Here is a 72,089-nt window from a genome sequence, read left to right as displayed (position 1 = left end):
TCTGTTCTGCCAGCCATAGTGACATCTGCTGGCGGACATGGGAAGTCACAAATCTGGGGGACCCTCTCAACCAAACCTTGTTAATGCTGCCATTTATCACAGGGGCAGGGGTGCGGGCTCTGGAGGGCTGGGCGTCCTGTCATTTCTCCCATACCCTCTCCCAAGATAGCAACCATGTCTCAAGCAGCCAGTTCCCACCTTCCATTCACAGAACTGAAAGTCAGGCAGATGCAAACCCCAATGCTAGCGTGGGCCCTGGAGAAGAAGCCACCACTCCAGGTGACAATAGACTTGACTGGATGCTTGGGGACTGAAGCAAGGCAGTTCTCACCAACCTCTGCACCCTCCTCATTTTTAGCAGGCCTCTGCCTGCGGCTAGGAGAGGAGTGGAGCTCTGTCCCCCACCTGGCCCCGCTGTCTCAGCGCTGCTTTAGGGGCAAACTTGCAACCAGGTGAGTTGAAAGGGTTTATTCCAACTCAGAGTTTCTTTTCTTCTGATCTAACACAGGAGATGTCCACTTTGCATTTCTGAGAAGTTCATGGTGTCCTAAGAACTCCACTTCACTTTGGCTACTCAAAGTGGGGTGGCTTGGTCAGCAGCACCAGCATCCCCGCTCAGAGCTTGTCAGAAACGCTGCCACTCAGAGGTGCTGGAGTTTTGCACTGATAGAAGCCACCTTTGAAACAAGCCCCAAGGCCATACCTTCACACACCCAAGTTCATGTGCTTGTATTCCACACTGGGTTCCTCACCTGGGCGCCCTTGGCCCATCAGGCCATATCCTTCTTAGTCTGTAGAGGTCTTCCTCATGCAGTGTAGACATTCAGCAGCACCCATGGCCTCTACCTGAGTTTTGCACTAGCACCCCTGACTTGTGATAACATAAAAGGTCTCCAGGCATTGTAAAATGACCCAAGGGGAGGGGGAAAGTCACCTGTGTTGAGACCCATCATCTTCAGGGTCACCTGAGACCTTGTTACAAACACATATTCTCAGACTCCGCACCAGATTGGCAAAACCAGGAACTCCAGTGGGGCCCAGGAAATTGGTTAACTCTCTGTGAGACACAGGCACTCTGAGATGAAAGAGGACTCGGGAAAGGCCCTGCAGTGAATCACTATTTGGTGACAGACCAGTCACGGGGGCCACAGCATGACCAAGAGTTTGCAGGCCATGGGTGATAAAGAGCCCAAAGCAGTAGCCACCTGGGAGGGTTTGCAGCCAACACTTCCCCCTGTGCTATCTCCATGACCTTGACCAAGTGACCAAGTGATCTTTCAGTGCCTCAGTTGTCACCTATGGAAAATGGGGACAACCAAAGCACTGTTCCTCTTGCAACTATTGAGGGATGAGGAAGCTTTTATGATAAGGTGCTTAGAAGAGTGCTGGCTCCAAGACCTTCGGACAAGTCAACTAACTGGTCTTGTCTTCACCATCACTGGCCTGTCTTGCCCCCGACTGTTCCCCTACAAGCCAGCCAGGCATGTGCTTCATTCTCTGCCACATCCACAGCAGGAAGTCCTGCCTGGCCTGGACCAGGTTCTCAATGAACATCGGTGGAGAAAGGCATTGCAGTGCCCATGAGGACATGAGGACACCAGCAGAAGCCCTCTGTCTCAGGGGCTTGAACTTTGCTGTGGATCCTGTATGTTCTGGAAAGGGACCCCAGCTTCCTAGATCCGATCCTATTAGAAGGTGTCCTTCCAAATGTGGCAACAGAGCAAAGGTGAGCTTCTCCATCCGTGTGGATTAGATGGGACCTCAGGTAGATCTGCAGGCTATTGTAAACAACAGTCAATCAACATACGCTTAGAAAATCATGGAAAGACTAAAGATGGGGGCGGGGTACTTCACAGATGCTGTGTGTTTTCTTCCTCTACTTCTAGGATTCTCTCTACCCACCTCCTGAAGTCAGGCATACAACTATCCCCATTTCAGATATGCAAACACTGAGGTCCCAAGAGGTTACAGAACAAGCCCAAGCTCATTGTCTAGTAAGCAGTGAAAGTGTTCTTCTCATGCTGGTCTCTGATTCCAAACCCACACCTGCCTTTCTTCCTAGGGTACTTCCTGGTGTGCACGCAGGGATGACATGCCTTAAGATTGGGAGGACAATCCTAATTTCAAACCTTCTACCTCACGTTATGCTGAAGACAATCCTAAGCAGCAGAGCACGTGTCTTATTTGGTTTAAAAACTCCATCTCTGGTAGTAATGAGATCTCTCTGCCACAGTCCCACCAGACAGCCATTTGGAACCAGAGGAGTGTGGAGAAAGAGTGACCACAGGAGTGTGGAAAAAGAGGACATAATTCAGGAAAGTGAAATACAAAGAAGCAAGAGCTGAATATACTAGAACAGACAGGATCAGCAGAAAGAGCTCAGCTGAGAGAGGCCTGGAGCAGGGCTGGGGCGAGCCAGTGCATTCCACGGGTATTGATGAAGGTCTGCTGTGTGCCTGGCACTATGCTGAGAAGTAGATGCTGCATTGAGTACAGTCTCTGACCTTGCCCTGCTAAACATCCCAGTCTGGGGATTCAAAGCTGGATGACATTGTCCAGCACTATGCCATTTCTTCACACCCCAGCTGACCTAGAGCCCCCAGCACCATGGCCCATTTGCCTACAGTGAAGGCCAGCAGCAGAATCCTGCCATGGCTGGCAGGAGTGGTTGGAGAACCCCTAGCTCTCTCACCTGTAAGAAGGGTTCTATTAATAACATGATTTACATGAACCTCCAGCACTCCTTATCAGAACTGTGTTTACTCACTTAGTGACAACAACTGGCTGGTACACCCTGTCTTCCAGTTCCTAATCACTTCCTGTTCTCACCTGGAGTTTTCTAGCATCGCCTTCCAAGAAACTACTTGCTAACAAATCTGGATCACAGAGTCCCCACACTCAGGGAAGCCAGAGCATGAAAGAAGGTTCTAGAAAGATGTACAGTGATCCAAGTCTATCTGGCCATTTTGTGCCTGAATTTATAGTACTCCTTGGCTGCTCTGACTGCCCTGATAAGTTTAGGAGAAAACACAAGCCATATTTTGGCATGTAAAATGCATTCAGGCCGAGTCACTTTCACACAACCTACCAAGTAGGGGTAGAATGAATTTTAAGTACAACAGAATGCCGAATGCCTACTCATTCCAGTGAAGACATGCTGCAAATAAGACTTAGAAGATGTGCTGCAAACAAGACTTAGAAAAGTGTCCTCAGAGAAGATTCTATCATTCTGCATTTGCTTCTGAAAGTTGAAGCACACAGTTCTAATGAGCCCAGGAAGAGGTTGATACCCAGTTGAGTTGGCATATGATGTGCCAGAGCTCAGGACTTCAAGGCTGCTGTCTGGTGGTTCCCCGGCTCTTGTGGTCCTCACCTTCACTCAGTGTCTTTTTGTTGGTGATGTAGTTCAGCAATGGATTACTGACCCAGAGACTTGTTCAGTATTGCTCAGCAGTAGTAAAACACTGTCACCAGTTGTAGGTAGCCAACTCCAGGTGAGAAACTTGATAGATGTTAATGCTCACGGCTTCAAACCGGCAAGCTGCCCCTCAGTGATCATGCTCTCTAAAATATACACCATGCTAAATTGTGTGAAAGAATTCTACATCTAGCCAAACCACAGGACCTCTCAAAAGCCAGCCCAATAACATTTAGAGGATTCACTCTCCAAAGCAAGCTTGCCAATGCCTGAGCACCCACACACTCTATTGGCGCCAACCTCACCTCCTTTTAGAATGCACACATCCAGCAAGATATCATCGCCTGTGGTGGTTGAGCGGCCTTTCCAATGGACAAGGTAGATGTGAATGTATCACGTGAATAAATCAGCATTTACAACAACTGGAAGAAAAAAATTCACTCTGTGTTATATGATGATGGAGCTGCTCTGTGATCTAGACCATCCCCCTCTCCTGCATCCTCTCTGTTTGCCTCTGCCTGGATGGACCTCCAACTCAGCCCAGAAGGATGTGTCCTTTCTAGTCAGAAGCCCTGTCATGGCTTCCAGTTCCAGGCCCTGATTCCTGGTTAACTGCAGCCAGAGCTCACTTTCAAGGTAGTCTCTTCAGATCCCTTCCCTACCCTAACCACAGTGTGGGCTCTGGCCCCACCCTGACTCTCTACACCACCATTCTACATTATTGTCTTCTTCTCCCTCATTGTGACCCAGGACTACCCATGACCATGACCAACTGTTGAACCAGTGCCTCAGAGGGTAGAAATGACCAGAGATTGCTAACTTGAAGATTTCACAGATAGTTAATGAGACATCCTGACTAGTCAAATGACATAAGAGGAAGTCAATGAATTCTAACCTCAAGGGCAAATCCTACAGTACACTGGCTGTCAAATTCAGCTACACACTGGAGCCACCTGGGAGCTGTGCATAGTACTGACCGCTGGACTACCCACTGGCCCTGGGCTGATGGAATGGCTCTGGGCTAAGATGGGACACTGGGGTTTGTAAATTACCAGTTGAGTATAATGTAAAGCAAACTTTGAGAACACTGCTTTTTCCCCACATGAAGAAATGTGTGCAAACAGATGCAGAATTACACAAATCTGCAGCATAAGTCTCCTTGAGATCCATAGATTAAATGCACTGCAGTGACCAGCACCCTGGCTAGGAACACCACCAGCCCCCTGGAAGCCTCCTATTTCCACCTTCCAGGTGATCACAGCCCTGCCATCCAAGCATGGAGGAGTCCTCCCTGCTGAGAGATTTCAGTGTGGAGAATGGAGAGCCCCTCTCTCCTTGGAGTCCCTGCTTTGACAACAAGTGCACTGGAGAAGTTTGAATCAAGTGGGAAGCACATGGGCAGGCTCCCTAGATGAGGCCCTATTGAAGGGAATCTACATTTCCAATGGAACAGATGCTTCAGAGAGAAACTGAGAGTGCCGGCTCTGAGAAGCGGTTCCACTTCATGCAGCTTCAACCAGAAACAAACCTCAATGTGCTTACAGGGAACAAGACCGTTCCTTCAATTGGAAGCTGCCTGCACAAAATGCTTCTGTTCTGCACTTCCAAGCTTTTCTCAGCCAGCACGTTCAGAAGACGTGAAAGTGCAATTTGTGCTATCCAGAGATCCCTTGGGACATCACCAATATTCACGTGGAACATTGGACGGTTGACAAGATTAATGGCCCATAGTTTCATTGAAATATTTTTCTCAAATTTTTTGAAAACTCACTGGAAACGAAGGTACCCATGAGCAACAAACTCTGCTTTATACAAGACACAGAAACTTCTAAGTAAAGCCCATAACTGCTGGCTCTAAGAAGGATTCCAATTCCTACTAGTTCAACCAAGCCCAAATCCCAATATGCTCTCTAGAAACACATTTACATCCTGCAATTGAAGCTGTTTGTATACCCTGCTTCTCTTCTGCACTTCACACTCTTCTCATTGAGCACATTCAGAGAACAGTTCAGGCTCAATATCCAAAGTGTGCTAGCAGGAGAGCCCTTGTACCTTGGAGCACTTGATCTGAGAGGAAGTGATAGGACTGATGGGTGGGTCAATACCTCAAAGATTCTTTGGAATCCATTCCTCAAACGGATTCTGAAAACTATCTTGAAGTTGCATGAGCCTGTCTGCAATGACCTCTGCTTAATATTGAGTGCATAGATGGTTCCAAGTGAAATGGTGCCATCAGCTCTGACAAGAGGTTCTGCTTCCTGCATGTTCAACCAAGGAAAACCCGCCACGTGTTTACTGAGAACAAATCTACTTTGTGCACAAACTTTTTCTGTTTGCCCCCTACAAATGCATCTCAGGATGCACATTCAGAACACATTTCCTGCGAAAAACATGAGAAAGTATCATTGCAAAAGTCCACTCTGGTCTAGCATCACCAACATTGATTAGGAAATGAATTGCACAAGTTTCATCTTATCCCCTTGGTCTCCTTCTTCTAAAAAGTCATTGAAACTGCAGGTACCTGACAGTAACCAACTTGCCATTGACCAAGAGCACAGTTGCTTCCAATGGAAACTGGGCCTGCCAGCTCTCAGAAGCCATTGGATTTAAGGCTACTCCAGCCAGATACAAAGCTCAATGGGCACAAAGAGAAAAAAGTCATTTCCTAATATGAAATCTGCTTGCCAAAATTCTTCTGTTTTGCACTTCCAAAATATTTTCAGGAAGCACACTCAGAGCACAGTTTCAGCCCATATGCAAAGAGTGCTAGCAAGAGAGCCCTTGGACCTAGGTTCAGCAACTGGAGGAGAACTGTGGGCCCACTGGGAAGAACAATTGCCCAAGGTTGATTGAAATCCATTGCTAAATTGTTTGTCACAGAATTCACTTGAAATCCAAGCGCCTGCCTGCATTGAACTTGCATTGACCAACTGTACAGATGGTTCAGAGGGAAACTGCCACCTCTGAGAAGCGGTGGTTCTTCATGCTAGTTTAAGTAGTGACAAACCCCAATGTGCTCACTGAGAACAAAATGAGCTCCTGAATGTTGAAGCTGCTGAGAGACTGCTTTACTTTTGCACTCCCAAACTACTCTCAGCAAGCACATTCAGAGCGGAGATCAGGCCCAAAATACAATGTTGGCTGGCAAGAGAGTCCTTGCGCCCAGGATCACCAAATTTGAGAAGCCAATGAGGACTGCTGAAAAGATCAATTCCACGGAATTCCATGGAAATCCACTCATCAGACCTTTCTGAGAACACTTAAAAAGAAGGTTTCTGCATGCAAGGAACTCTTGGTGATAGATGGCAATGTTTGCCAAATGCAAACATGCCTACCAGCTCTGAGAAGCCATTCTCATTCACACTGCTTCAACCAGGGAAAAATCTCCATGTGCTCACTGAGAACAAGTTAGCTTGTGCTACTTGAAGCTGCTTCTGCAAACAGCTTCACTTCTGCACTTCTAAACTGTTCTCATCAAGCACATTCAGAGCACAGTTCAGGCATGAAACACAAAGTGTGACAGAAAGAGATCACCAACTTGCAGGAGGAAAGAGGACCAGCTGCTAAGGTCCGTTCTCCAAAGTCTCACTGACATTCATTTGTCACACTTGTTTACAACATACAGTTGAAGTGCAGGTGCCCACATGAGTGAACTGTTTTGGATCAATGGCACAAAAGCTTCAATGTTAAAGCATGCCTGTCACCTGTAAGCAGTAGTTTTGCTTTCTTCTAGCTCACACAGGAAAAACACCATGTGCCCACTTACAACAAAGTTAGTCCTGCAAGTTGAAACTGCTTGCAGCAAATGGCTTCCATTCCCCACTTGCAGTCATCAGTGGTTGACAGATGGCACAGAGGCTTCAATGTGAAACCGTGAATGCCAATCATTACAAGTGCTTCTGACACTCTAGTTCAATCAGGGACAGCCTAAAGTGCTCAACGAGAACACACATTGTTCCTGCAAGTGGAAGCAGGTTGCACGAACTGCTTCAGTTAGAAAATTCCAAGTTCTCAGCAACCACATTCAGAGCACAGTTCTGGCCCCATAGAAAATGGGTCCTACCAAGAGGATCCCTTACCTATGATCACCTTCATAAGGTAGCTTCCCATCTTCTGTGTGGAAGTGTGTTTCTCCTTGGCCCTTACACTGTTGTGGAGACCACTAGGAGTTCAGCTTTGTGCAGGATCATCTGACCTGGACTTTTTGCAAGACCTGTACAGCCCTCACACATGCTCAGATGCTACAGGACTTTTCAGACCAGTCCAGGCAATAGTAGGCATCCATTCATTGTCTGCAGTCTACAGATTCCTAGATGCATGGCACTTATTACCATCAAATGCAGAATTTTCATCAAAAACTGTATATATATATATCATTCCAATCTGAATCAATAAAATCGGAAATATCCCCAAATCCAAAGAGTGGATCCCCATTGTGATGCTACCAGTGGAAAATTCCACAGCTGACCTCATGGGATGGTTCACAGTCAAAACACAGCTGCATGAAAAATATTACATGACATGACCTTCCTGCTATGTGAAAAGTGGCATGTGAAGTACACATGCATGTCTTCCTCAGACATGGGTTCATTTGCAAGATACCTTGTGCAATTGAAAATACCCCAAAATGGGAGAAATCAGAACCACGTCTCCAAAGTATTTCAGCAGGGACCAACTCCATCTGTCTATCTGTCTCTCAGTGAGTGTGTGCGCTCTTGTGTGTGTTTGTGTGTCTTTGTTTGTGTTTGTACCATGATAGCTGATACTTCATTGCCCCCATTGGAAAACTGACTCAGATAATGCCATCTGCCAAACTCCTAAATACCAAAGTTCTTGCTGATAGAATGAAACATTCCTTCCTGTTGGTTTGGATGTGTCCGTTAGGAAACACTGCTACATTTAGTATACTCAAATCATCAGAGTAGATCAGGTAACAAAAACATATATATTTTAAAATAATAATATATTAATGGAAACAAAAAATACAGGATAGAGTAACAACTGTGTTACTAACAAGGTCAAAGACAATGGCAAACTATAGATTCAAAGTTTGAAGCAAATAGTAATCAATGTAAATATTCCTGGGCTGCCTCAGCCCCGCCCAGGCACACAGCAGCAGATTTTTGCAAGCATCCTCAGGAGGGCTGGAGCCTTCTTTGCAGGACGAGAGGGAGGTTGAGGCTGGATCCACTCATCATTCTTTTGGGAGAGGCTCCTCTTCCTCAGCACGAAGTTGGATTTTTTGTGAGGATTCTTGGCATAAAATATGTTGGCCTGCGCTGGAATCCTCAGCTCTGGGGAGAGAGGGGTGTACAAAAAGAAGGTGGCACTCAGGAGGTGCTCCCTAGGACACTCCAACATCTGAGAGCCTGTGCCAGAAAAGGCCAGAGCCACACACCTGAGAGCTCTCCAATTCAGCACCAATACCAACAAGACAGCCTCCACAGTCCTCCCTGAGGAAGAACTAAGCAGAGCACTTCAACACACCTAATGTCTGTCCTACCAAAGGCTTTGGAATCCAGAACATCTCAGGTCCTCTTGCATCTGCCAAAGCACACCACTAGATTTACATCTGAAATCTCCCACAAAAGGCTCCTGTGCCGAAGATTCAGTCCCCACATGAGCCATCTTCATAGGTGGGTTTGGAGGGAAGCATTGGATGGTGAGTGCTCTGATGTCAACATGAAATTCTCATTCAAGATGAATACACTACTGGGAGGTGGGAGGGACTGGAAGAAAGGTTGAGCATGGTTGGAGGAAGACCTAAACAGGGTTGTGCCCTGGGCAACAGTACCTTGTTCCTGTTGGCTCCACTGAATCCTCATTCTCCAAGTAGAGATCCTCCTCCTCCTCTCCATCTTTCTCTCTCTCCCTCTCTGCCACCCTCGTTCTCTTTCTCCCAGTCTATGCCTGTGTGGCAAGGGCTGAGGAGCTCTCCACTGCCACACACTAGAGCTTTATGGACAGCCTCAGTGCACAACCAAAGAGAAAGCTATGAAACCCAGAGAAAAGGCCTAGGATTCCTCCTCTGAGTTATTTTCCTCAAGTATGGCCACAGTGAGGACAGGCTGACCAGCACGGATACCACATTAGAGCCATGCTTCTGTGTTGGTGGAACCTGCCTCCATGTGAACCAGGCTTCTGAGAATGGAGGCCACATTCCAAATGCTGCCCTACTGAGAACAATGGTTCCAAAGACCAGCAAAGGGACTGCTTCCCTCCAACATGGTGTATGGCCCAGTGGTGCCATGACCCCGAGTGGGGGAATACAACAGCCCACTTCTCCTTCCTCTGAACACCTGTTTCCTGTCACCCTCCTCTAACCTAGAGCCTGTTCTCCATCCCTTCTGGGTTGGATGTGGGGATCTCTGCCATGAATTTTTTAGGCTACCAAGGCCCCACACAGACTTCCTCTTCCATAGACTCTACTAACCTAACAGAAGGTTAAGATAGGAGACAAGTGATCCTAGAACTCATTGGGATGGTGGTCTTCAGTGTACATAGGCTGGGATAATGGATGCTGTGGTGTTTGGCTCACAAAAACCAACCAACCAACCAACGAAAAAGCACTGGCATTATTATCAGATGAGCTCTGTGGCTACGTGCTCAGGAAGCCCTCATCTGACTTTAGTTAGGGATCACAACCCGGCTATTGTGATCACTCCTTGGCAAGTGGACTCAGGTGCGGAAGACCATGGAATTTATGCAAAAACAAATGATTCAGGCTGTCTCCCAGGCTGTGTTTTCTTCCCAATTTCATCCTGTTACTGCTTGCTAGAATCCTGGAAATGCTCTGCCCAGGCAGTGGATTTCTGGTCACACAGAAGGCTTTCAATAGTACTGCTTCAGTCCACCAATTGCCAGTTCCATCGTTAGCCCATGCATTCCCACGTTTCTTTGAAACCACTCCTATCCCAGACCATGAAAGCATACTGCTCCTGGAAAGAGGCTTTCCTCCTCACTCCTCAATGATGTCAGCTTTGTATGCCTGTTCATGTTCTGGGCAGGTCACCTGGTGGGGAGCCACAATATCCACTGGGGTACACTATTAGACCTCAAGAACTTCCACCAGCAGAAGTGCAGTTGTCTTTGTGCAAGAACCCAACACACCCTGTTGGAGTGTTCTTGGGGGTCAGAGACTACTCTTTGGTGCTAAGAGTTGACCTGAGTCCACATCCTGACCCTTGCTCTCTGCCATCTGATTGTCTCACTTACTCTGACGGTGAGAGATGATTTGGCCCAGCTCATAATCCTCTGGTTTCTCCTGAGTAAGCAAGTGTAGGTTGAGGGTGCTGCGGATGACGACAGGAGCCCTATCCTGGCAGGTCACCTGGAGCAGCATGGGAGACAGGCCTTCAGGAAATGGGCCTTGAAGTGACTACTCAAGGGCAGTGGGCAGGGGCATTCTGGAGGCACCTCCACTCTAAATACAAGGGCAACATCCATGACCCTACTACCTGAGGGTGACCTCCTGCGCATCGTGTAGGCTCTTCCCATAGGCTACTAGCCCAATTCTTGTACATAGGACTTCCTGGGATTGCCATTGCTCTTTGTGGAGCTGCACTCCTCTTGAAGTGAAAGGATTCAACTACTTGCATACAGATGCAATCTCATCCCACAAGTTGGGAGGAATGGGACAATAGCCTCCAAGATCCCAGGTCTGCCCGAGGATGCAGGTGGCATTGGGAATGGCCTAGGCACAAAACCTAGAGGCTTTGGTCTGGATTGCCAGGGCCAAAAACAGACCCAGGAACATGACCACACACAGGAGTGCTGAAACATAGCCACAAGAGCTCCTGGCCTCCAGAGGCTCAGTGCTGGCTGGGATGTAGGAGGGCACCTCATCCGGCAAGGGTGGTCATTGGGTTACCTGGACATTTAGTGTGCTTGCTCCACATCCATATCGACTCTGCAGAGAGACTCTCTCAGCTCCTTGTTCAAGGAACATGCAGAACCTCACACTGCTGTCCTCCTCCATAGATGTCAGCATCCCATACAAGGGAACCTGCAACCTAGGTCCTATCCTATTCTCATCTGTCACCCATACCTGCCCCTGCCCTTCTGGACTGCATGCTGCCACCTGACACAGACTCCCTCAGATATGGCAGTGGACAAGCTGCTGCTCTCCCTCATCTCAGCTCCAGCCCTTCACACTGACCTCTCCCTTCTTGATTCCCCTCTATCCTCCTGATCATCCAGAAGCTCCAAATTCAAGAGGGCATGAGTAGTCCATGGTATTGGACCAGTGTCTGTTCCCCACCCAGGTGTAAGCACCAGGGGACACCTCTGCTCCCAGGCTTACCAAAACAGTCTTGGCCATCTTTGGACTTTGTGTTTCTAAGTGGACACGAATTAAGCAGGTGTCTCCCACCTGCTTGTGGGAAAGCGGCCTGGAGGACTTGCAGGTTGATTCTGAGAACTGTGGGGGATGGAACATCAGCAAACCCAGAAACAGAAAGCCACCCCAGCCTGTCAGTTGGCTCTATGGGCTTCTAGCACATATGTCCAGGTGCTCAGGCTTATTATTTCCCCAGGTGGGAGTGGAATAGCAGCACAAGTACAGCTTGAATAAGGTAGGTGTTTACCTCCTTTCCCTTGACCTGGGGGCGTTTTCTCACGATGAAATATTTTATTCCCGGATTCATGGACAGACACACCAGTGAGTGGTCAGAGACCTTGATTTCTGCAGAGCGAAGTGGAGAGAATTGTTAGGTGGCACTCAAGGATTATACCACAAAACACCCACAACCCCTGAGAGTCTCTGCCAGGCCCACCACACTTTGGTATTTTGGGGACAAGGCCCACTTTCTCTTGGCTGTGAGTTATCCTGAGCCCACTGTGGATCATGTCTCCCCACTGTCTGATTGTCCTACTTACTCTCATCCTCAGACATCATACTCAGCAGCTCAAAGTTGTCCACATCCTCATGCTGCAACAAATTTTGGTCCAAGGCCCTGCGGATGAGGCTTGTCACCGTCTCCTTACAGGTCACCTGGATCAGGGTGGGACAAATGTCATCAGAGAATGGCTTTTAGAGGAGCTACCCAGAAGACTGTGGTCAAACATTCAGGAGAAAAAGAGGCAGATGCACTGAAAATTTTGGTCCTGACTGCCACTACACAAAACAGACTCAGATACAAGAGTGTGCACTTGAGTGCTTCATGACAGCTTTGAGAGGCCCTGGCCTCTGGAAGCTCGGTGCGGGTCTGGTTGTAATGATGTACTGGACTCAGCACTGGCAGTCACTGAACATGTCTCCTCTGCAGCTGGACACCTGCAGCATTAGTGTGTCTACTGCACATCCATAGAAATTCTGCCCAGAACCCCTTTAGCTCCATATTTACATACATGCAAAGGCTAACATTCCGAAGCTTTGGCATGACCCCCCAGGTGATCCCGACCCCAAATTCCTACACCTAGTCATGCTAAGGAGGTTCTCTTCCCTGCCACCAGGAACACATCCCCTCCTACACATGTGACAAATCACTGCCACCTCCTCTGCTCCAACCTCACTCATTGAGAATACCAAGTTCTAGGCACTGAAGCCTACACCCTAGACATATCTCTGCCTTCATCTGTCCACAGCACTTCCGTCTGCACTTCTGGCCTGCAAATGCAAAACCCACAATACACAGGCCCACTCACCACTGGAGCTGGGCATGCTGAGGCTCTCTCTCCTCAGGTCAAGCCCTTAAGACAGACCTCTCTCTTCTTTATTTCCCACCATAGCCCCAGGGTTGGCTGTGTCTCCTGCCTTCCGCTGTGTGGACACCCAGAGGCAGCCCTGCTGTCGGGCTTACCAGGATGCACTTTGTCTCCCTCAGGCTCTGTCCCTCTAGGAGGACATGAACAAAGTGGCTGTCTTCCACCTGCTCGCTGGAGTGAAGCAGTGAGGAGCTGCTACTGGTGACTTTTCTCATGCAGCACTCATTGCTTTGGGTGGCCTGGGGAAATGATCCTGCAGCCACCGCAGAGCTGCTGCTCACAGCTGCTGGGGTCCTGGATGCCACTGCCACAGAAGGCTCCAAGAACTGTGGGGGATGACAACATCAGCAAAGCCCAGCAACTGCACCCCACCCAGCCTGGCAGTTGGTTCTGTGGGCATTCTACAACATCCATCCAGAACCTGAGGTTCTTGTCCCCTTGGAGGATGTGGAGTGGCACCAGGAATAAAGACTGAAGAAGGTGGCTGTTTACCTCATTTGGCTTGACCGTCAACGACTTGCTGGCAGCTGTTTCCCGAAGAATAAAGTTATAATCCACTCCTCCATCCAGGTCCTAATATACTTTCCCATCAGCAGGGATCCTCAGCTCTGGAGAGGCAGGGGCAGAGGTGTGGTAGGTGACAATCAAGGAATATACAACCCAACATCCCCCACAACTGAGAACCTCTGCCAGCTCAGGTCTCACACACAGACCTGAGAGCCCCCGAATCCAGCTACTGTTCCACAAAAGAATCCCCACTGATTCCTCCCTGAGGACCCTCTATGCACAGGAGGTCCACTACAGAAACACCTTTCAAGGAAATAGCCCCTTGTACCCCAGACTCTCTTAGTTCACGTTGGACCCAACAAAGAGAAACAGCTAGACTTTGTATCTGGATTGGTCCCCAAAGACTCATGTGTTCAAGGTTTTCTCCCCACTGCAGCAATGATCACAGGTGGGTTTGGGGAAAAGCACTTGATGGTGGGTGCCTCCACCTTGCCAGTGGATTCATCCACTCATACAAAGCTACACTAATTTGAGGGTGTGGTTTGCAGGTGTGTTGAACGTGGGTGGAGGATGTCCACAGCAGGGCTGTGCCATCCAGAGCAATATATTTCTCTTGAGTTCCCCACTTCTGCATTTCCTCCTCATGAGTATAATTCTCATTCACATTTTTAATCAATTTATTGTTATACTTCTTGTTTGGCTTGTGTTTCTCCTTCTTGTTCTTGTTCTTCTTCATCTTCTTCTCATGCTTCTTCTAATAGTCATCTTGACCTTCTTATTCATGGTCTCTTTCTTCAACTTATTTTCATTTTTCTATTCCTCCTTCTCCTCCTCCTCGTCCTCCTCCTCGTCCTCCTCCTCGTCCTCCTCTTCCTCCCCCTCCTCATCCTCCTCCTCCTCCTTCTTCTTTCCTCCCTCCCTCCCCCCCCTCTCTCTCCAAGAAGGGTTTACAAGCTGTGAAGGGTTCTATTCTACCACACACTTCTCTCTAGAAATGGCCTCTGGTCCTAAGTGGACTCAGTTTGCAAGAAATAGAAAGATTGGAAGCCAGAAATGATTGTTCATTGAACTGCTTTTCTCATGTGCTCGTCTAGGTCAGGAAAGGCTGCCAAAGTAGGCATCCTGTGGTTGTCTGTCTTCTTTAACACAAGACAAAGAAGCCTGTGTTCTTGGCCCCTTGTGGATAATAGCTTTGCAATGCCTCCTCAGGCCAAGGAAAGAACACATGATAGGCAGGTCCACAGCCCCTGGAGAACATGAAGAACCTGCAGATTTATGCCCCATCATTACACTTTGTTTTGTGCACAAGTCCCACCATACTCTTCCTGGGCATTGGGTCAATGCACACTGTGTTTTGGCTCCCAGTTATCCTGAGCCCACTGTGACTCACTGCTCCCTATCCTCTGATGGTTCCACTTACTCTGATGGTTCGAGACAATTTGCAGAAGTTCGTAGTTTTCTGGATCCTCCTGCTGGAGCAAGTGTGCATCTAAGGCCCTGCGGATGATGACTTGAGTGCTGTCCTGGCAGGTCACCTTAGCAGGGTTGGAGAAGGCTCATCAGAGAGGGAATTTGGGAGTAGCTACCCAGAGGACAGTGCTCAAGGACAATCAGAGACAAGAGAGCTCTCAACACAAGGACACCATCTTGTTACCCTGCTACCTGAGGCCTTCATGTGATCATGTGGGGTCTTCCTATGAGCCTCTAGTCCAATCTTGGTACAAGAGTTTGCTTCAACCTGCTATGCCCTACAGGGACAAGGGAATAAGGACCAAAAGGCTTTGTACAGACACACTCTACTCCCATCAAGATGGGAGGAATGGTCCAGTGGACTTCCATATCCCTGCTCTGGTCTGGGATGCAGCTGCATTTTTGTGTGGACCAGGCACAAACCCTAGGTGTTTTGGTCCTGACAGCCAGGGCACAACACACACTAGGACTCTTTAATGATAGGCATGGAAGCTGCTGGGCTCGAGAGTGTCAGTGCTTGCTGGGGTGTCAGGAGGTTTGGACTCAGCAGGTGCCGTGGTTCAACATGGCTCCCCTGGAGGTGGACACCAGAGTCTCATGATGGATACTCCACACCCAGGAAAATTCTGCAGAGAGAGCCGCTAAATCTCTATTCACATACATGCAAACTAGGACACTAATGGGCCCCTCCAAGGCCCCCAGTTGTCTGTGACCCACACCTATCCACCCTAATCATTCTACAATGGCTCCCTTCCCTTCAACCAGCAACATATCCCCTCCCACACACAAGAAAATGACTGCCAACTCCTCTGCTTCAACCTCCATGGTTCAATATACTCCTCCTCAATACCAAGGTCAGTAGAGGATGGCCTGTACCCTCGATATTTCTCTGACCTCCTCTGAACCCAGCACTCACTCCTGCACTTCTGACCTGCACACCCCAAAACACGCAGGCCCACTCGCACCCAGACCTGGCATGCTGCTGCTCTCCCGCCTCCCTCTTCCTCATTTTATGCTCTCCTTCCTGACCTTCCAGAAGCTCTAGTTCAAGAAGACAGGCCTAGTCCAAGGTGTTTGCTGTGGACTCGGTCTTCCCCACTGTGGGCTCCCAGGAGACTCCCCTGCTCGAAGACTCACCAGGATGCTCCTATACTGTGTTGTCATTTCATTTTCCAGGTAGACGTGAATGAGGCACCTGCCTCTCACCCGCCTGTTGTACTGGGGCCGTGGGGAGTACCGAGTGGAGACCCCTGATGTCCTGGACTCCGGCTCTGCCCCTTCCCTGGGAGAAGGCTCTGGCTCTGGGGTTGGCTGAAAAGCCGTGACAGGAACTGAGCTTGTAGCTAGAGGAGAAAAAATGCCAACATGACTGCCTTGCCCTGACCTTCCCACAGACAGACAATACCCCTGCTGCCAGGAAGAACTCAGGCCCTTAGCCCACACAGGACCTCTTTGCAGACTGGGGTCACTTCCTGAATGGACAAAGGCTTATCCTAATTTCCAGCCCAACACCAGGCATACAGACTCCCTGCAGTGGGACAAGAGTCGGACCTCTCCTCATATACCCTTAGGTACTCACCCCGGTCCGCCTGGCTCTCAGGCGCTGCCTGGCTTGATATGCCATCTTCAGTTATGGCCAGGAGGTGGTATGTTTGATGCTCCATGTACAAACCAACCAGCAAGAGCCCCATATATGGCAGCAGCTGCTGCAGACTCAGAGAGCCTGGAGGCTGATGGGAAGCCTCGGTGTAGAAGTTAATCCAGGTCCCCAGGAAGGAAGGTGAGGCACTGTGGGGAGGCAGGTGTGGAGTCAGCAAAACCCTGGTCTTGCCTTCGCCATGGCCTCCAGAGAAAACCTGTGACCCTACACTTCTGAACTGTCCCTGGTTCTGAACACACCAGTCCACCTCAGACCAGACACAGTGGCTGTACAGGCAGGAACAGGACAGGTTGCCACAGGCAAAGAACCTTCAATGAAGGAGCGTTAGATCCATGATATGACCAGCTCTCCCCTCCTCTGGGCAGGCCTGACACTCTTCTTCCTCTTGGGTACGTGCTCTCCAACCTGGAATGCACCTTCCAGGAGTGTCTGTCCTCCTGCCCACTCTTCTCAGGGCTCAAGAGTCACCTCCTCCCCTGGCGTGGGCTGCAATGCTACCTCATTCTCTGTGAGCTCTCACTGAGTCCCCCTGAGTAGCGGTGGACCTCTCTTTTCCCATGAGTGCAGACCACATCTCTGTGGCCCTGGGGGAGAACAGGGAGGTGTGGTGTGAGGGGATCCATTGTCCCAGGGTCTTCCCCAGTGGACCATGACTACCTACAACTCCCCACCTTACCCCTCCTACTGTTGAAGCCCCACACCTTACACTGCAGGCAGAACACAGAATTGGGGAGAGCAGTCTTTCCTCAGCCTTCCCAAGTCAAATCACCTTGCAGGTCCCTATTCTGGAAACAGGAGCCCACCCTCTTGACCCCAAGCCCATTCTATGTTGAAGTTGGTCCAGGGGTCCACCATAGTCACTGAAGAGGACAACGTGAAGTTATGCCTCATGGAGTCAGGGATGCAGTCACATGTAGGATATGTACTCATGGCACCTGCGGTTTGAGGCTGACCCCCATGAAAAGGGACACAATGGTGGTCATTTGCACTCCATTTTTCACTGAATTATGAAATGTGACTGGAAACGTGTTTTCACACAGTGGGTGCTTTCTCCATGTTCATCAGTGAATGAGCCCAAACTGCTGTTTCCCACATCTCTCTGGGTGTGGGAGCTGCCATGTCCAAAACCCCTGTCCAGCTATGTCCCAGCTAGGATGCTCTGTCCCACTATGTATACTAACATGTCTTTATTAACCCAAAAGTGCTTTTCCCAAGGCCCGAGTTTTGAGACGCCTCTGGCACAGATCTACGTGCTTCAAGAAGCCAATATCACACCAGAAAGACCACCTGGCCTCGCTGAGTCCACCTGGAAATGAGCTTAGTGCACACCATTGAGCTGTGGTGCCAGGTGTGTGGGGACTGCTCCACAGACCTCTGTGGATCAGCTGGAGTCAGGATGGTTTCTCTGCCTAAGAGGGAAAGTTCACTCCCCTTGCAAGGCTGTGGCAGGCACCTCCAGGACTCGTCCCATTCGGGGCTGAAATTCCACTATGAGTGTGGTCCTCTATCTCATTAGGTATCACAAACCTTTGGGCCCCTGAGAGGTACATGGCAGCCCCAAGACCCAGGCATGAGGGGGCTACACACTTGGGCTTGGTGGTCTGGTGCTTACCTTGGGAACAAGAGATCCAGCACCTGCTGGGTGGGGATGGAATCCCAGGAGATTAACCCCATGTTGCTGCTGAAATGTAGGTTCCTCCCACAAATGACAGGCAGGAGCTCATTCCTAAGCTGGTCCTGCCTGTAAGGTTCAAGGCTCTGTACCCTGAAGGGCTCCTCCGTGTTCTCATCATTTTCACCCTGGGTTGGGACCAAGAATGGTGGGTTCAAAATGGAAATGGTGACAAACAGAAAAATGACTTGTGCCAATACACTAGAGTCAAAGCACAATGGGACAGTTCCCATCAGTACAAACACACACACACACACACACACACACACACACACACACACACATACACACACACACACACACACACACACAGTCAGAATAGGAGTCCTGGGCTATTCATCAGGGATCAGACTAGAGGGCCTGCTGGGCTCACCTGCCCTGTGCTACTCACTGTTAGTCTTGAGCTCCTCTGCGACAATTGCCAGAGGATCTGGCGTCTAAGATGAAGCCTCACCCAGTGTATCCACAAAAGGGTTAGTTGGCCCCCCTGAGATTCCTGGGAGCCTGAGGCTCGGCATTGTTTGCAAGGACAGGGGAACATCCTTCTCACTCCAGTTTCTCCAACCAAATGAGCTCGGTCAGTTAAGTGGGTGCCTGGATACCAGGGTTCCATGTTCTGTTTGATCCATTGTCAAGGAAATGATGTCATTTCCTGTGCCCATACCTGAGCCTCTTTTCACATAAGACCACTTTCAAAAGCCCTATGGGCTGCTGATTTCTCCTCCATGCCTACCCATCTCAGGTGTGCATGTGTTCACCAACAAGTACCCAAATACCCCCACCAGCATCTGCCCTGCTTGGTGCCTCTAGAGTTCCAGCTTGGAGCCTTCAAAAATGCATTCACAACCAGTCCTTCCCTCTCAGCAGCCTTTGGACCCTGGTCCCATCATTGTGCAACTCATGGTGTGCCCAGTCTTTTCTGGAAAGTAGGGTAGCATCTAATCAGGGATTGGTGTCTCTGATTCATACATAGCATATGGTTTCTATGAAATCCAGTGAGGGAGCAGGAGTAACGAAGCTGATTGCACAGATGACCTCAGGGAATACTGACAGGCCAAATGAAAAATATGTTCCAGCTAACCATTGGTATTTGGGCTTCTCAGCCCAGTCCTGTTTTTAAAAAAGGTGCAGACAGGCAGTGTTCATTAAAAAAATGTCTACCATTTAAAAGTGGGTAATTTAAATGGCATCTAGTTACACATCTGCTAGAATGGTCTGGCAACATATGAATTTCATTCTAACAACAACAACAAAACATAGAAAAAAACATAGACATAAAGATAAAACCTTGTCTTCACCAGGATGCCTAGAAATAGGTTTTATTTGGCTCATGCAAATATCTTTCAATAGAACTTCTAATTTCTGAATGAACTCATTCAATTTTATAATGTCTGAAACCCTCTGTGAGCATGGGAAGCACTGCTGACAAGACACCAGAGGGCCAGAGCACGTGTGCCCCCTACAGGGGTGTCTCTTGGCTATCACCAAAGACCGTTCCCCTCCCGGGGCAGCTGAGAGCAAGCTGGGCCTTGGAGCAAGGATTAGTGTTTAGGTATAGACTATGCAAGCAAAGGACAATGTCTTTAATAAAACTAAAATTAAAAAGTCACATTGAAAAATTTTTAAAAAGAAGAAGAAAATAAGGTCAAGTAGAGGAACGGGCAGAGGCATCCAGAGGAAGCCCATTTTCACAGGAGAAAATCCCCCAGTGAAAAGCATCAGAATAGATACCAAGAAAAATACCAACAAAAACAGTGTGCTCCCACTATGTATCTACTCCACATGCAAAAGTTAGAAAGCTAGATAATACAATCCTGGCCACAGGTAGAGCTATTCAGAAGAGCCACCTGGCAGTGCTTAGTCAAAGAAGTAAACATGCATACTTTGATCTAGAAATGCCACCTGTGTGTAAACCAGGTGGTGCTTAAGCAGTTTCACAAGGGGACATGCACAGGGAAATTTATCCTCAGGTTCCTTATAGAGTTGTCTGTGCTTACAGAAGGTTGAGGGCTGTCAGGGTGCCCACAATTTGGAAAGTGAAATGCTTAAAAGGTAATGGATGCCAACCTGGATATATTAATAGAAATCAATGAAAAACAATAGATTTACATGACAGTAAAATCCCTGAGTTCAAGTTCGTGCTAGCCTACCTACCAACAATCATGCTTGGTTAAGACACTGACATACTTCAAGGCAAAAAAAGGAGAAAATATAATGTCATTATTACTTTTCTTAAAAGCAAATAAGGAAATGGTAATATTTACCCAGCCATGACCTGTTATGCATAATATGTGAGATTATTGTGGACATGTTGGTAAATGATGATCTACTCAGATACGTTCCGTGACTCACCAAATGCAAAGGTCCATGAAGAATTACCGTCTCCACACATGAATTCATCGTCAAAAGCCTTGAGACAACAGGGGCTTCACAAAATGGCTTCTTGGCCAACTTGATGAGTGCGTCCTCGGACAATGCTTCCACCTGAAAGATGTCACCAACTTGTTCTCATTCACATTTCCACAGTGCCACAAAAAAGAAACAAAGTCTGATACTCTATTGAGTGAATCCTCAAGTGGACCAAACACCATACTTCCTTCCATATTTTAGAATTAACAAATGCAACTTCAACTCAATAACTTGCATTAGGCAACATGCAACCACAACCTTCCCCTGAGCCAGGGAAGCTGACCCCTCTCTGAATTCAGGAGGTCCTGGCCCCACCAGCATAAACACGAAGTTGACACAAACCTGGCACTTTGATTCTGTGAATTATGGTCAGGACTGATGAGTCAGCTTTGTTGGGATAACTGCTAAAGGAGGAATGTGTATCCCTTAATTTTCTAGCTGATGGCCTCTGGAAAGAGCCATTTATCCTGGTTTAAGGCCTTCCTTTTAACGTGTGCGGCCTATTCTCAGCCATAGTGGCCTCTTGTTTTCTTTACATTTAATGTTTCATAAAAGCAAATAGCTCCGAAGCCCCTGAGACAGGTGAATGTCCCTGTTAGCTGCCTGCATTTGGAATTTATCAAAGATCTTTACACGGAGACACTTTTCTGTCAATTCCAATCTTGAATCACAGATGTGCTACTCACAGGGGAGGACACTAGGGTGGCCTCTCAATGCTGTCCCCTACCTGTGCGTATGGCAGGCTCCCTGGGGCACCTGAACACCTGGGGCAGCTGTGCAGGAGCTGGGAGGGGGAGCTGAAGCGGGGCTGGCAGGCTGGCTTGTTCACCCACTTTGTCTCCAAACTTAGGAAGCTAGACCTGGAAGGTGTGCATGGGGAGTAGGTTTTCTGAAGCTCTCTTATTTAAGGCTGCGATTTTTCCTGGGGACATCCTGGACCGAACCCTAACCACCTCCCTGCCCCCTGATTCTGCCTCAGCTTTCATCTGACCCAGGTGCTGCCCCCTAGGGGAGCCTGGGGAAGCTGCACCTCTCTCCCTCCTTGGTTCCTCTTGGGAAAGGAAGGCTGCACCAGGGTAGCAGAGGCAGATGAATTCCAGCTCTGCTAGAACCTTCCTGGGTGAGGATTGGTGTGTGTTGGGGATGCTGAGAAATAAAGTCTCTCCGGTAGGGCCCTAAAGAGGATCGCACTCGTTTCGCTGAAATGCGGGTGACAGGGTCTCTCTCTCCCCCCAAGGCAGGATCTTTGTCTGGGTTTATGATGTCGTCATTCTAATCAACGCCATGTTAATTGCCCTGGATGAGAAGAACCCCTTCATCTCCTAGCCGAGTGGCTTTTCCTTTCTCTGTAATTCTTGAGATCCTCCTGAAGTTCTACACACATGAGCCCAGAGCCTATTTTGAAAGGAAGCAGTTCTGGAACTGGTGAGTGTGTGTCCTAGGGAGGGGACAGGGGACTTCCTGTCACAGTTCAGAGACATGGTTGCAGGTCTCCAAGCTCCACCTGTGTAGAGGCATCTCATAATGAGCTCTTGGAGGGAAACCCTCTGTGTGGGTAAAGGCCGAACTTCCCAAAGTCAATTTGAACTGTCTAATTAAAATGAGAACCACAGACCTTGACATCCTGGAGTTGGGAAGGATCTTTAAAAGAAGGAAGCCCAATGTTTTTCTCTACTTTCTCACAATACTTCTTTTTTTAAAAAAAAATTTTGTTCTTTTTAGTTATAAATGACAGTACAGTGTATTTGGACCTATACATACATGGAGTATAATCTCCCATTCTTGTAGTTGAACTTGGTGGTATGGAGTTCCACTGGTCGTGTATGCATATATGAACTTAGGAAAGTTACGACCGATTTCTTCTACTGTCTTTCCTATTCCCAGCCCCTCCCTTCCCCCCACTCTGCCCTGTCCAACCTGGTGATTCACCCCTATCCCACCTATGGTCACTCACAATACTTCTGACACCAAGTATGTGTTATTTTTTCTCACACCTACCAACTGTCCAACTCTCTGGTCGTCAATTTTGTGTCGTGCAATTCAATCAAATTTGGACACAATTTGTCCACAGTTAGCATCAAATACCACAGGTTGAGGGCTGAGCCAAGACTGAGGACAGTCCCCAAGACTGTCCTCTCTCCAGACACCAACTGCATGTCCACATTAACACCTGTGCTGCTGACTGATCGCCTATAAATCAGAGGTGACCAGAAAAACACTTCGGTTACTAGATTTCTGGTTGTTGTACAAGGGTACAGCTCAGGTCAGCCAGACTGAGAGGTACAGGGTGCAGGAAAAGGGGTGCGCAGCTCCCATACCCTCTCCAAGTGCGCCCTTCCATGCCCCTCAGTAACCCAGAAGCTCCCCCAACACTATTGTTTTTTTTGTGGAGGCTTCGTTATGTGTGCATGACGGATTACACATTGGCCATTGGTCATCGACCCAATCTTCAGCCCCTCTGCCCTCCCCAGAGGTAGGGGGCAAGGATGAGGGTGGGGCTGGAAGTTCTAGCTCTCTGATCCCCTGGTAGGTTCCCCTGTGGATTCACATCCCCATCCTGAGGGGCTTTCCCAGGGCGACCTCATTAAGCTCAGGTGGGGTTGAAAAAGGGCTTGTGATGAATAGCAAATGATGCTCCTTCCACCTCTGTCACTTATCACTGGAGGGACAGGGCTCTTAGGCGTTCAGGTCATGAGACTAGGGATGAAGGCCAGGCATCCTAGAACATCATGGCCAAGGAGGCATTTCCTTTGGCAGCTTCCTTGGCCCGCTCCCTAACCTCACTGTCAGAAACTCAGCCTGTGTGGCTGGCCAGCGGGCTGTTGGCCAGCCCTCCCCTGGGCGATGGACATGTCTCCCACGAGCCTTCCCTTCTCAAGGCCGCTGGTCTCCACCCTCGGCCCTGGTGCTGTGTGCCAGCCGGTGCGTCTTGAGCTGCTGTGTGTCGAGCTCTGCAGGGCACAGAGATGCAAGCCGCAGGCTGACTTTGGTGGTGTACAGCTAGGCGGGGTCTGACCCCAGTGACCACTGCTCTTAGTGCCAGGAAACTTCTCCCGAAGTGCACATGGCTGGGGGGGGGGGGACCTGGTCGGTGTTTTCTTCTCCTTTAGCACCACTGTCAGGAAAGTCATGGCACGATGAATTCTACTTCCATTAAGTCGTAAGGCACATAGTAAAATTCATCCCAGGAAAGACCTACTGTGCATTCTGCAAGTATTCTTCACCGGATGGGCACAGTGGTGCACACCTGTGGTCCCAGTGTCTTGGGAAGCCGAGGCAGGAGGATGGTGAGTTCAAAGCCAACCTCAGCAACTTAGCAAGGCCCTAAGAAACTCAGCGAGACCCTGTCTCTAAATAAAATATGGAGAAAAAAAAAGAGGCTGAGGATGTGGCTCAGTGGTAAAGCACCCCCTGGTTCAATTTCTGGTGCCCAAAAAATAGAAAAATTAAAATGTTCTTCATGAGTATAGACTTTTGCGGAAGGTGAAGTGATGTGGGTTAGTGATTCCTGCATCTCTGCAGGTGACTCAGAGCAGCCAATGGATGATCATGGGATGGTTCAAGCCTAGTGTTTCTTGCTTCCCATGCAGTGACCTAAAAGTTCCAGAAATGAATTTTAGCACTGGCTAGTTATCTCACATAAGCTGTTGATTCAGTTTTCTGGGGACCCATCAGAGCCTGAGCTTGACATGCCTCTCACTTGATTCTTAATGGACTTTGCTTTTGCCATTAGGTTTGACACGCTGATCATAATCGCAGCCTGATGGCCACGGTGGCTGATGCCACCATTCAGTCAGGTCAGTGCCTCCAGCTCTAGGCTTCACGGAGGATCAGGTGCTTACTCAGTTCTCTGTTGAAAATCCACCCTGCACTGTGGAGATTTGGGGGCCAGGAAGGGGGACACCAGAAAATTATTAAAAGTGTTCCGTATTCAGGTTGGAGATGTGGTTCAGTGATAGAGCACTAATCTGGTGTGTGGAGCCCTGGGTTCAATCCCCAACACTGGGAGGAAATATATGTCTCTATGTGTACACACACACACACACACACACACACACACACACACACACACACTTATATCCAATGCTCTTGAGAGGGATGGTGCCTTTGTGTGTGTCTAGCCATGCAGTATTTTAGGGATTTCGCGTGTAGGAGTGCATTACACCAGATTCTTACCTGGTCATCTCTCCAACACTTGGCCGTGACTCGGGGCTGCCCTCTACCCTTCCATCTCCTGCCTGCCTTGGCCTCCCACCCAGGTCCTCCCCACAGCAGGAGCCAGAGGCTGGGTTAAGAGCACTTGGCCGTCAGCTCCCTGGGGACGCGTGAGCCACTTTCATCCCTGAGCCTCGCCCTGCATGTGACAGGGTGAGAGTCGTCCTGCTGGTGGCTAATGCTAACCCAAGTGTGTTAACCATTCCTTATTAAATCCCACCCACAATCCTTGATGTAGGAACTTTCTCTATCCCTACTTTATAGGTGGTGAGTTGAAGCATAGAGAATTTAAGTCACTCTTCCAGTGATGCACAACCAAGGTGCATACCCAGGAGTTGGACCCCAAAGCCCTAGATAAACCCCAACCTCAGTTATTATTATTATTTTTTATACTGGGGGTGGAACCCAGAGCCCTACACATGTTAGACTGAGTTACATCCACACCCCCTTTTTAAAAATGCTATTTTTAAAAACTTTTTCTTAGTTGTAGAAGGACAATATTTAGTATTTAGTATTTTTTATCAGGTTCTGGGAACGAACCCAGTGCCTCATGTGTGCTAGGCAAGCACTCTACCACTGAGCCCCAACCCCAGCCCTAAAATGTGATTTTTAATAACATTTCAGTAAGGGGCTTTCTAAATTACCCAGGCTGGCCTCAAACTTGTGATCCTCCTGCCTCAGCCTCCTGAGTAGCTGGGATTCCAGGCCTGCACCAGCACACCTGGCCCAGCCACACTTTTTGATTTAGGGCAGCTGCCCTTCCGGGGATGCCTGGCAGCCACCTCCGTCCAGGACTGGCCTGCTCCTCCAGGACAGCTTTAAATGGGGTCAACTTTGGTGGAGAAAAGCAGATGAGGCCAAGTAGCTCTCTATTCCTCGTCCACCTGAGTCTCACTGGAGTTCTAGGTTATTATTGCTGCAGGAAGCTGCTCGTGACACCCATTCTGTGAGGCTGGCTTCTGCTACTGGCCAGGGCCACCGTGTGGACAGCTGCAGGACTAGGGAGGGGCTTTACAGAAAACGGGCTGGCCTGGCGTCAGTTTTGTTCTCCTCCTTCTCCTTTGCCTCCTGCCAGGAACTCGGTTTGCTCCTAGTTTCCGGGTGATGGTGACCACTCTGATCAGTGCTGGCCCACGATGATCACATTTGGTGGACTTGCCTTCATGCCCTCCTTTGCTATTCGATGTGAAATCACTCTAAGCCTCAAGGCATAGGAGTATCAGACTCCAGTAGGAAGAATAAGTCAGTGAGTGGTATGGGTCTCCAGCGGCCAGTCTTACAGAATACCAAGTTTCTAGAAGCACTGGGCGCACTTCCTGGCTGCTATGTGGAATGCCAGCCGTCCATTGGGCTGACCCAGGCAATGTCTTCCTCATCCCTGGCCCAGGGGATATTCTTAGGCCCAGGGGGATATTCTTATCCAGCAGAGGGCTCACAGGGACATGGGGTCCTTCCAGTTCATGGCTCTGCCCCCGCCCCAGGCTGAGTCCCTTTGTTCTGCTTGTGGAGGAAGCCCCATACTTCTTTCTTTTTTTTTTTTTTTTGAGAGAGAGAGAGAATTTTTTAATATTTATTTTTTAGTTTTCGGCAGACACATCTTTTATTTTAATTTTATGTGGTGCTGAGGATTGAACCCAGTGCCTCGCACATGCCAGGTGAGCACGCTACCGCTTGAGCCACATCCCCAGCCCCCTCCTACTTCTCTTGTTTGGTGCTGGTGAGAACAAGGTCATAAGAGGCCATTTGGGACTGGGGGCCTCTTGTTTAGAGCTGTTGAGGGAGCCTGAAGGGGTGCACATTGCAGAAGAAGGGCATTTGCTTTTCTTTTTCTGTCTAACAGCAGGTCTATTAGCCTAGGAGAATGGAAAGTCAGCTGTAGGTGCCCCATTCCCAGCTCTGGGATGCCGCTTCCCAGAGGCAGCCGTCAAAGCTCTTGTCGTTCTTCCTAAACCCTTCCACGTGTGCTGGTGTGTGGTGCACACCCCCAGTTCATTGTCCCCAAAATAGAAGACTCTAGAACACCACTGACCAGTGGGTGGGCTTGCCTTTCGCCTTCACAGACCATGTGGTAAGGCCATCCTTGGGCATGCATCTTTGTGTCCTCACACGAGTGTGAGTGTTGGGTGCTCTTCTAGAGATGAGCAAAGGTAAATGGGTTCATGATTTGGATTGATAGTGACAAGTTGCTTTCACAAACATGCTCTAGCATGGATTCCAAATGACATGTGTGATGTATGTTTCTCTTCTCACAGATGGATTTATTCACTTTTTCCATTCTCCCTAGATCTGATAGATGAGAAAATAGCACCATGAGGTCTTGACATGCATTGCTTTAGTTGCTCATGAGACTGAGCATCTTTTCCATGTGATTTTGGCCATTTATGAATATTTCCAGTAACATCAGTGGTTCTATTTCTCTATTACCTTCACTTTTATTATTAGCGTTATTGTTTTTGGTACCAGGGATCCCAGGGGTGCTTAATAATGAAGTCACATCCTCAGCCTTTTCATATTTTATTTTGAGACAGGGTCTTGCTAAGTTGCTCAGGCCTCACTAAATTGCTGAGACTGGCTTTGAACTTGGAATCCTCCTGCTTCAGCCTCCTGAGCTTCTGGGATTTTAGTCATGTGCCCGCAGGCCCAGCTGGTACTTTTACTTTTGATATGATTTGTAGGTCTCTTTGGCCTATTAAGGAGACAGGTCTGTGGTAATCTATGCATAAGACAATGACTTTTCCTTATCTGTCACTTTCCCCTCTCCCCACAGTCTTTTTTTGGAGGGAGGCGGTGTGCGGCTATACACAAGTTTAAATTTATTATATAGTCAGACTTGTTGATCTTTTTATAGTTTCTAGGTTTCACAGCATGCTTAGGAAGCCCTTTTCCTGCCCCACTTTCCACCCTGTTACCTTTATGGGTTGGTTTTTGTTTGTTTTGGTACCTTTGCAGTTAATTTTGGCGTAAAGAACAGGTAAAAATCCAACTTCAGTTCTCCTACAATAGGGGACTAACCTCTGTTTAGTGGGTATTTATCCCCCTGCTGCCTTGCCAGTAGCTTAGTTTCTGACTTGGTAAATGTCCTGGGAGGTCCAGGGGGGTCCACCTAGCTGTGCCTTAATCTCTCCACCAACTACCCAAGCTTCTCTGGGGGACCGGCCGAGCAGCGATCCCTTCCCACTCACTCCCCTAAGCTGCATGGCTCTGGGCTGGAGAGGCCACCATCCTTGTGAACACTGCTGCCCTTCTGTGGGACCTTGGGTGCATCTAGCGCTCCATGCCCCTTGCTTCTTCGACTTTGGGTGACCCCTGGTGTCCGGCGCCTCCCACCCTAGGTGGTCTACTATGCGTTTGCTGTCATCAGGACGGAATTGTTCTGTGACAGAATCCGGTCCTTTGACCCAAGTTTCACTGATGCACTGGTGTGTGGCGACCTGCCCTTGTGGCATTGGCTGGGACAGGCACTGCAAGAACAGCTTCAGTGATCTGGCCGCTTCCTCCATGCTGCTGGAGGAGCTCATGGTGGTGAACCAGTGGCATGATTGCCTTTTTTGGGAGCTGGTGGTCTGGGCGCCTGGCCCCAGGGTGGTGTGTCCTGCTTAGTGACCTTGGGGTACAGGAGGGCACCCTGAGCTCGGGCACCCGCAGTTTTCGAGCGCTGCTTCCTTAGCTGCCCGCTCATTGCAGGCGGCTTTGCCCTGGTGACCCATCAGGTGGTGAAACTGTACTGCATCCTGTTCCATGTCATGGTGGTAATCCTCATCATCAAGTGAGTGTCCCCACAGGGTTTCCTGTGTTACAGCAGCTTAGCCTGCCATAGCCTAACTAACCCAGAGATGGGTTAGTCTAAACATTCCAGAATGAAACAAATGGGAGAGATGCACAGACTTGAAGGACAGGAGAGGAGGACCAAGGATACAGGCTCCTTGGATCAGTGCAGAGAAGGTTGCACGGAGGCTTTCCAGGTTTGCCGTGTCGTGTAACCATGCCTGGCTATCCAGCAGCTCTACTTTCAGGAGTCACAGGCCACCCTTGGGCTTTTCTTTGGGGAGAATGAATGTTAGGACCATTGCCTTAGATCAGATTAAAGCCAGCCAGGAAGGTGCTCAAGCAGGAGTCTCTGTATCCCCTGAGTAAAGAGTCTAGTTTCTTAGCTGGAACTCGAATGTGGAGCAGGGCTCAAGAATGACTAGGAAATACCTGGGCCCGAGAAAGGTCTCACTCTGGACCAGGAGCTGGGTCCAGCCAAAGTTTGCACACTCAGGAGGAGTTGGGGCCGAGACTCAGGTGAACGCACCCCAGCCAGCTCTGTCCTGCAGGGATACCTGCAGTGGAGTGAGCCAGAACTCTGTGCCCTCCCTGCACGGACCTGTCACTTTCCTCTCAGGTGCCCTCTGGACTCAGGGCTTCTTCCCTGGTGCTGATTAGCTACATAAAATCCAGACCACTGATTACAACTAAAGGAAGGTTTTTTGTTGTACCAGGCATATGTACAAAAAGCAAAACAATACCTACTAACTGAAATGATTAAAATAACTAGCTCTGTTGAGATTTGTCCCACCCTGGGGACAAGCCATTGCTAGGAAATCAGATTGAGAAGTTGAATTTAAAGGAAGCCCTTGAATTAGATCACAGACCAGACAGGCAACAGCAGATACGCTGTTGGTGTCACATGGGGATGTTTCTGAGTGTGATCCAAGTTAAAGAGCCAGGAATAGAATATGGGCTGGCAATGACACTGGCCATGCCACCCAGGGCCTAAGGCCCCTGCAGCTGTCTCCCACAGATGAACATGTGCAGTTTCTAGCTGTTCAGTCTTGGTTTCCTTTGAAAACAGCCATTTTCAAAAGGAACAAAATCCTGTCAATCTGGCTTTACGGATGCTCAGTTGTTTAGACACTTCAAGAGGAAGTTTGGTATTGGTTTCCCTGCTGAGGTCTGACCCTGGATCATTTTCAGTTTCCAAGTTTGGTATGTGTATGTGTGTAACTGGTCATGTAGGTTACAATCTTTATTTTCAAAATATAATTGCATTTTGGGGTCCCTAACCTAGCAATTTATCCTACAGATATAGTGGCACTCACACTCACTGTTTTGTAGTAAAAAACTGTGAAACCAACTAAGTGTCTCTAAATTGGACATTGGTTAAATAAATAACAACCCACTCCAGCAGGGGAATGAGGTATAGCTGGGTCAATATAGATGGAAATGGGCAAGAAAACTGTGAAGTAATGATATACTTCATATTTGCTTATAAAAAGAACAGATAGATACCCAGCACCTCAAAAGCATCTTACCTCAAGCCAGTATCATGAAGTGAATGGATATGCACTGGAAAAGCTGCCCTTAGAACAGGGGACAAGGATGTGTGTGTCACCAGTGACCTCTTTCTCAAGGTATCATCAATGACAAGGAAAACCACAAATAAAAATTAGAATAATATAAAATAAGAATTGTTTTCATAAGGATGATTATTTGAAAACTTCAAAAGAATTGATTGAAAATCCTGTTTATAGAAATCAGTAGGCTTCATATATTCAAATTACCAATTGGAAAAAATAGGGGAAAAATGATATGACTTAAATAGTAACCAGAAAAGTTTAGTCCCAAATGCTCAAATTAGTACTAATTAAAAAAAAGGGAACATTTTTGTGTTTTTCAGCTGAGTACAACATTTAAGACAAAGTCAAAAGCCATTTAAGACTATGAGTCCGAGTATAAAGCAAAACTTTTTAAAAAATTCTTCACAGCAGGAGAAATATTTACTAGTCCAGAGAGATGATACATTGGGACAAATATGTGTGCCTCATATACAAAGGACTCAGATAAACAAACAAGTGGAGCACAAAGTAGGTGGAGGACAGAGAACACAGAAGAGCACACATGTGCTATAACACATGTACACGCACTTGGTCTACCCATCAGAGAAATGCCAAGGAGAGTGCCAGCAGGGATGGTCTCTCACCTGCCAACTGGCAAAGGCCAGAGCCCCATCTATGCTGTCAGGGAAGGTGGGAAAAGGACATTCACAGTCTGGGGAAAACCCTGGGGGGTTACCAGCAGACACAGATTCAAAATTTTAAGTGCAGTCACCTTTGACCCAGCAATTTTGCTTCTAGGAATCCATACTACAGATATGCAACAATCAAATATCACACAGCCACTAAAAAGTATGAGGCCATTCTACAGTTACATTCCTGATCAGATATTAAGTGAAAAAAAGCAAAATGATGCTAGTTCTATTAAAAAAATGCAGTTTATAGAACCAATTTTAGAGATTAACACATACAAAAAATGGGCCATGGTTGCCTCCGGAGTCAGGGACATGGGAGCTGAGAAGGGTAGGAGGAAGCAATTCCCCTGTGCTCCTGGATGGTGTCGCCTCAGATTTGTTTTTCATGGTGCTAAGGACACAAAGGGAGGGTGGAGGAAGCCCATCGGGGTTACAGGCTCTCCCAGGTCCTGGCCAGGAAAGGCTAAGTTGGTCCAGTGGTCTATACAGCTCATGAGAATTCTTTTCAAGATCTGAGATTTTTTCCATTGATCGTACTTTGAAGTAATAGGATTAGAATGCATAATTCATAGATAGCAAACAAAAATGCACCATAAAGGACATGAATGTCTGTCTGCCAAGAGGGCCAGCAGGTCTGCCCCATAGGGCTTGCCACTTTGTCTATTCTGCTGGATAATTTAATAAAAATTAAGTCACATGGATGTATTTCATGAACTTTATTTTTAACAAACATTTATATCAACAATACATCTGGAAGAACATCAAGGTTCAAAGAAAGAGAATTGTATTTACAAAATGATTTCTGGGAAAGTGTCCACAGTTAATTTTATTTTCTCAAATGCTTATATTCCAAGAGCAGCACAATGAGCCTGTTTCGCAGGGTCTTGATTTTGTTGGAATAGTGCTGTTGAAACAGACTCTTCAGCTTTTGCCTTAGCAAATCCAAAGGTGGAAGGTGATGGCAGTCTGGGATATTCAACATGGTGTGAAAAAACTCATCCCACACGTCCAGATGAGGAAGCCTGCAGAGAGAAAGTACCGGCCACGGATGGAACGCAGCCTGCTCTGGCCCTGACTGCCGCAGGTGGGTAGTGAAACAGAACTCTCACCTAAGAGCACTTGGCCATCAGGAGTGGACACATCCAATCTATCCCACATTAGAGAAATTAAAGTTCCAATTAATTGTCTCAACACACCTGGCTCCCAAAACAGATTTAAGATAAGCAGTCTTAGCAATAACTCTTCAGTGAAAAAAAATCTATTTTATTTTTTAAAGGAAATCTATCTGTGCTGGGTGTTGTGAGTGCATGGAACCCCAGGGGCTGGGAAGCCTAAGGCAAGAGGATCATGAGTTAGAGGGTGGTCTGGGTAACATAGTGCTACCTCTTCTCATTAAAAAAAAAGATCCATTTGCTTTTGGCTCCTGTGTCTGCCATACTGTCAGCATCTTGTGATCTGGACACGTAGTTCTAAGGAGCTCAACTGCACATGTGCCAGGACCAGGTGGACAGGCTGTCCTACTCAGGAGAGAGCTGACTGAAGAGCTCCAGCTACTCTAGTGGTTAAAGTCAACTAGAGGAGCTACAGAGCACAGAAAGATGGCAGCAGGGCCATGCAGAGGGCTGGATTCAGGCTTTCCTTTACACAAGCGGCCAGGTGGAGACCTTCTGGATGACCATCTGGTCCTTCATTATGACCAAGAGGAAGCATAAAGCACTTGTCAGATATAATGGCTCATTATGCAGAATAAGACATAACAGTTACCAAGTTTTCTCCAGGGACTGAACCTAAGCTTCACTATGTATGGCACAGGCATTTTATAAAATTACTGCCAATTTTCTTTTTCTGTTTTGGAAGTGGGTAGGGAAGGCCAGGGGAATCGCAGTTGAAATTATTCCCAGAAGGTACATATGCACAGAAGATGAGTTCACTTTTCTGTATGTTTTAAATATACCTCAAAAAAGTTAAGAGAAGAAAGTGTAACTGGACAAGGAATAAGCATGTAACCAATACTTCCTACGCATTTCCTTGGCTTCTTACAGGAGAGATCTGAGGAAGGCAGGATGAGTATTATTTGCATCTCCACACACAAGAAAACAAGCAAGCACAGCCCTGAGGCTCTGGGACACCTGCCTGGGCGGGATGCCTGTCACCACCCAGGAACTCCCAGGGGTTCTGTTGGCTACTGGCTAAGTGGGAAGCCCTGTGACCACTCCCTGCCCTGGGCCAGCCTTGTGCTGTGCCCACACTGCCTAAAGGATCCCCTTCTGCCAGATGGAACCTGTTACTACCCTAGTTATTCTCTTCCCGCTGTAGCCCGATGCAGATACCTACCTTCTGAAAAGATCTTCAGGCTTCCAGACTCCTCCCTCGTTCTTCGCCCTCATGTAGGTCCCCAGCAGCATGCAGTACACTGTGGCTGCCACTCCAAAGTAATCACCTGGCAAGAAAGCGAGGTCCCATGACTCATGGCGATGCACACGTGATCCCATAACCATGTGCTAACATAGGCAGCAAGCTAAGTCACAGGAGTTTATCTTTGAAGAATTCTGGAAGTTGATTTCTGGTGGCTGGGGATTCAAGCAGCAGGAATGCTGCTTCTCAGTGAGGTGAGCAAGAGGGATTTCACTAAAATTCAATGCCAGACAGTCCTAGTGACTAAGAGACTCAGAAATTCAGGTACACCGAACAGAGACAGCACTGGAGCTGAGCTGGTTGCAGCAGTGGTGGTGGTTCACCAGATGGAGGAAGAATACAGAGAAATACAACAGGGAGGTGTGCTGTGAGAAAACCTGAAATCAGAAAAGCAGCCTGCACTGAGCTGATGTGGAGGTGATGGAAAGTGCTCTGTGTTTCTCAAACAGCCACGGGGAGCTGAGGCGGGGAGCCTTGAGCCTCCAGCTGCAGTTCCCGCTGCTGAAAAGGGAGAGCAGCGCCAACACTGCCACGCTCTCAGGTGAGCGCCCACCTAGGGTCTAGGCCTAGGGTCTTCCTAGCAGAACGTGAGGGAAATGGACACCAGGATTGTACCCAGGGGGATCCACATCAGAAAAGCAAAGGAGAGCTGAACTCATCTTCTCTGTGCGTCTGGTGCTCACATGACCAGCTGAGGAGGATCGGGACTCGGAACGGGTGTATGTGAAGACGCCTAGGGATTAAGCCTGGGCAGGCGCGAACCCAAAATAGACATGACAGAACCCAAATAGACATGACTGAAAAAGAACCTATCCATGCCATAATATAATTAAAATGACTAACACAGAGAACAAGGATAAAATTGTAAAAGTCTCAAGAAAAAAAATCAGGTCACATTTAGAGGTAAGCCAATCAGAATCACTTCTAATTTTTTAACAAACTCTAAAAGCCATAAAGTCTTGGAATGATGTGGCCTAAGTTCTGAAAGAAATTAAATGTCAACAAGATTGCTAGAACCAGCAATACTATCCCTCAAAATTGAAAGAGAAATAAAAACCTTCCAAGATAAGCAGAAACTACAAGAATTCAATACTACTAAACCGGTAATACAAATACTCCACAGAATAACCAAACCCCAGAGCTCACAATTAAACAAAACTCATTGGAAGGGTAGCTCTAAGCAAATGAGAAACAGGATCAAATTAAACATTATAAACAAATCAAAATGGCAGGAATTAATAAACATCTCTTTATAATAATATTGAATGTAAATGGTCTTAACTCTTCAATTAAAAGACATAGCTGGCAGAATGGATTAAAAAGCAAGACTCAATTATATGTTGTTTGGAAGAGACACACCTTATAGGCAAAGACAGGCTGAAAGTAAACAACGAAATTGATATACCATGTGCATGGAGCCTAAAAATAAATAGGAGTAGCTACTCTATATCTGACAAAGCAGACTTCAAACCAAAATTAATCAGAAGAGACAAAGAAGGTTCATATTGGTAAAGGGACAATTCAGCAAGAAGATATAACAGTAACAAATATTTATGCTCCAAATTGGGTGCAACTAATTACATAAAAGAGATACTACTCAAAGCCTTAGTAAGACCCCAGTACAGTAACACTGGGTGATCTCAACACAATTCTCTCACCATTAGATAGGTCATCAAGACATAGACTCAGTATAGACTCTTAGGACCTGAAAGATATTATAAATCAAATGGACTGAACAGAGATCTATAGAGTATTTCATCCAACATCAGATGAGTATTTTTGACCATGGTTCATGGAACCTCCTCCAAAGTAGATCATATTTTAGGTCACAAAGCACCTCTTAGAAAATACCCCCCCAAAAAAATTAAAAATTCTTAAATAAGAATAGTGATAAAACAACAACCTGTGGAATACTATGAAGGCAGTTCTAAGAGGAAAATTTAAAACCAGCCTAATGATATATCTTAAAGCCCTTGAAAAATAAGAATGAACCAATCCCAAAATGTGTAAGAGAAAACAATTAAAATCAGAGCCAAATCAATTAACTTGAGAATTAAAAAAAAATTTAGAAAGGATCCATGAAACAAAAATTTGGTCCTTTGAAAAGATAAACAAAATTGATAAGTCCTTAGCCAAATGAACCAAAAGAAAAAAGAGAGAGGACACAAATTCACAAAATTAAAGATAAAAAAAGAGAAATCACCACACATGTCAAGAAATCCAGTGGATCATTAGGGACTATTTTGAAAACTTCTACTCCAATAAATTGTAAAACCTAGAAGAAATGGATACATTTCTAGACAAATATGATCTGCTAAAACTGAATCAAGAGAATATAGAAAACCTAAACCTGCCAATAACTTGTGATGACAAAGAGCAGTAATAAAGTCTTTCAACAAACAAAAGTCCAGGACCAGACAGATTCTCAGCTCAATTCTACCAGACCTTTAAAGAACTAATGCCAATGCTCCTCAAATTATTCTATGAAACAGAAAGGGACAGAACGTTTCCAAATTCATTCTATAAAGCCAGTATCACACTCATACCAAAACCAGATAAAGACACATCAAGGAAAGAAAAGTGCTAATCCTTCCATGGGGAGTCCATGGCTACTCTCTGAATATACTGTAAGACCTTTGGATGGCTGAAAAGAACAGACTGAACTCCTCCCCTTCCCCTACACTCCAGGAGATGCCAGAACAGCATATGGTCTGATATACTAGACCTGACTCCGGACCTTTCCCCTCTATCACGGGCTTCTGGAAGCCACAGTCCTCACTTGGTAACCAGGCATCTGACTTTATTAATCCAGGTTCAAAACTTTACATTTATCCTATTAAGTATTCTTTATATTTGTCATCTGTATCCTAATTTGGTGAAATTTCTGAAGCCTTTCAGGATAATAATGATCCATTTCTAACACTGTTTGAATCAGGTCCTGCACCTGAGTTTCTGTGCCACTCTCACTGTCAGAACCACCTGCCCACTTGCAAGACATGCAGCTGATTCCCCTGGGGGCAGTGGGGTGGGTCTCTCTATTAACCATGGCCATAAAAAAAACCATTTGCTCTGTTTTTATCTCCCAATCCAAGCTGGCTCCATGTGGCGGACTTTCATTCTGAAGGGTTCACAGATCATTAAATACCTTTCCTAGGGTCAAACTCAGAACATATATGCTTTCCTTCTTGTGAATAATAAGAAAAGTGTACTCTTCAGGAACAGAATTTCATCCCTCCCTTCCCCTGAGCCTTAAGTCCCATCTCTCCTTTACTACCTTCTCTCTCTTTGAATGCTACAGAGTCAACCCAGGACCTCATGCTTACTGGGCAAGTGCCCTACTTCTAAGCCACGTTCCTGGCCCCCATCTCTTCTTCAACTGTGTCCAAGAGAGCAGTTCAAACTAACGAGATTCCAAATTCATTTTGAAAATCTGGTAGGTACAACAGAGGAAAATTTTCCAAACCTCTTACTTTAGGTCCGTACCTGGTAGTTCCATGGTTTGTTACTGAGCATCTCAGTACACTGGAAGCCAGATATTTGACATTTTGCTGTAAAGGCAGTTCCTTTTGGAAAAAGTTTCATATCTATACTCTGACCCAGGTCAATAAGTGCCAAACCAGTAGACAAATCGCCATCTTCATCGTTCTGTTCCAAAAACCTAGATTAAATACAATTCAGGACAGGAAATGAGCACAAATGACAAAGGGCTGCTAGATGTTCAGGAAATAACCCTGTTCAGATGTCCACACTTGCCTGTTTCCCAGTATGAAATTGTCTGGCTTAATGTCTCCGTGAATGATCTCACAGCTGTGGACGTGTTCAATCATGTAGAGCATCCTGATAGCGAAAAGATGACGAGAGCCTGGGGCATCACTTTTTCGGGGGTATTTTTGTAGAGGTTAATGGCATTCTAGAAACAATGCAAATGGTATCCTGAGTTGGATGAGGATTAATGAAATTTCAAGTCAAGGACTTTGCCCCTGTTTAGCACCCCAACTAAAGCTCTAACCAGAAAATATATGGGTAAGGCACAAACCAGAAATGCACTTAAATTCATATCCAGGGCTGGGGATGTGGCTCAAGTGGTAGTGCGCTCGCCTGGCATGCGTGCAGCCCGGGTTCGATCCTCAGCACCGCATACCAACAAAGATGTTGTGTCCGCCAACTAAAAATAAAAATAAATATTAAAAAATTCAAAAAAATATTCATATCCATATTATAAAAACAGAACACTTACTAATAGTGTCCCATAGCTGTAGAGATCTCCTACCAAGATTCTGGAATAAGTGGGCAGAATAGAATTTGATAAACATGTGGTGCACAGCTGGCTTTAGTCTCTTCATCAGCTGGGTACCAATGTAGAATTCCCAGAGGTTGGCAGATTCTGGACCTACAAGAAAAACCAGGTATGTGTTATTTATATCCAGAGTCACATTCTGGAAAATAGTATCCTAATAAGGGACATGAGAAAGCAATGACATTATGATTTGTTCTGCAGGAAGCAATTCCAGATCCTCATAGTATTGCTTTATTTCTTAATTGCTCAATAAAAACATCACTGTCTTAAAGAAAAAAAAAGAGGCTGAAAATCATTTCTCTACAGTTCAAAAATGTATTTGCACCATTTACCTTTATGACACATTTCTGTTTATTTTTAGTCTCATTCACATCTCCCTGGGTAGCTTCATAGACTTGGGCGAAGGCCCCTTCTCCAACAAGGTGATTGACATAGACCAGTGAAGAACCTGGGAAGAGATAAATGTGTCAAAATGACAAATGGGCTCAAAATATTAAGGACTTTATCCAAATGAAGAATTTGTAAAATTTTCTTTGTACTTGAATTGCTTTCATAAATAAAAATGGCCACAGTTGATTGGGAAATGTTTTACAGGCTCAGATGAAAGGAAGTAAATACCTGCAACAAGAGCCCCCTTACCAAGTTCAGGGTAGCCTGCGGGGGTCACTAAGGTGCATGGGTTTGGGCACTCAGTGCCTCCCCATCAAGGTTCTCGAATTTTAAAATGAGCAGTACCTGTGCTGCCCATCTTGCAGGCAGATGACAGAAGAAATCCTCCCAGAAGTGATACATAAAGCTTTTTGAAATAAACACGTTTCACAATAGGATAAAAATAAAAAAGACATCTTGACGAGGCTCCAATAGCTGGTGCTGCTCTCCAGGCTTTGCAACGCTGCTCAAGGGTGACAAGAAGAAGAGAGATGCCGGAAGGTCGGCCAAGAAAGGTAAGGGCCCAGTGAACAAATCTGGGGAAACACTGAAAAGAAGAAGTGGTCCGAAGGCAAAGATCAGGGCAAGCTCAACATCTAGTCTTGTCTGACAAAGCTACTTATGACAAACTCTGTAAGGACGTTCCCAACTCCGAGCTTCTAAGCACAGCTGGGGTCTTCCAGGGATAAGGACTTGCGGTTCCTTGGCCAGGGAAGCCCTTCAGGAGCTCCTCAGTAAAGGACTTTTCAAACTGGTGTCAAAGCACAGAGCTCAAGTAATTTACACCAGAAATACTGAGATGGAGATGCCCCTGTTGCTGTGCAGATGCACTAGCAGGTCCAAGCAAATGTGCATTTGGAAAAATAAAACTTTATTAAAACGAAACAAAAAAATTAAAATAAAAAGGGCAAAATAAAACGATAGCAACATTTGTAATAGACAATTTAAAATATTAATTCAACTTTTAATTTTACATAGTTTTTGATTGATAGAAAAGTGGCCAAGAAAGTGGAGTTTCTGCATTCCCTAGCCCACATGGCTCTTATGTCACAGACAAGGAACCAACCGAGGAGTGCTGCTGCTGACTGAAATCCACACTCCCAGACTCACTAGTTTTTCTGTATTTCAGGATACATTATATTTAGTCATTCTATCTCCATGGCTACTCCTAGCCTGTGACATGTCTCAGACTTTTCTTGTCTTTTTTTTTTTTAATTGACCTTGATAGTTCCAAAGAGTACTAGTCAGATGTCCTTCAAATTGGGTTTGTTTATATTTTCCTTGTGATTACACTGGGGTTATTGATTTTGGAGAAAAAGACCATGGTGATGTTGCATTTGATTCTTAAAAATTCTAAAAATAATCCTCCCATTCAAAATCAAATATATATTAAAAAAAAAGATTTGTGATTTCCAGTCTAGCACATAAGCAGCTTGAAAGCTGTCACTCCACTTTTATGGCAAGAAAGTAACTGAACAACTGAAATTCAACAGCTCTTCTTGAACTATTAAAAAACTGAGATCAGAGGGAAAACTGCTGCACCCAAAGTGGGGAGACGGAGAGGAAGACACAGAGATTCACAGCAGACACCACGCTGGAATTAGCAATGGGAAGGACAGTATTCCTCAGATTATCTAAGATGACGACTCTCGGTTGTTTGGTGCATGCCTGCAATCTCAGTGACTAAGGAGGCAACTTAGTGAGACCCTGTCTCAAAATAAAAAATTAAAAGGACTGGGATGTGCTCAGTGATAAAATGCCCCTGAGTTTAATCCCTAGTATAAAAAGAAAGTCTCTAGGGAACCTTAAAGGCAACAGGGAAGACAACACAGCTTAACTTCTAGCCAGATAAAGGTTACACCAAAGCCTAACTATCTCAGTTCCACTTACACAGTCCATCAGGTCTGGCCAGCAACAAAATTGACAAGGCATAGAAAAGACAAAACACAGCTTGAGGAGGCAGAGCAAGAAATGGGAAATTGGAAATGGGCAGAGATTTCAGCATTATCAGACCAGGATAGTTTTTAAAATTGTTATCAATGTGCTAAGGATTCTAACAGAAAAAGGAGACAATTTTCAAGAACAAATCGATCAAATAAGCAGAAAGAAACAAAAAGAAATGCTAGAAATAAAAAACCCACTCGACAGAAACCAAGAATGTCTTTTAGTAGACTGTACATGGCCAGGGAAAGAATCAGTGAGCTCCAGGACACCCTAAGAGGAAAATTGAAATGTAAAATGAAAAGAAAAAAGTGTGAGTTTTCAAAAATTCAAGACCAACACCAAACCACAGATCCTGGAATCTCAGAGAATACCAGGCAGGACAGATAGAAAAACCTACACCTAGGCACATCACAAAGAAAATGCAGAAAATCAAAGACAAAGAAAATTTTGAAAAATGCTACAAAATAGAAATAGCTATTAAAAGAGCTTACTTCTGGAAGAACAAGGATAAGTACATCAGATTTCTCCTTAGAAACCACACATGCAAGAGTGTGCAGGACAACATTTAAAGGGTTGAAAGAGAAAAACCACCAGCTAGAATGCTCTATTTCATGAAACTATCTTTCAAAAGTGAAGGATAAAGACTTTCTTACACAAAAATGGAGGGAATCTGTCACTGGTAAACGTGCACTGTTCTTCAGAGAGAAGGAAGATAATATAGGTCAGAAACTTAGACTCAAAGAGTGTTAAGTAAAATACTTGATGTTTCTTATTCTAAATTATCTAACAAAAACCCATTTGTTCAAAACAATAGTGTCCACCTAGTGGTGGCATACCAGTGGATAAGTGAAACCAACGGCAGCAATGACAGAAGAGGTGGGCAGGAGGGAGGGAGTGACACCCCTGCCGCATGGCGTGGGCCCTGCTGTGAGGGGGTGAGGTGCTATCGGAAAGTGGACTTGGACTGGCTCTGAGTGTATATATACTGCACACTCTGCAGAATCCACTTGCAAATGTGACAAAGATAATATTATTGATATGCTGAGAGAGGAGACGCAACAGAATATGAAATAATTCAAAGCCAAAGAAGGCAGAGAGTGGGGGAAAAAAACCCACAAAGAACAAGGGTAATGACTAGAAAACTAACAAATGAAACATGAGTCCAGCTATATCAATAATCACTCAGAACACCAATGATCTTTTCCCACCAATGAAAACACACACATTGAAAGTATAACGACAAATGCAGATTAACAGTTAATAAGATATAGGATGCTAACAGTTATCTCAAGAAAACAGAAATAGCTGTATTAATTCCATACAGCAGATTTCAGAGCAAGGAAAATTAACAGGCATAAAAGGGGGCATTACAGAATGAAAAAGGGGTTAATTCTCCAACAGGACATGCTGTGTATACATCTCATGAAAGAATGTGAAAATATATGAGGCATGCATTGATAGAAATGCAAGTAAAATGGGTGACTTCACTATTACACTTGGAGATTCCTATATCCTTCCATCAGAAATGGACCATTAAGGGGCTCAGGATGTGGCTCAACTGGTAGAGGGCTCGCCTGGCATGTGTGAGGCATTGGGTTCAATCCTCAGTACCACATAAAAATAAAAAAATAAATATATTGTGTAAAATATAAATATATTTTCCACCTAAAACTAAAAAATAAACATTAAAAAAAAAGAAATGGACCATTAAACAGAAAACCAGCAAATTGGATCTGAATGACATTTACAGAATATATGACATTCTCACACTGACTTGGAACATTCACCAAGACAGACCACATTCTGTGCTGTAATATACACCCTCACAAATTTAAAAGAATAGAAATCGTATAATGTCTGCTCTCAGACCACAGTGGAATTAAACTGGGGATCCATTAATGCAGACAGCTGGAAAGCCCCTACATCTTGGGAGATTAAACACACTTCTGAATAACACATGGATTGAAGAAGTCTCATGAAGGACTTAGAAAAGAAGAAAGAGTATATAACTAAAAATAACACATTTAAAAAAAGAATTGTTTACAAAAAAGTAAGAATAAAAATAACAAAAAGAAAAGATATAAAATTAATGATTTAAGGTTCCACCTTAGGAACTTAAGAAAAAAAGAACTAATTAAATGTAAACAAAAGAAAATATTATGAAAGAAATCAATAGAGAAAAATAAGAAAACCCCAAAAATTGTGTTTTTGAGAAGATTAATAAAGTTGATAAACATCAAGTCAGGTAAGCTAAGAAAAAAAAAAGACACAAATAATGAGAAATGAAAGGCTCATGGATGCTAAAGACATAATAAGAGAGTATTCAGAATATAATATTCACAAGTGAGAAAAACTTAGATGAAATGAACCAATTCCTTGAAAGACAAAATCTATCAAAGCTCATAAAGAGAACTAGATAATTGGAATAGTTTTGCATCTATTAAGGAAATTGCATTAATAACTAATAACCTTCTAAAGCCGAAAGCACCAGGTTCAGATGCACTCACTGACAGATTCTATCAAACCTGTAAGGAAGAAATTATAGAAATTCTCTATAATCTCTACCAGAAAATAGTGGTAGAGTATACTTCCAAATTCATTCTATGAGGTCAGCATTTCCAGGTTACCAAAACCAGAAACACTACAAATACTTCTCATGAATGTAAAAATCTTAACAAAACATTAGCAAGTAAAATCCAACAATGTATATAGTAAGTTATATACCATGACTGTCTTAGTCTGTTTTCTGCTGCTGTAACAGAATATTATGAACTGGATAAATTATAAAGAAAAGAGATTTATTTGGCTCATAGTTCCAAAAGCTGACAAGTCCAAGGTTGATGGGCTAGAACTGGTGAGGATCTTCATGGTCCATCCTAAGATGGTAGGAGCATCCCATGGTGAGGGTGAGGCGGGAGATGGCCTGCCAGAACCCCCATTACAACTAACCCACCCAGCAACCATGGCCTCAGTTCAATCGTAAGGGTATGCCTTCATGGCTTAATCAACTCTTAAAGATCCCACCTCTTAAACTGTGACAATGGCAATTAAATTTAAACATGACATCTGAAGGGGACATTAAAACCATAGCAATGATCCAAAAAACACAAGGATAGTTCAACATCTGAAAATCAGTTAACCTGACCCATCATACCAACAGGCTAAGAATAATCACATAATATAATCACATGATCATATTAACATATGCAGGAAAAACATTTGATAAAATCTAACATCCGTTCATAACAATTCTGAGCAAACTAGCAACAGAGAAACTTAAACTTGATAAAGAACATGTACAAAACCTATAGCCAGCATCAGACCTGATGGTGATACACTACATAGATGCAGCCCCAAGGTCAGGAATGAGGTGAGGATGTCTCTTATCATTTCTATTCAGCATTGTACTAGAATTCCCACCTAGTGCAATAAGACATTTATTTATTTAATTTTTTTTAAAAGAAAGAGTGTGAGAGTGAGAGACAGAGAGAGAATTTTTAATATTTATTTATTTATTTTAGTTTTTCGGTGGACACAACATCTTTGTTTGTATGTGGTGCTGAGGATTGAACCCGGGTTGCACGCATGCCAGGTGAGCACGCTACCCCTTAAGCCGCATCCCCAGCCCAGCAATAAGACATTTTAAAAAAATAAGTATACAGATTAGAAAAGGAAGAAATAAAACTATCTTTCTTTATAGATGACAGGACTATCTAAAGAATCAACAGTAACAAAATCTCCTGGAACTATTAGTGGATACAGAAAGCTTATAGGACACAAAGCAGATATATAAAATACAATTACTTCCCTATGTTCCTGAAATACACAATTAGAATGAGAAATTAAAGAACAAAGAATACTTAGGTAATAATATATATTATGTACCAGATCTATATGAGAAAACCTAAACTCTGATGAAAGATCAAAGGAGATTTAATTGGAGAGATTTCCATGTACAGGGATAAGATTCAATTTTGTCAAGATGTCATCTCTTCCCAACTTGACTAAATGCAATCTCAATAAAAATCTAGAAGTTATTTTGTGAACACCAACAAACTGATTCTAAAGTTTATATGGAAAGGCAAAATACCCAGAAAGTCAACACAATATTGAGATGGAAGAAGGAAGTAAAGGGCTGACTTCATTCCACTCTGAGACTGACCATAACCCTGTGGTGCTGGCAAGAGACAAGCAAACCCATGGAAAAGAGCTGAGTCCAGAACAGAACCACACAGACTTAGAACTGCTCTTGGGCAAAGGATCAAACATGAGAAACAGTGTCTTCAGTAAGTGGTGCCAAGCATTCAGACATGCACAAGTGACAATGAACCTAGACACACACCTTATACCTTGCACAAAGGTTAACTCAAAATGGAGCACAGACCGAAACAGAAAAAATAAAACTATAAAACTTCTAGAAAAGAATACAGAAGACAAATAGTTTCCACTGGTGCAATGAGTTTTTCGATGTAACACCAAAAGCATGACCTGTAGGGGAAAAAAAAACCTGATAAACTGGACTTCATTAATATTAAAACTTCTGTGCTTTAAAAGACACAATTAAAAAAAAATAGAAAGACAAACCAGACTGGGAGAAAATGTTTGCAAAACAAGTATCTAATAAAGAACTGCTATCTAAACTATTTGAGAAATTCTTGATATTTAACAATATGACAATTAAAAAATGGGCAAAAGATCTGAACACATAGCTCATTAAAAGTATGCAGACAGCAAGTAAACACATGAAAAAATGTTCACTCTCACTGGTGAACATCACTGTTGTCACCCTGAAATAGTGAGACACTATTGCACACCTACCAGAAGGGTAAAAACAACAGCAAAAGCTGCGAGGGTGTAGCAGGGAGTTCTTGCTCACTACTGATAAAGACACAGATGGTATGGCCACACTAGCAGAGCTTGGCACTTTCTCATATAAGCAAACACTCAGCCCTCTGTATATGAGGATCCAAATCTATAAACTTTTTTTTTAAAAGAGAGAGAGAGAGAGAATTTTTTTTAATATTTATTTTTTTAGTTTTCGGCGGACACAACATCTTTGTTTATATGTGGTGCTGAGGATTGAACCTGGGCCGCAGGCGTGCCAGGTGAGCGCGCTACCGCTTGAGCCACATCCCCAGTCCCCAAATCTATAAACTTAACCAACTATAGATTGAATATGTACAAATATTTTTAAATCATTATTCCTTAAATAATAGAGCATATCAACTACTTACTCTGTACAAAGTATTGTAAGTAACCTCAAAATTATTTAAAGTATATGTTAAGTTATATGCACGGCTACCCATTTTATATGAGAAACTTGAGCATCATGGACTTTGGCACCCACTTGGTTCCTAGAGCTAGCCTGTGCAGACCTGAGGGATGAGTGTATATTCATGCATCGAAATCCAACAATCACACTCCTTGGTATTTACTTGAATGAGTTAAAAATACGTCCATAGAAAAACCTACATACAATGTTTAAAGCAACTTTATTCATAATTGCCAAAAGTTGGAAGCAACGAGGTGGCCTTTAGTAGGTAAATGGGTAAATGAGCTGTGGGGTACAGGGCCATCCAGACAGTGGGGACTATTCAGTGATTCAAAGAAAGCTAGCAAGCCATGAAAAGGCAAAGAGGAGCCTTAAATTCTGTTGCTAAGTGTCAGGAAATGGCCTGATGGGCTACAAACTGTAATTTCAAACACATGACATTCTAGAAAAGGCCAACTGTGGAATAAAGGGCCCAGTCAGTGTCTGCCAGGGCTTCTGGGGTGCAGAGGAAGGGGAGAAGGGGAAAGCACAGGAGACTCAAGGCAGGCCAATTATTCTGAAGTGCCCTGCAGCGAGGAGATCTGCCAAGCGTTCCAAACCCCAGAACGCACAGTACAGGGAACCTCGAAGGAAATGGTGGACTTTGACCACATACCGGTACTGGCTCATCACTGTTACAATCAGCAGGCACACTTATTCAAGACGCTAACAGAGGATCTGGGTGAGGGGCAGGGAGGTGGGCATGGGGAACTCTGATGGCCCCTCAATTGTTCTGAAGGCCTATGGCGGCTCTCTGTGTGAAAAGCCTTGCTCTTGCGTTATTCACACCCACCCACTTTCCCACTCCCACTAAGCCAACCATTTTAGTTTTGAGTATTCTTCAAGAGTTTTCAGAAATATTATCAAATGAGTATATAATACTATCCCTCTTCTTAAGAAACATATAACACACACTGTCCATACAGAATTAGTTTCCATTCTGCCAGGTGTGGTGGTGCATGTTGTAATCCCAGCTACTTAGGAGGCTGAGGCAGGGGGATCACAAGTTTGACACTGGATTGAGCAATGTAGGGATACGTTGTCTCAAGATAAAATAAAAAAGGCCAAAGATGTAGTTCAGTAGTAGTCCTTGCACAGCACATGTGAGGTCCTGGGTTCAGGCACCAGTACTAAAAAAAAAAAAAAATAACCAAGTTTCCATTTGGATGATAAAAACTTAATAATAAGATGGTGGTGACAGTTGCACATGTGCTTGTTATCAATGTCCTTAGTGCCTCAGTATATTGAAAAGTGGTCAGAATGGGAAAAAAAAATCCTCATTTTCTTATCAATGCCTGTTTTTGACTATAAAATCTGCAAGAAATTCTTAAATAGTCTAACTGCATTTTTTAAATTTTGCAGTTCTGGAGATCAAACCCGCAGCCTCACACATGCCAGGTTAGTGCTCTGCTGCTGAGCTTCCCCAGCCTACGCACGTGCATTTTTACTTTGATAGAGATCTCTGAGTTAAATGTGTTCCAGTCCAACAGCACTCATGGTTCTATAGCCATGGATTAACAAGATTTCTCAATACTGTAGCTGTAACTCTTTACTGGGGCTGGGGGACAGGAGGAGAATCTCACATACACATGAATCACCATCAACGTTCCATGGATGAACAAGAATTCAAAGCTATATCACCCATAAAGTTCTTACCCAATTGAAATTCAGTCTTGGGCTTGATGGACGGAAGTTTACACTACCACTCAAAAGTATTTGGATAGGAACTCACTGGTTTAGGAAGCCCAGACAGAAGTTTGAGAATCAACTTATCATCCCACGGATTCTCAATAGTGAAGTCTTAAAGGAACAGGAATAAGAAAAGAAACATGAGTTCAGTATTCAAAGATTTTACTTAATAAATTTTAGATAAAGCAAGTGGAGACATTCATTCATTAATTAAGCTTTCAAAAGTCTCATCCTTTAGAGAGCATTGATTCAAGTAATAGAGAATTGTTTCCAAAAGTCAGAACTGGGAGTTGTGCAGTTGACCATCTGCCATTTTGGATTTGAACGTTTAAATCAACATTCAGGGTGACAAAGGGATATCATCTGCATCTCACTCCGCTCACCTAAAATGCTAGGTCCTGCCTTTAGCAGTTATGGCTGCACATTTAAGGCACAGATGGGGTTGGTTAGTGACCTCAAATGTGCTCAGACAGATACACGGTCTTTAAATGCTTTCCCACTCACACCCACAAAACACAATTTGCACATGAGTTGTACTTTGGTCCAAGATAGAAAACAATTTCTAAAGGGAAGATGAAGGTTTCTCTCCAACTTAGAATAATAACGTATTCTTATTAGTGGCAATTATGAAAGGACTGCTAGGGTAGAACCTAGCCTTGTCCCCTAGCCACTCCATCTCTGGTCCATATTCTCTACCAGTAGGTGAGACTCTCTGGGTGACAAGGGGTGGTAGGAGGGATCTCTTTAATCTTGACCCTCTGCTGACTTTTCTGTAAAGTGAGGAAAACAGCATTAGATTAAATGCCTGACACACAGTAGGCCCTTGAATTCCAATTCCCTCTTCCAACAGTACTTAACTTGAAATCTAAAATTAAAATGGATCGATTTGACCTTCAAGTACATTCCTGCTGGACTGCACTTCAGTACAGTGAGAAGTGTCTGACTGTAGGTTCTACTCAGTGGCACACCGGTCCCCCTCTGAGTTCTTCCACAGAACAGCTCTTCCTATGCTGTGGTCCTAATGGCATGACTAAGCCTGAGCCTCTGTGCACACCTGGAGCACTGACATCCCCATGGAGACCCGTCTGCATCCGGTCTTCTTGGGGCCTGGCACTGGCATCGAACGGGTCCTCCACAATGGCTCGGTCAGTGTCTGTGAGTTTACAAGCTTCAAGGCCCCGTACAGCTTCCTGGGTGAGTGCAGCACCCGGGGCAGGCTGGCTGAAATGGTGCAAGGATGCCAAAGAGAGGTCTCTGGGGCTTGTGCCTTCTGGGCTCTTCTCTTGAATTGAACTGGATGTGAAGAAAATTATAAATAAAATAAAAACACCCTATTATTAGAAGCCTAATGGACTTGATCTCACAAAAGTTCTGCAACAGAGTTTCCTTTTCATTCTAGGAATGTCACTTCAAAATTGCTGCAGCCTGAGTTGATTAGATCATTTTATTACACAACTATAGGCAAATACAAAGCTAGTCCAATATTAATAGAAATAAAAATCAAAGACATGATGATATACTAGATAAATGGGGGTGGTGATACACTTGGTATTATTTAGCAGGGAATGTCGGGAGAAAGGGTATCTCAGCAGCACTGCTATGATCAAGACTGGATATCTAACTTCTTTTTAAAAATGACTTCTTTTATAACATTCAGACAACAAAAAAATGTCAACCACAATCTAACAAAATCCTACACATTTCCATACATATGGGTGTGTGTATATACATGCATACACAGCTGATTCCCATTCATAGGTTTCAGATTTGTGAATGCACCTATGTGTTAAAATTTACTTAAATATCCAGATCAACATTCCTATAATTTTCAGTCATTTGCAGACTTTAGAGAAATGAAAAATCTGGGTGCGTGTTCCCAGGCCAGGTGGAGCAAGGTGAAGCCTACAGCTTATGCTCCTCACTGCCCTGCTTGGAGTCTAATGCCATGGTTTTTGCATTTCTGTGCTTTTTGTTGGGCCTAAAGGACAAATGCAGTTGTGGCTGCAGTGGCATCTCCTCCTCATGCTGCTTCCCTCACACTACAAGAGATTTCCTTTGACCCAGACAAAGTATAAAACCCAAAAGCACACTGCCAGCCATTCACCTTCTCCATCCACACACACCCTAGCCTACCTGTCTACAGCTACCACCCAGTTAATCCCTATAAGAGGATTAATGCACTGATAAGGTTAAGATTCTCATAACCCAATCATTCCACCTCGAAACTTTCTTGCATCATTTCACATATGCTTTAGGGAGACACCTGATATCTAAACCATAGCAATTGGGAAGAACAAGGGATTTGTAGTTCTGGTGGCCCCCTTCTCCCACATAATTGTTTTAAAGCAGCTATAGCTTATCTGGAAAGGCTGTATCAGGGAATGTTCCTTCTGATATCTCCCCACCCACTTTTCTTTACATCACTTTTCTACTCTGGGAGTTTTCTTCCTCAAAACCTGCTGCTTGGGGAAAATCTCTACCGCTATGCATGGAAATCCAGGTTGACAGATCTGAGGCAGGCTATTTTAGCTGGAAAAGAGAAGCCCTTAATCACCATCTCTGTCAATTGACACACACCTCCACTCCCAGTCCTTCTTGTGATCATGGAAGGAATTGGGATGATCGTCCAGCTAGGAATAAAATTAGCTTTGGGGGCCCTGATCCAAAACAGATGGTCCTGTGACCCACATTGCTTTTCTACTATATGAATTCATTCATAAATACATCTAATATCAATAAGTAAAGTGTAGCAGTATAGAAAACAGACTCTAGAATTAGATTTATAGGATAGAATCTTACCTCCATTGCTTGCTACCCATGTGATCTTAAGTCACTTAACATCTCTGTTTCAGTTTTCACATCTATAAAATGATGGTAGTAATAGCATCTATCTCATAAGGTTGTTGTGAGGATAAAATGCGGTGGTGCTTAGTGAATTCCAGCTCACAGAACTCAACAAGCACTAGCCTACATATAGTCATTAACTACCCAGTATATCCCAATTTTGCTCTCATCATTTTGATTTGAGCAAACATGACTCTTGACAGTTTAACAAAAATATATTGGGATTTGGTTTTCAAATGTGAGATTATACAGATATTAACTATAATCCTCTCCCCCAAATAGACATGCATGACTTTTTAAATAGAAGCCAAGAAGCAAGAAATATCAAGGCTTGTCCATAAACCCTTCAAGGGGCTGGTCTGTTTCTATCTTTCCTGAATGTGTTTAAAGTCCCATAAGGAAATAGCATCATGAAGAAAAGGCTGGTAACCCAGTCTTCCCTTCAGGATGCCAGATGTCTGAAAGGAAGAAGTTTTGTGGGTCACCAGATCTACAGGGCTATGAATCCGCAGATGAAGGCATCTTGTGGGGAGGGGAAGTTACCAGGAATTGAACTCAGGGGTGCTTAACCACTGAGTTATATCTCCAACTTTTTTTTTTTTTTTTTTTTTAGACACAAAGTCTCACTGAGTTGCTTAGGACATTGCTAAGTGCTGAGGCTGGCTTTGAACTCATGATACTTCTGCTCAGCCTCCTGAGCTGCTAGGATTACAGGCATGCACCACCACACCTGGCTAGATGAAAGCATTTTTAAGGTGAGAAAGAGGAATTCTAGTGTTCATGTCTACCTCAAGGTATAAATGTGAAGATGCTCACCAGAGGTATTTCCACCTATAGAAACTTCCAGGAAAATACAGGCTCAGACACAGTGGTAATTCTTAGTCCAGGCTCTCCAAAGGCATTAATGCCTCCCTCTGATGCATTCCCTTACTAATGGAACAGGTGTTCACAAGACACACATCATAAATCAGGCATTGGGCCACAGAGAGGAATACAACACTGTGCCTGACTTAAGAGGCTCACAACCTAGGGAAGAAAACACAGATTCATCCACCACAGAGAACATGGCAGCCCTGAGATGAAAGCCACCTCATCCTGCATGGGGAGGTGTTCAAGGAAGGTTTCAAGGAGAAAGCATTGCAGGAGCTGAATCCAAAAGAATGAGACATTTTCCAGATGAAAAAGTCGAGAAGGTTTGAGGAACATTCCAGACAGAAGAAGCAACACATGAAGAGAGTCTACTGTTCCATAGAAAGAGTATTCACCAGTTGTGTGGAACACTGTACACAGTTAGCCTGGTAGAACACTGGGTTAAAAACATGGTATTTCCTGACAGAAAAGCAGGGCCCAGTTTCTCAGGCTTTTGTCTTTTTCCAATTTAAACCAACAGCTTGTCTCTAGAGAGGTTTGGGCAACAGACCTCTGGGTGAGGGGTAAAGGACCAGTTTGTGAGAACCCAGCTTGCTGGTCAAGTCAAGATTCACTGGGTAATCACTATGGGATTCCTCTCAGCATATCTGGATGCCTATAGCTAGACCCAAGGCTTTGGACCAGAGGAAGAGAAATGGGGTTGGTGGGTTGGTGGTGTGTACATTTTTTTTTTTTGCAGTATTGGGGAAATGGACATTTTCTGAGGATTGTTCAGAATGGGGAGACTGGTTGTGGAGATGGGGGGAAAGGAGTTGGCATGAATGGAGTAGAGATCTGTGATTTTTAAAAATTTTTATTTGTTTTAATTAGTGTCGGGGACCAGCTCCAACAGGGGGTCTCAGGAGACGAACGGATGGAGAGGAGTTGGCAAAAGGGAGGTGGAGAAACAACACAGACACCAAAATGAAGGTTCTGATCCCAATCTTTACTTGTGAAGTTGATCATATATACTTTTCATTTTGGCAGGCTCACAGTACTTTGTGGTTACAAAATAGGAATCATTATTCAAAGAAACAAAATATTACGCAGCTACAATTAGAATAGAAGAATGTATCTTGGCTTATGCATAAGCAAGCGTTTTTCCTTTCAGTTCGCATTTTGCTTTGAATTGTTTCTGCTTAGTTAACTTTTTTTAAGAGAGAGAGAGAGAGAGAGAGAGAGAGAGAGAGAGAGAGAATTTTTAATATTCATTTTTTAGTTATTGGCGGACACAACATCTCTGTTTGTATGTGGTGCTGAGGATCGAACCCTGGCCGCACGCGTGCCAGGCGAGTGCGCTACCGCTTGAGCCACATCCCCAGCCCCTGCTTAGTTAACTTTTAATAATAGTTAGAAATGTCCCAAACTATTGGCCTATACCTTGACTATTCTTTCTTGACTTAGTGACTGGAACTGGTGCCATGGTTACGGCAAGTGGTTAATTTGCTATTAATTTTAATCAAACAAGAGTAAGAGCACAAATCATTGTGCACAGGAACAAGAACAAGTTGCCCAGTACTAAGCACTAATCTGTCTTCTTAACATTAATTCTTCTTCTCTAGATTTTAATTTAATTTCTCAAAAACTTCCTTGACAGGAATACAGGGAGTTTTTCATTAGACTTTAACAATTTACACTCCACAGCTGAATAATTGCATTTAGAGCAAACAGATCTATTCTTAGAAGTAGTTGCATTAATTGGGAAAGTCATGTTTTTTCCTTCATACTTAATGGTCATATGAGAAGCTGCAACTATACTTATTAAAGGAATACAAAAACAAACCAGCCCATTCCCAGAAACATACTGCGCTCCTCCAGAGGATGGATGCCTTGCGCCATCCACCTCAGTAGGACCTTGCCATTGCCTGAGGCAGGGGAAGGGCACAGCAAATTAGTTATACATGACAGTAGCATGCGTGGGGCATTGGGTTGGATTCTCAGCACCACATAAAAACAAAATGAAGATATTGTGTCCACTAAAACTAAAAAAAAAATATATTTTTCTAAAAAAATATTTATATACTTATATACTTTGATATATCATACATAGATGGGATATAATTTCTCATTTTTCTGAGTATACATATTATAGAATCACATTGGTCATATAGTCACATACATACATACAGTAATAATGTCTGTTTCATTCTACTATCTTTCTTATCCCCACATCCTTTTCCTTCCCCTCCTTTCACTTCCCTCTACCTAATCTAATGTAATGCTATTCTTTTTTTTTTTTTGCATTAGAATTCTTAATACACCTATATACCACAATTTTTGTATCTCTGTTTGTATATAAAGTATGTTGACACCCAATTCAAGTTTTCATACATGTACTTTGTATAATGATGTCAGTCTGGAAGCTTTGGGACCATAAACCCAGATGAATCTCCCCATCTTTTTTAAAAAAAATATTTATTTTTTAGTTTTAGGTGGACACAATATCTTCACTTTGTTTTTATGTGGTGCTGAGATCGAACCCAGTGCCCCACACATACTAGATGAGCATGCTACCACTTAAGCCACATCCCCAGCCCGAATCTCCCCATCTTGATCAACCAAACAGAATGGAGATCTGGCTGCAGTGTACTGCAGCTGGCTCATAGTGGCTTATGATAGCCAGTTTTTAAGATTTCAGAAATTTTGCAAGCCTGCTATTAAAAACAGCCATTATTTAAAAAAAAACAAGTGAGAAAAACTGATAGCTAAATGAATTACATTCAAAATAGTAAAAAATACTGTAAACTTATCACTTTCTAATGATTGTACTACTTTTTAAAATATATTTTGTTTTAGTTGTAGTTGGACACACTACCTTTATTTTATTTTTATGTGGTACTGAGGATCGAACCCAGTGCCTGGCATGTGCTAGGCAAGTGCTCTACTGCTGAGCTACAACCCCAACCCCTGATTGTACTACTTTTAATGTTATCTATTCTCTTGAAGTTATTTAGGTCCATTGAATCTCTGTGATGGGAACACTATGAATGGTGTGTTATGGAGCATCTCTTCCCAAGTCCATGTTCAGTGAGGTTAGGTTAGTAGCTGAATTCAGCTACAGTGATTCTAGGCCACATTAGAAATTAGGGCACCCCCAACAGAGAGCCGGTTACCAGCACACCACTGGCTCTGGGCCTTTTTCCTTTCTCTGCGTTTAACTTTCCTCTAATGCCCATTTTTCAGGAGAAAGCAATCCTGAAAACTAATTCACATGGACATGTGAAGTGCTACAAGTCCAGATTTCTGGTTTGAGTTCTTATATAATGTTTTTGCATTTTATCAGAGATCTTTTGGAGACATTATGATGGGGTAATTGAGAGATATTTCCAGAATAGCCATTTCAGAGGCTATAGGAACATGCATAAGGGACAATGTTCTCCTATTCTTTTGCTTAAAGCCAGTCTCCAACCCTCCCACTTCCAACCATAGGACTGAAACTATTCTCCCTGCCTAGGACTTCAAGTGTCTGAGTCTGTCATTACTCTTCCCATTAAGGTCATAACAAAATGGAGATTCAGGTTCCTGGTCCAGGAACATCCAGTTAGAGAGGATTTCTTTGGTCACAATTACACAGAGACAAATAATAATAATTAAAATAATGGTTCTGAGAAGCTGCTAATATATATTGAGGGTCACTATATCTGGTGAAATGCTCTTTAAAACAATAGTCCTTTAAGGTTAATACAATTGTCAACCCCAGTTTATAGAAGAGGAAATTGAGGCTCAAAGAGGTCAAGGAATTTGCTCAATGGCACAGAGTAATCAAATAGTGGAAGAGGATGCGGACATAGGCAGTCTTCTTCCAGAGTGTTCACCATTATAGGAGAGCTTTCTTCCATCAAAGCATCCTCCTGGTCTCCCCATAGCTCAGCCAAGCTGAACTACTGCTCTCTCTGACCAACCCATTCCCTCTTCCTGTCCATTCCCTCTTCCTGTCCATTGTGGGCCAGCATACCTGGCAGTTTATATGAATGGTTGAATTTGCCTGATGAATGAGAAAATTGCAAAAGCTAATAAAGTTTCCCATCATTTTAGTTTATGATCCTTCCAATGTATTGAAACAAACAAAAACCAAGGAAATGTCGAAGATAAGGTTACAAAATCTATGGTAACACACATTCACACGTTTAATATGATTTTCCTGTTCACAAGACAAAGTGAGGAGTTGTTCAATGGGGAAAATTTCAGTTTTACAACATGAAAAAGTTCTAGAGATTTCTTCTATACCAATGTAAAGATAATTAATGCTACTCAAATGTACACTTAAAGATGGCTAAGATAGCAAATTTTGTGTGATGTGTTTTTTAACCACAATTTTTAAAATGGCATTTTGAGTATGTGGGGGAAAATACACATTAGAAAATGCCAAATATAACTTTGCAAAATTTGTGGTGACACATTTTCACCTATAATTATGGTGTAATACATTATAATTTTGCTACTTGTAAGATAAATCCAGGGTTTATATGAAATTAATTTGTAATGCAATCTATGCACTGTGGTCTGGAAAAGGAACACTAGCTTAAAGTTGTATGATGAATGTTGTCTTTCTGTAGTTTCATCCATGAATCTTTGTGAATGTATGAAAAATAACCTTTCTGTGAGATAACCTCAAACACTGAGGCCCTTCATGAATGTGAGGTCTTGATCAAATGACTCTTCTAGTCATCACTTTCATGTTTCACCCTGACAGGGTTTCATGAAATAGAGGGACTCTCAAGAGCACTGTCTCTCCCCTCAGATTTACAGTTCTGTCACTATGGCTTGCAGAGGGGCATGAGCTTCAGAGACCTTCCACAAAAGTGGAAGGGGACTGGGAATGGAGCTTGGTGGAAGAGCACTTAGCAATGTGTGAGGCCCTGGGTTTCAAGCATTGAAAAAAAAATTAGAAAAAGTTCTTCCAGGCAAAGGTAGTCATTACCCTTTTAGTCTCCTTCTAGTCCTTTTTGGTTATCTGAGCAGACAGTTTAACCTTCATTCATCATTTTTTATGTTGTTGTATTTAAGTGACAACATCTGCTCTCCAGAAAAATGACATACATGCATTCACAATTTTGCATGCAGCTTACAGAGTTCCTCTGAATTACTAAGTCCATATATATACTCCCTGTATAAGGCTTTCTACACATTGAAGTCCAAAATCCTTAATAAGAGGTTTTAAGCCATAACTGTTGGAGACTATTAGGTTTGTATTAACATGAGAGCCCCATGATATTACAGTGATTTGTTGGTAGTTCAGCATATCAGGGCAACATGTTATGTTTGGACTTGTCTCAAATTCCAAATTTCTCAGTTTGTCGAGTTTGAGGACTGTCCCTGCAAAATATTCTGACATAGTTTCCTAGGCATTGCTGACTATTTGAATTGACCCAACAAACAAATGTCATCAAATCTTTCTGGGGAAATTTTGTGTAAACAAAAAAAATATGTAAGTTGTTCTAACAGATGCCCATGGATTATTCTTCTCCATTTCCTCTCTAACTTCTGATCTGGGAATCTGGGGACTTTGGGGGAATAGTCTTTCTAGAGACCGAAGTTGTTTAGACATTCAATTCCTCTTTTCCACTTTTTTTGTTGTTTCTGTTCTTGCTTCTCCACACTTAGGCTCTCCCATCTTGGATTCACAATCATATTTCTACCTGGTTTCTCTCCCTTACTCCTTAAACTCTTATTTCTTGAAACTTGTATTACACTTTCTGTCCTTTTGGTTTCAGTTCCCTTTTTCTCACAATAATCCCTGAGCATTGCACACCCAGTCATAACCTGCTTGGTCCAGCTGATGGCTGCTAGCATCTCCCTCAAATGAGCCTTGGCTTTTCCCCAAGAGTTTCACATGGTTTCACAATATGCATTTGCATTTTGATTATGATTCCCATAGATTTCTGTTTTGCAAAAAAAAACCATAATTCAGGAAGCAACATTGGTATTTTTCTTAGAAGTCTAGTTTTGATTATTATTCTATCCTGCATTTGCTACAACCAGTTACAACCCCTTCTTTGTCAGGAGTAGCATTACACCTCCCTTCACCTCTCCCATCCCTTAGTTGTCGGGTTAAAGAAAAGAACATTCTATTTGGCTAAAGAAAAGAGGTCATCAGATTGAGCATGGAAGATGTATATATATATGGGCTCATAAACAAAACAAACTCATTTCCCTCTATTCAAACAGATTTTTTTAGCTAGGTCACTTCTACTAACAGCCATATCTATTGGGGGGGGTATTAACAACTATCAATTTACAAAACAGGATTATGAAAATTTGCAAAATGAGAGCCAGATAAATATTTGAATTAATACTCCTCAGTGACCTAGAAGTACATTGAAAAAGAAAAAAAAGAAAAGAATGTATTTCTGATAATGAATACATGACATCTGTACCTAGCCTTTTTAGATTAACAGTGGTACATATATAAGGACAATGAGGTCACACTCTGAATCATTTTCTCCAGAGTTTGTCTTTAGGAACATGATAGTCAAATGTTCCTGGGTATTGCCATCCATCTGGCTCTCATGTCATGAGTTGATACTCATACAGCAATTAGCTGCCATTAGGTGGAACAATTTGAAGTCCAATAGATCATCAAGAAGAATATCGGATCAGGAGGTTTAAGGACTCCAGATGTTTTAATTTAGGTAAGTGCAGCCACAAAGTATGCTGAGACATTAATAGAGAACAAAAAGTATCTGGTATCAGATGAGATTGTGGGAGAGGGAATAACCTGGTTTGCCTTTTGAAGGAGTGGAAGGAATAGAGTAGTGGGCCAGCAGTGCCCAAGGCAGGATGGTAAACTCAGGGAAAGAAACATTTGTCCTTATTCTAGGCTGAATTGAATGCCCCTCCCCAAATTTATAAAATTGAAACCTTAACCACAGGACCTTTTAATGTGAGTGTATTTGAAGATAAATCCTTTAAAAATGTTATCAAGTTAAACGAAGTCATCAGAGTGGGCCTTAATCCAATCTGACTGGTGTCCTTAGAAGAAGAGAAAGGGCCATGTGAGGGCACAGCAAGAAGGTAGCCTTCTACAAGCCAAAGAGAGAGGCCTTAGAAGAAACCAGAAATGTCAACACCTTGATCTTGTACTTCTAGAATTATGAGAAAATAAACTTTTGTTGTTTAAGCTATCCAGTCTGTGGCATTTTATTAAGATGAACTAGCACACTAATACATTCTCTCTTTTGACTTCCCAGACTCTACAATCTCTTCCAATATTGGGGGAAGTCCTCACTGATAAGTGTTGGTGGGAGGCAGAGCCTCTCTAGCAGCAACAATAGTTGGATCAAGATGGAGTTCCTGGTTCAGTGCTGAGAATCCTAATGGGCCAGGCTACCATGTTTAATGCCATTGGCAAAGACTGCAATAGTGTCCTGAGTGGGTTAGTTTTGCAGTGTGATGGTCATTGCTCTTGCAGAGACCTGGTCTTGGCTCCCCAGCTCTCCCAGAGACTCTGAGCTACCAAGAAGCTTTCAATAAATTCATGTTTTCTTCTCAATCCATCAATGATGATTTCTGTGGATTAAGGTAAAAAATCCTGAATGCTATGCTGCAGATCTTCATCTACATCTTGACAATAACTCATCTGCAAACATTATTATCAAAGTCAATTGTTTGGGCTGTCCTGACTCAAGTACTAATATTAGAAAGACAAATGTTGGTAAGAAGGAATCAGGTTTATTCAAGGCCAGCCCTGAAGAGGATACAGGGGCTAGCTCCTCAAAGGTCTCTTATTCTCAGGCTCAGAGGTGTGAAGGATTTTTATGAGGAGGAGAGGAGGCAGAGAGCTGTAGGCTGGGCAGGGTCTTGGTCTACAAGTGTGGAGTGGGTGTGTCTTTTCAAGGACATCTTAGTAGGTTCCAACCTCCTACAGAGTACTTAGTAAGGAAAGGTGTTTAAAAGGCCTATCTGGGTCCTGAGAATCTAAAGACAGTTTTAGCATCTAACATCTGGGGATAAGGGGCTTCTCTACAGCCAAAGGATTAGGGAGGCGTGGAAGGGCAGAAGGGAAGGGGGTGCAAAGTCAATTTCAAGGAATTCCCTATTATTGGGTGTCAGGGAATTTGAAGTTGGATAGGTAATGGCCTCAGGGTTCTCAGTAGTCAAGAAATTTGAGCAGTGCCCCACCCATTGGAAATGCTGGCAAGGGGGATACCTGACCCAGTCTGAGGTGGGATTTGTTTTGTTTTTCCTTCCCTATTTTCCTTTTGTTCTCTTCTTTTGCTTTTCCTGTTTGGCTAGGCAAGTATATGCCACAAACAATGTTCACCCTTACATGGGGGCCTTGGGAATAAAAAACTGAGCCCTGCTCTGTCTGAGCTCCTTTGGAAATGAAAGTTGCCTTGGAATGGGTCCCCTCTTACACTCAGCCATGAAGAATCAACAATAATAACACCACATTTTTGTGTGTAAACTGTGAGTCTCTTACTTGAAAATGAAGGGTCAGGATGGAGGACACTGGCAGCTCTAGAACATCCATATGAGCCTCAAATGATTTTAAGTGGGAGGTGAGGAAGTGTGCCAAGAAGAGGGAGGCACCAGGGTGGCCAGGGGACTGCCTTGAAACTGAGTTTACATAGTACTTCTATTTAGACAGTATGTAGTAAAGGAACAGAAATTTTAAAAATTTCTCTAATGATTCTCTTTTTATATTTAAAAATATATATTATCCTCATCAAGGAATTATTTTTACATTTGTTTCAGGGTGAATTTGGAAGATTGGTAGGCATAAAATGGTGTCTACAGCTTTCCCAAACAACTTTCTGTTGCTCCTACTCCTGGACAGGGGGCATCTAGGGTTCCCAGCCTTACTTCAGAAGGCAATTGTTGAGCCTCCAGTTCAATTTTTGCTGTTAGAGATTTATGCTGTTCCTCAGCCACCTGCCTGGGGCCTGACTTTCGGTTGCCCAGAGACCTAACTCTTTGGTCTCTATTCTCTCAAGCACAGGATTTAGGGCTTTTGTGTCCTCATCTCTTGGGCCTAGAGCTGATCTTTTTTTAAAGTGACTTCAGGCTTGCCAGTCTTCTAGTACTTCCAATTTCCCTCTGCTGTGTGTTGTCAATTCTTCTTGTCCATTCTATTTCAGCCTTTAGAATCCAGGCATGACAAACATCTTTTAGCAATAGCATATATAACTGAGGAATAATTACCAGGTTGCTATTTCTTTTTTGAGAGAACTCAATAGGACATTTGGTTGTAAATGTAAAAATACAAAACAAAACAAAAATCCTAGAAGACAAATTGAATTTTTCTGAGGTAGAAGGCTTTCAAGCATTCCTAGGTGTGCAAAAGCATAAAATATACATAAAATATACATAAAATTATACATAAAATATACCCAATTCCTTGTTGAATAGTTACTTTCACTTTAATTTTTTTAGTTGTCAATGAATCTTTATTTTTATTTATTTATATGAGGTGAAGAGAATCAAACCCAGTGCCTCATACATGCTAGGCAAGTGCTTGACCACTGCACTATGACCCCAGCCCTCATTACTTTTACTTTTTTAACTTTTTATTAGGGGGGCAAAAGTCAGTAGAGCAAAAGTTCATATAGCAACCTGACAGCCACACCTCTTGTAACTTATGAAATCATTAAATTGAAAAGTACAACTAGGTCAAAGAAAAGCTTTATGGGAATTGGTTGACCAAGGGTTATATAATTGGGATAAGTGAAATTCACAGCCCATTAATCCAGGAGGTAGAAGGTACTGACAATGGCCTGAGGCTGCATCATACTGCCCTACTGTTAGGGAAGCCTGCACCTTGGGTGAAGGGTGCAGATATATATGTTGTATCTGTGTTTGGGGGATGGCAGGTGGCATGATGCACATGGAATGGAAAGACAGAACGTAAGAAAACAGAAAGCCCAAGACTCGAGTTGGAAAATTCTGGTGTTACCCAGACTAGTTGATTCCTGCTTCCCTGCTACCCTGGTAAAAGTGGGCAGCCTATTTTGCAGGGAGGGGGAAAGGAGGAAGACATTAGGGAGTAAAGTGATGTGAGAAAGGAAAAAAGTCAGGAAGACCAGGATGGGCAGGCTGGCATGTACAGAAATCCTTGGCTGAGGTACTTGAAGGTTTACCCAGGTTAAAAGGCGTCTCCCTTAGGAGACCCATCCTTTCTAGTCCTTATTCTCCTTCATCCCACAGATTATTACAGTAACCATAAATTCTCACTGTGCCTACAACTGGCAGGCAGCAAATTGTTGATTAATATAAGAACTGCTGGAAATGAATACCCACCATTAGGTTCTTTTATCTCAATGACACCTCTGCAAACCAGAGGTAAGTAGACTCATCAACCCAGTTTCATCCAATGTGGGAAGTACAGAATATCATATAAAGCAACTATTTTATTTTGCAAGAATGGGGTTTGATTTAGAAAAAAAATGTATCCTGTTTGGGTCATACCATGAGAGAGAGAGAGAGAGAGAGAGAGAGAGAGAGAGAGAGAGAGAGAGAGAGAGAGAAGAAGAAGAAGAAGAAGAAGAAGAAGGAGGAGGAGGAGGAGGAGGAGGAGGAGGAGGAGGAGGAGGAAGAGGAGGAGGAGGATTCTGTTTTCTCAGCATCCTGGGGGAGGAACCTCTACTGTCTGATCAACATCAGCCCCATCAAGGGGTCAGAATTCCCATCCTTACTAATTGCGCAGGTTCCAAAAGACTGGTTTGGGATGCTGCCCAATTCCTGGACCCTGGAAATTACTTCTCTGCCTCCCTTCCTGGTGCCTCAGAACCCATCCCTGCCCTCCCCATTCCCTAAACAGCACACCCAGGCAGTTTATCTGTCACCTTTGATCACATTTGTGAGAGAGAAGCTGGGAGTGGAGGACTGAGGAATGTATAATGTTGGGGGAGTGGCAGTGTGAAAGATCAGGTGAGGATAACAACCAGAGCTACAGTGCTCATGTATTGGCTCTAATATAAAGTCCAGGGTCATTTCCAGCTAGCTGAGTGACCTTCAGTCTGCTCTGAGTCACAGCTTCAGCTGAGTCATAGGCGAAGTGTCTGAGTTTTCTGTTTATAGGACTCCTTCCTCCTTCCCTCCCCTCCCATTCTTCTTAGTTAATTGAGGAAGGAGCTGTACCTTCTATTATTATTATGACACTCTATGGCTTTGGAGTTATACAGTTTGTCATTTACCATCTGTAGATTATTTCTTCTGTCTGAGGATTAATTTCCTCATCTACAATGGTGGCAGGGGCGGGGAGGGTCAAATTGTACTTCATAGTATATCATAGGATTGATATGATATTTGAATAAGATAAATCATATAAAGAATATCTCAGAGTCTCTGTTACATAGTAGGGGCTCAAAAAGTGTGAATCATTCCTAAATTATTCTGTAAATTTAATTGCTTGATAAAATCCCAACATCTGGAAATCATTGTGTATAAGGGTCAGTAGAAGGTTATGCCTCACTATAAATTACTAAATTGGTCTTTTGGTTTTAAAATCCATTTATTTGAATTTGATTAATGAGGATCTTTTCCCCAGAACCTCATCATCCTGGAAGAGGAGGCAATTATCCAGTCTAATTTCTGCATTCTAAAAGCTAAGAATCAATCCTAAGCATATGTCAATATCAAAGGGCACATATCCTCAAATCCATGGGTGATACACCATATGGGCATCTCTCTGAGCTTCTCTAGCACTTGGGAAAGAGTAGATAAATGAATTAACTACTTTATTCTTGTTAGATTTCTGCTAAGAGCTGGAGGTATCTCAGGGTTCTGTCTTTCAGTCCTAATAGAATGGATTGTCCCACTAGTATAGAAAGACAAAATTGTTTCTCACAGTCAGTAGAACCTATCTTTTGGCTACCTAAATGCCACATGGTTCCCTGCACACTTGACCATATAGATCTCTAATTAAAGGCTATTTTGTTTGTTTCTTTCTCTGGAAACAGCACAGTAAGGTTTCTTTATTTCTTTATGTATAATTAATTTATTTTTATCTTTCAGAGAAAAGAAAGTCTGTCTGTAAGGAAGCTTCTATGAAGTGTTACTAAGTCTTTTCTACAACAGGTTCAGAGAGCCAATTTCAAGGTAGAGTGTGCTGTTAATATCCCTTGAAGTCAGTAAGGACCGATTTATCACATAGCCTTTCAATTATAGATTGCAGTCATAGGAAATCACCAGGCTTCTAGGCACCATAGGCAGAACAAAGTTTCAGTAATGGTTCATATACACAAAGCCAAAGGCAAGATCAGTGTGGATGTTTTGTTTCAGACACAGTTATCCAAGAACTATTGTGTTGGCACCTTTGAAGCACACTTGTGTGCTGTGCTGCAATTGCAAAGAGTAAAAATATATAAACATTGATGACAAGGTGTGAGCTGAGTGACCTCATTGGGCGTACTAATGACTTACCCATTAGCTGTGCCACCATCTCCAACAGGTTACTGCAGATCTCCTTCTATACTCTACCTCTCACAGCAGACTACAGCCATAGGGAGAAGTGTGCTGCAGCCCTAGGGGGCACACTTTGTTTCCTCTGCTAATCTCAGAGCTCAGGGACTTTTATAATCTGGTAACAGGAGACATTTCTGTTTTCTCATCTACATAACAGTAGGAGGCAGAGTGGATTTATCTATAATAAAAGAGTTATGGAATTGTTGTGGAATGATACTTAAAATTGGAAGGGCCCTTAGAAATTATCTAGTCCAATGTCTACATCTTTTTCTGAGAGTAGAATAGTGGTTACCATAGTCTAAGGAGGGTATAGAGTGTGTTGGGAAAATGTTGATCAAAGGGTACTCAATTATAATTAGATAAGAGCAAGAAGCTTTGATGTGCTATTGTGCAGTAGGATGACTATAGATAACAATAATATGCTTCACATTTCATGTTATTTTCATGAGATTGTCTAGACATTTCACTGTTTCTTTTTTTAAATTTTTTTTAGTTGTAGATGAACACAATACCTTTATTTTATTTATTTATTTTTTTAATGTGGTGCTGGGGATCAAACCCAGTGCCTCATGCACGCTAGGCAAGTGATGTACCACTGAGCCACAACTCTGGCCCCCATTCCACTGTTTCTTGAAGGTAGAGTGTGAACCAATGGATAGAGTTGGTAATCTCTATCCTTTAAAAAGAAGACCAAAGTGCTCTCATACATACTTCTTCAGATCAGAAGTACCATGATCTGATTTATGTTTTATTTTCCAGTACTGGGATTTTAGTCTCAGTTATCCCCCCAGAAATTGTTTCCCCTGGGTTAATACCTACCTTTCCAACATAAAGAGTGATTAGAAAGACAGTGTGAGAAAATGTGTGGTGATTCTTTGAAAAGTTACAAGTACAAATTGTACATAATCATATGAGCAAATTATTCATAACCACTCTCTTACATACACACACACACACACACACACACACACACACACGTATGCATACACAATTGGTTCTGTGAAGGTGTGAGTCAGCCTATACTAGGTCTTCCATCTCTGTAATACTCCTGCTGTCAGTAGCCATCATCCACGCCTGGGGATATTCCTAACCTCTATTTCTTTTCCTTGCTCTTTTAGCCCTGACCTGTCACTGTGCTCCAGATTGACTTATCACTCAATAAATATTTGCTAACGGCTTGTCCTAAGTGCTGAATAAGATAAACAAGGCCTCTGCTCACAGAGAGCTTACATTCTAATGTAGAGACAAAACAAGCAAAGCAAAAAGTAAACAAGACTGTATTAAATAATGATAAGTTCTATGATGAAAATGAAACAGCAATGTGATAGCAATGAGATTGAGTGAAGAGGCTAATTTAGATTGGGAGGCTAGGCTTTCCTGAGGAGATGACTTTTAAAGTAATAATTGAATAAGAAGAAAGAACCAACAATAGGAAGAAGGAAAAGCTAAAGCAAAACCCTATGACTGTAATGAGCTTAATGTGTTTAAGAAATGGCAATAAATTACTGTGGTTGTGACACAATTATATGAGAGGAATTGGTACAACATAAGGTCACAGAGATAAGCAGAAGCCATATTGTATACAGTATGTGGGGCATGGTAGATTTAGATTTCTTTCATGTGCCAGAGAAGGCCATTAACAAGTTTTAAGTAAAGAAGTACCATGAGGGGGGCTGGGGATGTGGCTCAAGCGGTAGCGCGCTCGCCTGGCATGCGTGTGGCCCAGGTTCGATCCTCAGCACCACATACCAACAAAGATGTTGTGTCCACCGAAAACCAAAATAAATAAATAAATATTAAAAAATTCTCTGTCTCTCCTCTCTCTCTCTTAAAAAAAAAAAAAGAAGTACCATGATCTGATTTATGTTTTTTTTTTTCCAGTACTAGGAATTGAACCAGGGATACTCTACCAATGAAAGACGCCATCAGCCCTTATCTATCTATCTATCTATCTATCTATTTATCTATCTATCTATTTATTTATTTAATTTGAGGCAATGTCTTGCTAAGTTACTGAAGCTGGCCTCAAACTGTGATGCTCCCGCCTCAGCCTCCTGAGTAGTCAAGATTATAGGTGTATGCCACTGCACCAGACCCTATTTATGTTTTTAAATGATTACTCTGGCCACAGTGTCAATAGTAGAATGGGGAGATAGAGAATTAAAACAAAGAAACTAGTTTGGAGGTCATTGTAGTCATCTGGGAATAAATAATAGAAAAAATCTGAATAAAAAGATAAATTTAGGCTTGGTCTAAGGTGGTGGGCGTTGAGATGAAGGTTAAGTGGATGGATTTCGGATGTCTTGGAACTAGGGAAAATGTGATTTGCTAGAGATTTCGGGCAGGAGATAAAATAATAGAAAGAATTGAGGTCACTTTTAGGATTTTGGCTTGAACATCTAGTTGCTAAAATGGGAAATGCCATAATTGAAGATAGAAGAAAGTCAAAAGTATTGTTTGGGACATATTAAGATTGAGATGTCATACAAATGGAAAGCTGAATATAGAAGTTGATGAAAGAAAGCCAAATCTGAAGTTAAAAAATGTGGATGTCATCAGCACTGACAGTGTTTAATGCCATGGGACCGGATGAGATTGTTAAAGTATATATCTACTTGGAGTAAATGTAGAATAATAGTCCTAGGACAGAACTCTAGGCACTCCAATATTCAAAGATTGAGCAGAGAAGCAGGATCTAGCAAAAGAAATTTAGAAAAATAAGTTGGTGAAATAGGAAGAGAATCAATAGAGTGGTTTCCCAGGAGTCAAGAGGGAAGAGTGTTTCATAAAGAGCATGGTAAAACCTGACGGATGTTGCTAAAAGGTAAAAGAGAAAAAGATAAATAGCCACTAGATTTTTCAATATATCATATTTGTGTTCCAAAATATCACTGTAATGTCAGAATGAACAGAGGATTTGGAGGGGCAAGAGGTTGTTAGACTGGAGATGGAGGATGCCAGTTAGAAGACAGTTATTGTTACTACAACTTCAAGAGAAAGATTTCATGGGTCTGAACTGAAGCAGAGATATTGTGGGAGAGAAAAGAAGATGCACATGGAATTCCTTTAAAAAGAAGACCAAAGTGCTCTCATAAACACTTCTTTTCCATGTCAACTGTTCCTATTTCAGGACCTCATTATCTCCAAAAAGCGCAGGGCTTGTTAAAAAAAAAAAATAGATATTACCAGACTAAGCTCTGTTACAATGATTTCTGAATTAAAAATCACACCAGTTGTATCCATATTGAAAAGCCTTCCATGAAAGAAATAAAATCTTATAAAAATCAGTTCTGTTTATCTAAACTAAAAAATGAACATTTCAAAATTATAATTAATAAACCACTCTATTTACAATAGCATGAAAATAATAAAATACTGGAGTAAATTTAACAAAAGAGATGCAAGATATATACAATGTGAAGTACAAAAGTTGGCTATAAGAAATTAAAGAAGATCTAATAAATAGAAGAATCCCATGTTCATAGATTGGAAGACTTACTATTGTTCAATAGTGGACTCCTCAAATTGACCTACAGATTTGATACAATTCCTATAAAAATCCAAGCTAGATTTTTTTAAAGAGAGAGAGAGAGAGAGAGAGAGAGAGAGAGAGAGAGAGAGAGAGAAAGAATTTTAATATTTATTTTTTAGTTCTTGGCGGACACAACATCTTTGTTTGTATGTGGTGCTGAGGATTGAACCCGGGCCGCACGTATACCAGGCGAGCGCGATACCGCTTGAGCCACATCCCCAGCTCCCCAAGCTGGATTTTTTGTAGAAGTACACAATATAATTGTAAAATGTACATAATTGCAAGAGATGCTGAACAGCTAAAACTATCCTTAAAAAGAGAACATAGTTAGAAAATTATATTCCCTGATTTCAAAGCTTACTACAAGACTGCAGTCATCTGAACACTGTGGCACTAGCATAAATTTAAGCATAGGCCAATGAAACAGGCCACTGGAACAATTTTGAGTCCAGACATAATATGGTTCATCAGTTTTTGACAAGGATACTATGAAAACTCAATGGAAAAAAAGAGTATTATCTTCAAGAAATGGTGCTGTGACAACTGTATCCACATGGAAAAGAATGAAATTGAAACCTCATCTCCCTCACATCATGTATAAGCACTAATTCCAAATGGATTCAAGACTAAATGTAAGGCCTAGAACTATAAAACTTTTACAAAAAACATAGGATTAAATTTTGTGATCTTGGAGCTAGGGTTGTGGCTCAGCAGTAGAGTGCTCGCCTAGTCCATGTGAGGCACTGGGTTCAATCCTCAGTACCACATAAAAATAAATAAAATAAAGGTAGTGTGTCAATTACAACTAACAAAATTAAAAAAAAATGTATACAAGGGTTTGGCATCAAATGCACAGGCAACCAAAGAAGTGATAAACTAGACACTATCATGATTAATGCATTTTGTGCTTCAAGAGACACCATCAAGAAAGTGAAAGACCATCCATAGAATTGAAGAAAATACTTTGCAAATCATATATCTGAAAAGGCACTTGTGTTTAGAATATATGAAATGCTCTTAGACCTCATAAATTAAAAAGACAACCCAATATTTTAAAATGGGAAAAGGATTTGAATAAACAGTTTTCAAAAGGAAAATATATAAATGAACAACAAATATTAAAAGATACTTGACAGGGCTGGGGATGTGGCTCAAGCCGTAGCATGCTTGCCTGGCATGCGTGCGGCCCGGGGTTCGATCCTCAGCACTACATACGAAGATGATGTGTCTGCCGAAAACTAAAAAGTAAATATTAAAAAAAATCTCTCTCTCTCTCTCTCTCTCTCTCTCTCTCTCTCTCCCTCTAAAAAAAGATACTTGATATCATAAGCTATCATTGAAAAATCACACCAGTTGTATCCATATTGTATCCTTCTCTCCCATTTCCTTTATTTTATTCTAGCTTCCACGTATAAGAGAAACCATATAAGAGAAATCAAAATTACCATGAGATGTCACTTCACACCCACTAGATGCTTATAATAAAAAAGACATGGGGCTGGGGATGTGGCTCAAGTGGTAGCATGCTCGCCTGGCATGCACTAGGTGCTGGGTTTGATCCTCAGCACCACATAAAAATTTAAAAAAAAAATAAAGATGTGTGTCCACTGAAAACTAAAAAATAAATATTAAAAAATTCTCTCTCTCTCTCACTTTCTCTCTAAAAAAAATATTAAAAAATGACAGATACAAGTATTAACAAGGATGTGGAGAAATTGGAACTCCCATACATTGCTGATGAAAATATAAAATGGTGAATATTCTTTGGAACACAGTTTGACAATTCCTCAAAAAAGTCAAAAAAAGAGTTACCATATGACCCAGCAATTCATGTCTAGGAATATACCCAAAATAAATAAAGAACATAGAAGAACAAACAAAAACGTGTGTACAAATGTTTGTAGCAGCATTATTCACAATACTCCAAAATAAAAACAACTCATATATCCATCAACTGATAAATGGATAAAGTGTAATATATCTGTACAATAAGAAGAAATGAAGTACTGAAACATGTTACAACATGATGAACCTTAATAATATTATGCCAAAGAGAGAAAGAATTAAGTAACAAAATGCCACATACTGTATGATTCCAATTACATGAAATGTCCAGAATAGACAAATCCTTAGACTAGAAAGTAGACGAGTAATTTCCTAGGGCTAGAATTGGAGGATGGTAGGGGAGGGCAGATACCAGAGAATGGGTTTTTATGGCTAATGCCTATATGTTTCTTTCTTTTTTTTATTAGAGCTTTATAGTTATACATAGTAATTGGATTTCATCCTGAAATACTCATACATGCATGGAATTAGATTTCAGTTTTCCCTCTCACTTTTCCCTCCTGTCCTCCCTCCCCTCTTCCATTCTCCTTTCTCTACTAGACTTCATTTTGCTTGTCTATTTATTTATATTTCATTGGTTTGTTTTACTTACACTTAAAGATGGAATCCCCTGTGGCATATTTATGTATGTACATACTGTGGTTTTTAAAGAATTCATTCCTCATTACCTCCCCCTTCCCATCCCTCCACTCTGCCTCTCAGTCTCCTTCTTCTACACTACTGATTTTCCCATTATCTTTATGATATCCTATCTTTCCCTCCCCTTTCCTTTATTTTATTCTAGCTTCCACATATGAGAGAAAACATTTGACCTTTGAGTTTCTGAGCTTGGCTTATTTCATTTAGCATGATAAGTCCCATTTCTATTCATTTACCAGAAAATACCATAATTTCATTTTTCTTTATGGTTCAGTAGAACTCTATTGTGTGTGTATACCACATTTTAATCCATTCATCTATTTATGGGTGCCCGGGTTGATTTCATAATTTAGCTATTATGAATTGGGCTGATATAAACATTGAGGTGGCTGCATCACTATAGAATACTGATTTCAGGACTGGGGATGTGGCTCAAGCGGTAGCGCGCTTGCCTGGCATGTGTGCTGCCCGGGTTCGATCCTCAGCACCACATACAAAGAAAGATGTTGTGTCCGCTGAAAACTAAAAAATAAATATTAAAGTCTTCTCTCTCTCTCCCCCTCTCTCCCCCTCTCTCACTCTCTCTTAAAAAAAATAGAATACTGATTTCAGTTCTTTTGGATAAATACTGAGGAGTAGGATAGCTGGGTCACATAGTGGTTCCATCCCTAGTTTTATGAGGAATCTTATGGGTTTCTTTTAAGAGGGACAAAAATGCTACAAAATTAAGTTTTATAGTCCTTAATTTTTTTATTTAGGTCTTCTTTAAATTTCTTTCAGCAATGTTTTATAGTTTTCAGTGTAAAATTAGATTGTGATGAAGAATGCACAGCTCTGAATACCATAACACATTGAATTGCATACTCTAAATAGGTGAGTTGTATTGTATATGAATTATATCTCAATAAATTGTCAAAAAATTTATTAAAAAAACTTCCATGTCCCTCTTGCTGGCCTGGTCTATCACCATTGTACTATATATATTAAAGCATCTGGCCAAATTTCAGTAAACTCCATTTCCCAATTATCCACCCAAACCTTCCTGCCTCTGTGCATTTATTCAATCATGATTAATTCCCTCCCATTCCTCCCTATGGAAATCTCATTCATAATCTGAGACCCTTTCTTCTTTCATTTGTCAATATTCAAATATTTTAACTTGTATTTATTGTTCTTTGTCTTATGCCCATTATTGGGCTGGAGTCCTTGGAGCTCACAGTTTATGTCTACTTTGTTAAAGTCCTGCAGCACCTAGTATGGCAACAGTTCGGAGTTGAAAATGAATTCATCTTGAAGTAAGAGAGCCCCACCAAAGATTTTCTTCTAGTTCTTTTGAACTATGAAATGCTAAAGTTTTCAGTTTTTGTAAACTTTTGAACTTAGTTTTTAATCTTGGTTAGTCCTCCAGCCTCAATAGTTTTTCTAGACTGTCTGGATTGCTGCTGAATTTTTAGCTTTCTGTTAGCCATATGGTTTTGGAATACTCAGTCTTCTAATCTTTCACAGCTGTTTATTTAAATACATTATGAGATTGAATATGTGTATCTATACATAAACACACATTATGTATATCTAGAGAGAGAATTTATTGTGTGCTACTTAGTGGGAGTACATTAAGATGTAAAGGTCATAACTAGTTGAGAGTTCACAGTCTTTGCAGGTGAAGAGAAATGTGGGTATATGCATGCAAAATATAGGTTGACCCTAGAAGTTCAAACAGGAAGTAACAGTAGCCTACACGGAAAGACTGCTAAGTGCAAGAGCTCTTCTCCTCAACCCATCACCACCTTGGACCCCTGCACAGTACATAAGTCTTTTTAGCTGCCCCAGTTTGTTTTGAGTTCATATCTAATTTACAGATTGGCTTGCTGAATGTTAACCATATTGTTTTTTAAGTGTCTTATTCTTATCCAGTGTATGTGTTTTAATTATTTTTTGTTGCTTATGTATTAACTTGCCCTTACACAGATTAATTTTGCTTATTGACCTATTTTAGACTTTCTGTTATCCTCTTTCCAAACTTGGAAAACTAATATCTCAAAGCCTGTGATTTCTTAATTTAGAAGACAGGATCAAGTTGCACCACATTGAATCAATAACTTACAGAAATAGAAAAAAAAACATTTTATTATCACTGCCTTCATCTGATCAGGATTAAGAATGTTTTCACCATCAAAGGTAAAAATCATAATTGAATATAGGCCACAGATGTGCTTTGGAATAAATGGGACAAAAACACAGATTTCCTAATTCCAGAGTTATCCAACATATACTTCTAATAAAGTCACATTTAAATACCTTCCTAAAGTTACCATACATAAAAATTAAGAAGATATTAAAATGGTTTTAGGAAATCATAATTTTCCTTATGTTTCTGCAATTTATTTTGTTCTTTACAAGGGGCTGGGAAAGGGTCTTATAGATCAAAAGGCTGATGCCAGGAACCTCAGTCAAAAGACACACACTCCCTCTTTGCACAGTACAGGGTATCCAATCACTGAAATTCCTGAGGGATTAGTCTTTCGATTAGTGGTTGGTTCAATAGAATGTATGCATTATTATGCTTTGACCCTCACTTTTCCCCTTAAAATGTGTGGGCTCACTTTCCATCCTGAGTCTTAACACTGATGTTCTGTGATGCTTTGAGAGGAGCAGGCCCTCAGTACCATCATTGTGAACATCAGCCATTACCATTCAAACTGAAAATAGATATAGTGCAGGAATTACTCTCTCCTGTGTCCAAATGGCCTTAGAATAGCTTCTG

The 72,089-nt window shown here is 43.0% G+C and overlaps 1 long non-coding RNA gene and 1 pseudogene across 2 annotated transcripts; both read right to left on the bottom strand.

Moving 5' to 3' along the window:
- Positions 1–16,771: 16,771 nt before the first annotated feature.
- Positions 16,772–21,212, bottom strand: LOC144369546 (uncharacterized). The gene is made up of 3 exons (XR_013429338.1): positions 20,785–21,212; positions 18,373–18,560; positions 16,772–16,888 (listed from the first exon to the last, which is right to left on the bottom strand). It is a non-coding gene; the product is annotated as an uncharacterized LOC144369546 (long non-coding RNA).
- A 10,577-nt stretch (positions 21,213–31,789) lies between these two features.
- On the bottom strand, positions 31,790–49,956 carry LOC144369518 (mitotic checkpoint serine/threonine-protein kinase BUB1-like; annotated as a pseudogene). The gene is made up of 9 exons (XR_013429319.1): positions 49,951–49,956; positions 48,206–48,482; positions 47,119–47,262; positions 38,104–38,226; positions 37,719–37,865; positions 37,235–37,391; positions 36,952–37,139; positions 33,401–33,506; positions 31,790–32,088 (listed from the first exon to the last, which is right to left on the bottom strand). The product of XR_013429319.1 is annotated as a mitotic checkpoint serine/threonine-protein kinase BUB1-like (transcript).
- Positions 49,957–72,089: the final 22,133 nt, after the last annotated feature.

Source organism: Ictidomys tridecemlineatus, chromosome 12 (genome assembly GCF_052094955.1).
Source record: "Ictidomys tridecemlineatus isolate mIctTri1 chromosome 12, mIctTri1.hap1, whole genome shotgun sequence".
NCBI lineage: Eukaryota > Metazoa > Chordata > Mammalia > Rodentia > Sciuridae > Ictidomys > Ictidomys tridecemlineatus.
The sequence above is the reverse complement of the archived record's forward strand: the minus strand, read 5'-3'. Positions and strand labels throughout refer to the sequence as shown.